The sequence below is a fragment of the Solenopsis invicta genome, unplaced genomic scaffold (genome assembly GCF_016802725.1).
Source record: "Solenopsis invicta isolate M01_SB unplaced genomic scaffold, UNIL_Sinv_3.0 scaffold_223, whole genome shotgun sequence".
NCBI lineage: Eukaryota > Metazoa > Arthropoda > Insecta > Hymenoptera > Formicidae > Solenopsis > Solenopsis invicta.
Genome location: NW_024105253.1, coordinates 10,309 through 82,397, shown reverse-complemented (window position 1 = coordinate 82,397; position 72,089 = coordinate 10,309). Strand labels below are relative to the sequence as shown.

Here is a 72,089-nt window from a genome sequence, read left to right as displayed (position 1 = left end):
ATTGGACTTTAGACAGGAATTGCAACCTGATCGTAGCATTGGTGATCAACCGATCAAATCTGATCTGGTCCTTGAAATGTTAGATTAATAAGATATTATGAGTTACCAAACTGGGAATAATTGAATTTTATTTACTTCAATTCTAATAACAATATCATAATATGACCGGGACGTCTAACTATACATATATATTGTTACAAAATTGTTTTCCTTTTTAATAAAACTTTTATTTTATACTGTCAAATTTCTAGTTTTTATTCAATACTAAAACAAAATACATTATAATCTTTTGAAACTCTGTTTAAAAGTGTTGATAAAAATGGGAGTGTCCGATTTGGGCCAGAAGGTAGTCCTATTTGGAACCAGTATTTCTAAATCGGACCGGTAAAACAAACCGTTTTTACATTTTCCGTTATAGTTCAACACAGATGAGAGATGCGTCAAAATGGTTTGAAGCGAAAGTAAAGGAAATTAAATTATCTTTCCAATGGTACCTTCAGTTTTACGATCCAGCTTTATTTGTGCCTTATAAAGAGCAAAAACTGCATTTAGGTTGGATTTATCCCATTCTCCCATAATATGTACATTTAACAATTATTTAATATTAATTCACATTAATTAATTATTTGACCTAATGTTTTAAAGTAATATTTATTATTAACATTAATTCATCATTATTTTAGTATTTATTTCATAACAATTATTTTTTAAATAACAATATAAAAAATGTTTATTGAATATTTATTTTACATTAATTGAAATAATTATTTAAAATTAAAAAATAAAAATTTTATATATTTAATTTAATTAATGTATCATATTGACTTTCTTTTAGATGTATTCTTATTTAAACGAATAACAAAAAAGTTATTCCAGAGGCTATTTCGCATTTGTAAAAATCACTAAAATACTATAATTTTATATACGTTTATATAAATAGTATGCTTCAATTATCCGTGATATACATGTATTAACACAAAGTATTCATAGATAATCATTAGGAATCTGTTCGCAGAAGTCAAGTAACGTTTGGTGCAGCTATGACTTGAACGAGTGACCGCTTGGAAAATTTCAAAAAAATTGTAGAAAAAAACTTTTCCAAAGCTACACCAGACAGTTAAAAAAAAGAGAATTTTTATTATTATTTTATTTGATGTCAAGAAAAAATTGTTCATGATATTAACCCTTTATACCAGCGTTATGCGGTCACTCGCGTCCGAGCAAAATTTCCCACGTTGCGTACATACGAGGTGTGTTCAAAAAATACCGGGAATTTTCGTTTTTTGAAAAAAATATTTATTTATTCGTCTACATTAATGTTGTCGCCTTCAAAATAGTCACCATTAGATATTATGCACTTATGCCAGCGCTTCTTCCAATCCCCGAAACACTTCTCAAACTCGATCTTTGGGATAGCCTTTAGCTCTTTCAGCAATACGCTTTTAATGTCATCTATGCTTGTAAAACAACGGCTCTTTAAGGTTCTCTTTATTTTTGGAAATAGGAAAAAGTCACACGGAGCCATGTCTGGCGAATATGGAGGCTGGGGCATCATTACAGTATTGTTTTTGGCCAAAAATTCACGAACAAGCAATGAAGTGTGAGCAGGTGCATTATCGTGGTGCAAAAGCCATGAATTGTTTTTCCATAAATTCGGGCGTTTTTTTCGGATCGCTTCACGTAAACGGCGTTGAACTTGTAGGTAGTACTCCTTATTGATCGTTTGACCTCGTGGCAAGAATTCATGATGCACTATGCCATTAAAATCGAAGAACACAGTGAGCATAACTTTCACGTTCGACCGCACTTGTCGAGCCTTTTTCGGTCTTGCCGAGCCAGAATGTCTCCACTGAGACGATTGAGCCTTAGTTTCGACGTCATATCCGTAAACCCATGTTAACATTTCACACACTTTGTTACACTTTATGTTATTTTTTACGCAAAATTTGATACAAATTCTTTGATCCATTTTTTTTCAGAAACGAAAATCGCCGAGCTCATAAAAACACGTGTAACCTTAGCGGCTGCCACAGACAAAGTAAACAATGAATACAGCTCAACATTTCAGCATACTTCAGGGGCATGTATACCAACATAAACAAAAAAAAAATTTGACTGTCGGACTCTCCAAACTCGCAAAATTAAAAAATTCCCGTTACTTTTTGAACACACCTCGTACACTAGTACAGGTCAGTGTAAAAAATTCACAGTACACGACTGACTCCTTGGCACACAAAGGTGCTAAAATTGGAAATAAGTAATTTTTATATTTCTTATAATATTTTATTTTATCAATATATTTGCACGATATATGTAGTTTTTAATTTTTTATTAATAAAAGTATTTGGTTATTATAGAAATGTTGCAGCTAGTTTAAAAAAAAATATGAAGACGTAATTTTTACTTTTTGATAATAAATTTGTGTTAAAATTTATTAAAGTCACATAACTGGAGCTTAAAAATTCCGTCCGTTAATTTTATCTATTCATAGAAATAAACATTGCTTATGTTGCAAAATTAACATTAAAATATGAATCCAAATCAATGGAACATTTATATATATATATATATATTGTGACGTGGCAGTTTTAGCTGCCTCGCCACTTCGTCCTCCGCCTAAGCGTAGCGCGAGGAGGCGCGAACGACCGGGCCGGGCACTCAACGAGAGAGCGAAATCTTCAGCGGGATTGCGTTGCGTGTTATTTTATTTAATCATTCGCGGCTTCTTTTATGTAACCGCGGGCACCTCGACAAACGCCGCCGAAGGACCAGCAGCGGCGAGGGAGACGGACAGCGACCGGGAAAGGAGAGAGCGATCGTCCAGGGCCGGCGCACCGGAAAACGCCGACGGAGAGGAGGAGATAAGACGTGGCGACAGCTAAGCGCAAGGGAGGCTCGCGAATGGCACAGCTGATGGACAGGCTGGGGCGGACGAACGGCCAGGACGAGGGCCGTCGAATGCCGGCTGTCCATTAAGGAATGTAGCGGCGAAGAGTCGTCGCTGGGAAAATTCTGCTGCGGTCGTCCGCAGGGACGACGAGAACAACGAGGATGTCGGATGCCGACGGGGACCGCACGACACCTGCGGAGACCCAACACTGCGCTGCCGTGACGTCACGGTTAGATAAGGGCGGCCGCTGATAGGCCGCGCCGCTAGGCGCAAGGATATCGCGCACCCTGTAGGAGGGGTAGCGCTCATCGATCGCGCATTGAACGCGATCCTCTCGGCTTTTGCGTGCGACCCGTTCGACTGCGTGCGTGTGCGGAAAAGAGCGAGCGAGTGCGAGCTATCGGTCGGCTATCGGCGTGTCCGCTATCAGAAGGAGTGCCCGGCTTTGGCGAGCGTCGTCGGAGCGAGTTGAGGACACCCGAGGACCCGGAGGAGGACCGTGCGGAAGTCGAGGTAACCCTCTAACCTTCGTGTAAAGCCACGAGCTGTCGGTGTCGACCGGCTCGCGTTCTGAGGTGGAGCCATTAGGTTTGTGTGCGAGTGCGTCCGCCGCGAGGCGATTGAACGCACCTTGCTTCTTGGTGTTTGGCTGGCTCTCCACCTCAAGCGCGAGACCTCGTCGAGGCATCCAGCTGTCGGCTGCCGCGTGTGTTTTAGCTGTCCCGCCGTGGAGGTTCGCGGACGACCGGCTTCCCGGGAAGCCGCAAAGCCCTCGCGCACGTGTGCGAGTCGTGTCTCGGTCGTGATCGCACGGCCGCTCGGGCTATCGGTGCGTTGTTACGGCGTGCGTGTTGTATTAATTTTGTAGCGTGGTTCCGGCGATTGCGCTGTCGCCGGCGCGGATTTTAATGTTCACTTTTGTCGTGGAATCGCGTGGCTCGCCTTAGCGGAGGCTCTGCGTTCGCGTTCTCGCCGCGCCGGTCAGAGCGCGCGTGATTGGTTGTCGCGCCTCGCGCAGGACCAGTCGTCGTGATCGGCGCGTGTCGCGTAATTATGGTCTGAGTCGAGATAGTTCCCGCGTCCGGCTTCCTAATTTCTGTTGTCAACTCCTTATCTCGTTGCTTTTCTTTACTACGCTAACCGTTTTTTTTTTATTTGATTGTATGCCATCGCTATTTTTCACTGCATACATGTGTTCTTTCTCTGTTGTATCGGCCTGACTCGGCTGATTTCTCGCCTACCCGTCTCCTCCAGTAAGAGAGCCGCTTCGTCCCTGTCTCCGCTTCCCCCCCCCCTCTACCGGTTAGAGGAGCTAGCTGGCCGCGTGCGAGTGACGATTTCGCGTTTTGGGTGACGAGTTATCGCGTGATACGAATTGGCGTTTAGCGTGGAATGAACCCGGCGACGCGACCGGTGTAATCGCGTCTGGCGCCCAATTTCGCGATTTGGTTGGAATATAGCTATCGGAATTCTCGTCGCTCTCTTGCGCGCTTCGTGTAGCGTCTCCGCTACCTTGTTTGATCGCGTATTTCGCCGCTGCTCTCCGGCGTCGGAAAAGTACGTGACAATATATATTATATATCCTTGAACTTTAAGTTCTTTTTGAATCAATTTTCTATTATGATTTTAAAAAAGTTATATATTTTTCAAAAATTACCCAACATTTGCCGTAAATTTGTTCACATATTCGACAAAATCAAACCTGTCATTACTGTAACATTTTTATATTGTAATGATATTATAGCGACAACACATTTGTAATAAAGTGGACATTCATATGTTACTATGACATTGTAATATTATTGTGACATAATTATTTGTTATAAAACAACATCTATATAAAATCACAGTGACGTTTTTTGCTATAAGAATTTATAACACGTAAATCAACATAATGAAAAAACATACCGAAGAAATCTTTTTATTATATGGATAAAAAATTCTGTTAATTTTTCCCTGCATCTTACTGGCTTAGTCAGTATTTTGTTTGTTTTATCTCTCAAATACCAATAAGTCATTAAACATCCACTTGAAAAAAAATAACTATCGACTGATGGGAGTCCAATAAATGGGTCAAATATATAAGCACCATAAATCTCCATAAATCTGTACGCCCATACTTTATTGTCTAGAAAAAATAACTTTTGTTATAGACGAAAACAATACCCGATAAAAATTTTTATATACACATATACAGGATGTCAGAAAATATTTACTTGTGCTCTCGTGGATTGATAGAGCAAGTAAAACTAAGAAGAAATGTCTTTCACCATTTTTCAAAATTCGCAATAGTTACAGAGATAGAAATTAATATAATCGGCAAATGAGCACATGCTTTCCTTAACCACCGCACGCGGGGACCGCCTGTCTGTCGTCAAACCATTGGCAGATGCGGCAGACAGCAAAATGAGGTAGGTAAGACAACAATTGCTGCTTCTTCCTTCTTATCGTGCCCCCTGCCGCGGCTGCCTATAATATATAAGGAATAGTGGGCTAAACCGGACCGTATTCCAAATAGAACCTTTTTAATTTAAATAAATATGGTTATGCAGATATGCGTGCCATTTATAATGTAAAGTCTTCATAACACACCGAATATATGACAGTACTTCAACTGTTCTTTGTCATAACATTCATAGTATGATGCAAATATGTATTTTCAGCCATTGTGTAAAAATTAAAAAAAAATTTTTGTATACATATAAATCGTTATTTAAAAGGTAATAAAATTTTGAAAGGTAATTGACTTAAGATAACTAAAAAAATAGAATTCGAAAATATCAAGCATTTTGTGATCACTTTTAGAGTTTATTATAAAATTTGTCTCTAAGTTCGAAAAAACTCATGTTCAAATCGAACTTTTACATCATAATTGCAATCTGATCGTAGCACTAGTATTCCGTCGATCAAATTTGGTCCTAAAAATGTTGAATTAATAAAATATTATGAGTATACACTCGGAATAATTGAATTTTAATTACAACTCTAATTATATAATAATTATATCATAACATAATCAGGAAACATCTAATTATATAAACGGTCACTAATTTTTTTTCTTAATTTTATTTTTGACTATCAAATTGCTTGATTTTACTTAATACTAAAAAAAATATATTAAAATCTATTAAAATTCTATCTAACAGTGGGTAAAAATAGAAGTGCTTGATTAGGATCAGAAGATGGTCTAATTTAGAACCTGTGGTTCCAAACAGGACTGTAGAAAGCCCCCTCGATGGTGACCCACCTTGACGTGATGAGGGGGCTGCCCTCTTCCTCGAGTCGCCTTCGGGCGAGGAGAGATGGAGGGTCTAAGAGGTCACCGGGAAGGCATCTGCCTTCCTCCAGAAGGCAGTTGCAGTGCCCAAAACGTCTTGGCGCGGCGGGCACGAGAGAAGGAGGGGCTGGTGATCCCTGTGTCTGGGGACGGTGTCGTTTTCACGGCTCGCGTCCTGGCACGGGAAGAGCTGGGTCCTCAAGGGTAGGACAGGCCGGTGGGACCTCGGTGTTACTGAACCCGCCGGGCTGGGCCGTCTCCGGGCCGCCTGGACGTATTCCAGGGCAGGGCCGGAACGGCGGGGGTGTCCCGGCGCGTGCATTGTGGGAAACTCTCCCCGATGCATCGGGTCGGGGCGGCCCTCGGGCCGCTCGGACTATTCCGAGGCAGGGCCGAGGGCGTGTGTGGACAGCGGCGAGGAGTTTCTGTGAAGGAACTTGTCCCGGAACGGAGCCCCTCGCTGCCCTCATCTGAACGAGACGGGCCGCTGGGGCCCCGGTGTCAACCGGACCCAGCGGGCTGGACCGTCTCCGAGCCGCCCGGACTTATTCCGGCGCAGGGTCGGAGCGGTGGAGGACGGTCCAACGCGTTCCTCGTGGGAAACCCTCCCCGAGGTCACGGGCTGGACTGGCTCTGGGGCCGCTCGGAAATACTCCGAGGCGGGGCCCGGGGCGGTGTTGGCTGGCCCGGCATTCCGCAACGGCGTCCCTTCCGAAGCGGGTGCCGGGCCGGAGTCTTGTCCCCCCAGGGGAGTAGTCACCCCCCTGGGTGGACGTGCTGGTCGCCACGGCGGCTAGAGTGCGGAAGGGGCGTCGCTTCCGTTGCCCGACCCGTCCGTGGGGCCCCTCGGGTGGCGCCACCCGTGACGGTGCCCCCGCTGTCGGAGGCGGGGGACCCATACTGGGCGAACCCTTGATGGCTCCCCCGTATGGGTGTGTAGAGGGCTGGAGGCCAGTGCACCGGATGTTACATTTCCGGTGCTCGCGCCATAAGACGACCCCCCGGGAGTACCCGGGGCGCTCCTCCTTGGGGCGGATCGTAACATCTTGTTATTAAATTGATATTTTGTTGAAAACATTAATTGTGCATATGTAATGTACAAATATGTTTCTTATAGTAGTAATTTCTTAATATAAATGTCATTGCGTATTTATATGACAACCTCAATGTCAAGAGGTACCCTTGTGGTACCTTTGTCATGTCATCATGCCTGAGCGCGCAAAATGTCAGCTCAGTGATTCGTAAATTTTAATCGCGAATAATTTGAAAACCATTATACCTTCGACATTTTTGTATTAGTATTTTCTTCTTAGAATTTTCCAAAGAATCCGCTCTTAAAATAGGATGTGAGCTTTCTGAAACACCCTGTATATATATATATACACTACTCAAAAAAAAATAGGGAACACTTTCCAGACACCAAAAATTAGGCTATTTTCAAATGACTGTAACTCGGTGAAAAATCATCGTAGATAAAAAATAAAAAAAGCATATTGAAGCTTGAAGATCCAACTTTAACGCTCTATCAGCAGATTTTCAAAATTCTTTTAACTTCCTTGTCTTATGCAGTAAAAAAGCACACCCTGTTTTGTTCCTTAAAATTTCGTATCTTTGACACTTTGCAGCTCGACCAACAAATTTTTTTCGAACAATTCAAGTAAAGCTTCATAAACTACAACATTTTGCCTACAAAGTGCTTTTTTTAAAATTTCTCTACGATTTTTTTTGACCGAGTTACGCTACTTTGAAGCTAAACCTGCATTTTTTACAAATGATATCCGTACTCCGTGAAAAATCATCGTAGACAAAAAATCAAAAAACCATTTTAAAGCTCGAAGTTTCAGCTTTAACATGTTATTAATGGTTTTCAAAAATTTTTCCAATTTCTTAGTACTATGCCCCGAAAAAGATACACTGTTTTTTTCTTGAAATTACGTATTTTTAACAGCCTGTAGCTCAATAAAAAATTTTTTCTCGACAAATCCAATGCAAGTGCCATAAAGTGTGAGATTTTTTCTACAAAATGCCTTTTTTTAAATTTTTTCTACGATTTTTTTTGACCGAGTTACAAGACTTCGAAGAAACACATTTTTTACAGTACATTTTTCTGAAAAATGACGTCTATCGCCGACATTAGCATTACCCAATATGCACCACGTGGAGGTTGCCGGTCGGATATTTGAACATCGTGTGTGTGTGTGCGTGTGCGTGTGCGTGTGCGTGTGCGTGTGCGTGTGCGTGTGCGTATGCGCGCGCGCGCGTGTGTGTGTCTATGTGTGTGCGTGTGCATGTGCGTGTGTGTGTGTATCACAGCAGAGATAAGGACCCCACAGTTCGTCACTTCTGCGGTATTTAATGACTCCAAACCCTCTCTGCTGTGTGTGTGTGTGTGTGTATGCGCGCACGCGCGCATGAGTGTTCAATAGTGTGTATTTCTTCCTCTCTGATCAATTACTGCTTGCAAGCGTTCTCGCATATTTATACATCTTGCAATACGATCTTGCGGAATGTTGTGCCAAATTTTCGTTAAAATTTCTCCCAATTCTTCTAAATTTTGCGGCTGAGAGAGAGAGAGAGAGAGAGAGAGAGAGAGAGAGAGTAAGAGAGAGAGAGAGAAACACACACACAGACACACACACACACACACACACACACACACACACACGATGTGCAAAAATCCGACCGGCAACCTCCACGTGGTGCACATTGGGTAATGCTAATGTCGGCGGTAGACGTCATTTTTCAAAAAAATGTACTGTAAAAAATGTGTTTCTTCGAAGTCTTGTAACTCGGTCAAAAAAAATCGTAAAAAAAATTAAAGAAAAAGCATTTTATAGACAAAATGTCATTCTTTATGACACTTGCATTGGATTTGTCGAGAAAATATTTTTTATTGAGCTACAGGCTATTAAAAATATGTAATTTCAAGGAAAAAACAGTGTATCTTTTTTGGGGCATAGTACTAAGAAATTGAAAAAATATTGGAAAATTATTGATAACACGTTAAAGCTGAAACTTCGAGCTTTAAAATAGTTTTTTAATTTTTTGTCTACGATGATTTTTCACGGAGTACGGATATCATTTGTAAAAAATACAGGTTTAGCTTCAAAGTTGCGTAACTCGGTCAAAAAAAGTCGTAAAGAAATTAAAAAAAAAACATTTTGTAGGCAAAATGTTGTAGTTTATGAAGCTTTACTTGAATTATTCGAAAAAAATTTGTTGGTCGAGCTGCAAAGTGTCAAAAATACAAAATTTTAAGGAACAAAACAGGGTGTGCTTTTTTACTGCATAAGACAAGGAAGTTAAAAGCATTTTGAAAATCTGCTGATAGAGCGTTAAAGTTGGATCTTCAAGCTTCAAAATGCTTTTTTTATTTTTTATCTACGATGATTTTTCACCGAGTTACAGTCATTTGAAATAGCCTAATTTTTGGTGTCTGGAAAGTGTTCCCTATTTTTTTTTGAGTAGTGTATATATATATATATATATATAGTAGTGTATATATATATATATATATATATATATATACACATAAATGTATATGCCCAGCAAACACAGTTGCATAACAACAATGTTAATAGAATAAAATCGGAAGTAACACGCAATATAACATGCGCGTTACATGTAATGTCCATGTTAGTTGTAATTTCCCACTCTTAAAAAAAATAATAGTTACATTATAGTTGTATCATATTTGTTATACAGGAGTCATATTAATAATTCAGTTTTATAACTAAAGCTGGGATTATATGAAAATGCATATTTATTATTATTCATATGAATACAAAAGGGTTTACATATCTACACGAATTACGTAAAAACAAAGTGTTAGAGTCTACTTTTAATTTGCATATTTTGCATATATGTATTTTTTTGAGCATATTTCTTATAAAATTGCATATTTGCTCATATTTCTTGTAAAATTACATTTTTACGTTTTTTTTTCAATTATGTTATTGAAATATACAGAGTGAATCTTTAATGACGGGGCACCACTTTTCATGCTTCTTATCGTAGATGGTAAATACCGACTGGACTTGTAGTGATTGATCGATCTATTTACCATCCATGGTAAGAGGCATGAAAAGTTATGCGCGACCCCCTCGAGCTCAACTGTTTGCCGGACGTGTCCTGACATGTTTGATCATCTTCGATCTGCCTAAAAGTTGGTGCGCAGTGCAGAGTGCATCTAGTCAGTCAGAGTTAATTCATTTCTCGTTTTCGTACTTGTTCTCGTTTCTCATATTTTTAATAATGCCGAAGTCAAATTCACTTTTATCGCTGTGGATAAAAGATTATCCCGAGCTCTATTTAGATAAAGGCAGTGTATTCTGCAAATATTGCAGTAAAATTGTAAGTAAATTTTGTTCACATTTTATTATTCTTTTGTCAATTTATTATTTATTTTAGGTATCATGCGATAAAAAATTTCAAATGACGCAGCACCTTGGCACTAGTTTGCATAAAAATAATTCAATAAAATATAAAAATTTAGCACAACGTACTTTAAATCAATCATTTGCTTCAACATCGAAAAATGAAGAACAGGAATCTTTTCGTTTTGACTTATGTAATGCCTTAGTTAGTGCAAATATTCCGCTAGCGAAATTAGATAACACAATGTTTAAAACATTTTTGGGAAAGTACACTAAATTTTTAATACCTGATCGTAGCACCATAAGAAACAAATACGTAAATATGGTGTTTAAGGAAACAATGATTAAAATTAAAGATGCAATCGGCGACAACAACATTTACATTATTGTAGATGAAACAACAGATACTTGTGGACGATATATTGCCAATTTATTAATCGGCATTTTAAATGAAGATTGCGCCGGAAAATCATATTTAATTGGTACACAAGAATTAGACAGAACAAATAATGTAACTATTTCAAAATTTATAAATGATTGTTTAACAAGGTTTTATTTACCAAATGCTGTTCCAAGTGAGAAAGTGTTACTGATGTTGTCAAACGCTGCGGCATACATGATAAAGTCAGCACAAAATTTGAAGATTTTTTATAATAATTTGATCCACGTTACATGTTTGGCTCATGGAGTTAATAGAATAGCGGAAGAAATACGCTGAATTGACGAATGAATTCCCCGATATTAACAGATTGGTTAATAAAACGAAAAAAGTATTTATCAAAGCACCGTTACGAGTCCAATATTATAAAGATAAATTACCCGAGCTGCCCCTTCCACCACAACCCGTAATTACAAGATGGGGTACGTGGCTTGATGCGACTTTATTTTATGCAGAGAACTTCGAAAAGATAAAAGAAATTGTGTGTTCTTTTTCTGATGATTCGGCAGTAATTACAAATTGCAAAAATATATTAAATAAAGCGCAATTGCCTCAAGAGTTAGCTTTTATTAAAGCAAATTATGGTTTTATTAGCGAATTGCTAACGAAACTAGAAACTCAAGATATGGAACTCTCTGAATCTATAGAATTGATTCAAAGCTTCAAAAACAGAATTAACAACATCAAAGGTACAATAGGACAACGGATTAAAACTAAATTAGAAGACGTTTTAAGAAAAAATGAAGGCTTTACTCAACTTACTAAGATATCCAATATATTGCAAGGAAATCATGAAGAAAATATTCAAATGAGTCCCTCAATTATCTGCAAATTTAAGTACGCGCCAATTACATCTGTTGATGTAGAAAGAAGTTTTTCGGCTTACAAGCAGATATTGTCGAATCGCAGGCAATCTTTCTTGATTGAGAATTTAGAAAAGCATCTCATTATAAGTATTTACAATTCTGTGAGAAATTAAATGTTCAATTTAATTTTGTATTCAAATAATTTTGTTTTATGTTAATACAATATTATATATATTGCTTAAAATTACTTTATTTGTTCATTTTATTATATTTTGGCACTTATTTTCATTTCTTATCTTTTCTGCTTTTCATTTAATAAATATATATATTGCATATTTTTGCATATTTTTATATTATTTCCTTATATTTCTGCATATTTTTACTAAATTTTGTGCATATATATGCGCATATATTCTTGTTTTTACGTGCATATAATTCCCAGCTTTATTTATAACAGTTATATTATTAAAATAAAATGTTTGTTATATAAACCTAATAAATGGTAGTTATATGACTGTTATAAATTATGAGGTTGTAATATCAAGAATTCAATTTTACATAACTGTAATATTGCTAGAATATAAAAATTCGTTATATAACGTGATACACAAAAGTTATATATCTATTATTTTCTGTGTTTGCTGGGTGTTTGTACACGGTGCGACAATTAATTTTTAAGACTGGCGCCATATCTCTGTGGAGTACTTATAATTATCCGATGTTAGGGAGAGCTCGTCGGATGGCAATGGGTATGTATGTATAAACAAAATTACGTAGGATTAAACCTTTTTTATTTTAATATAAACTCTTTACATGCGTTCAGGTAACCAGAGAAGAACCTGAGATATATAACAAGGGAGATAAGCTAACTCTATGCGCTTCTAGCGCCACTATCTACTGAGGCGCCACATCTCAGTAAATAGTGGCGACATCTGTTGAGCGGTAACATCCTTAGAAAGATCAATTACACGTCTACAAAAAAAAATTTTCAAAAATTTATTTGGACCGGAGTAGATTTCCGGTATGTATTTTGAGCCCCTGAATCCGAATCCAGGTCTCGATTTGCTCTATCACCCTAGGTTTTTTAAAAAATGGCGGATTCAGTATGACGCATATAGCGTATTTTACTGCTTTTTAACGGATTATTTTAAAACTTCTAACATAAAGGTTTTTAGACTCACTGATTACAAAACTAACATTAGAATTCCGAAATTCAAGATGGCGGATGCAATATGACGGAGTAATCAATTCTGATTTTTTTAAAGGATCGTCTTGATACTTCAACTGTGGTATTCATTTTATTACAACATTAATGTTGCTTTTATATTTATGAAAATCTATGTATTCAAGCTTGATTTACAGTAGGATATCTATTTCAGAAATTTTTTTTATGAGTGGGAAATTTTTATATTATGTCTATGCTTTCAATTTCCTTTTTCAAGAAAGAAAGAAAGAACGCACCTCCAAAAATTGAACAGATCCTTTTCTACATAAGAGTCCTTACTCCATACCATGATTTGCTTCATGACCACTAGGTGTCAGCTAAACTCACAACAGATTTGGTCCAAACCAATCATATAAGACAACCGGGACGATACACAATACGTCATATTGAATCCGCCATTTTTGAAAAAACCTATGATAGAGCAAAACGAAACCTGGATTCGGATTCAGGGACTCAAAATATATACCGAAAACCTACTCCGGTCCAAATAAATTTTTGAAAATTTTTTTTGTAGACCAGTGTTATTTGTCTGTTTAACGCGCCTAAATTCATGCCAATTGAATAATAAGCCTAATAGCACAAGACGTCCTCGGGATGATCCCGAATTTGTTCTGAATGTCCCGGGACAATAATGGGATGGACATAGGACATTATACTAGGATATACCTAAATGGTTATACATTTAGACAAGAAAAGTAAAGGCAAATATTAATCGTATCAAAAAATTTTACAACGGTATCAATAGACAAAATATATCTATGAATGAAAAAACCTTAATCTACATCCCAATGAGCAGACAATATTTTTTAAATGTTTTTAAATACTTTTTTAATAAAAATTTTTTGTACTTAATTTAATTATTGTATTATATTGACATATTTTCTAGTTGCATTCTTATTTAAACAAATAATAATAGAAAAGTTATTCCAGATGCTAATCCGCATTTGTAAAATCAGTAGAAAAACTATAATTTTATACATATATATATAATTTGATTATACATATTTCATCTTTTCAATAATATAAATTTACTTAATCTATCAGTTATATACACATATTAGCATAAAGTGTTTACAGATCATCACAAGGGAACCAGTTTGCAGTGATCACGGAGGTCAAGCAACGTTCACCGAAGTCGCGACTTGGATGGATGACCGCTTGGGAATTTCCGAGAAAAAAATTCCCAATTTTTTTTTGCAAAAAGTGTTTTTTTAAATGTTATTAAAATATTGTTTTGCTCAATTGAAATTATGTAGTTTAATAATATAATATATTTATGCGGATATTCCTTAAATATCCTAAAATGGTCCTGAAATTCTTATGTATATCCCGAGGATTGCGAATAGACGTCTTTAGGACTCCCGATGGGATGTCCACAGGATGTCCATAGGCAAAAATGAGGCGCTCATTTGCTAGTCCACGAGACGTCCACAGGACGTTTCGGGACTATAACAGGTAGTCCTCAGGATATACCGTTCGTCCTGACAGGTCGTCCTTAAGACGTCCCGTGAACGTCCCTGTGCTATTAGGGACATTTTTGAAAAGAACTGTCAAAGTTATGACAGTTCTTCCTGATTAAATCTTTAATCGATGTTGAAATTGTATCATGGAACAACATATAGATTATTAAATTTAGCGCAAGACTTGGTAAAAAGTTACTGGCGACTATTATCTTAAAGTTTTGAAGTGTTTGATAACCAGAATCCATCCCAATTATCAAGATCGAGAAAGTTGAACACTGTTGCACGATAACGTACCATTTCACAAGTCACTCATTGTTCGTCAATTTTTTGCCAAAAATTAAGTCTATGTGCTCAATCATCCGCCATATTTACTTGATTTGACCCCGTGCGACTTTTTTATATTTCCAAAATGAAAATTGATGTTAAAAGAATGCTTTTTCAAAGACATTCCGACCATTCAAACATCTTCAACACAGAAATTAGAAGCAATACCATAAAATGAGCTGAATCATGCGTTTGAATCCCTTTTGAATCGCTGTAACAAGTGTATTGAAGCAAAAGATGATTATTTTAAATAAAACAACATGAGATTTTATGTATTTTGTTTCTGTCGTGTTTTGTTGGTCTAGTCTTAAAAATTAATTGTCGCACCGTGTATATGGACATATTTTATAATCGTATATAATTAAAATTACATATGTTTGTGCGTAATTTTTTATGTAATTATATTATATATTGTGTATAAAATATAATTATATGTAATTATACTATATATGTATAAAAAATTTCCTCAAGAGATGAATATTTATTTTGTATAGTATATATTCTAAATTCTACTTACCGATAGAATCTACTGTAAAATAGAAACAGTGCATTGAAATTATAAAACACATATTTATAAATTTTAAGCCGTGAATGGCTGGTATTGTGCCAACATCTAATTTTGTACTAAATAATTTTTTTGTATTTGTATATGCGGAGAAACATGTTAATACTTCTCCAATAACACTTTTCTCATATAAGGGCAAATTTACTTCTGTTCTTATTTCTCTGGATACGTCTTTAATATCTAAAATACATAATATATCATAATTCGACAACTTTAGTAATATACTAATGTAAAAAACAAAAAAGTTTAAGATTAAAAATAACATTATTAAAAAAAAGAAATTTATACGTACTCGCGGATAAGCCGTACACAAGGTACAGCAAAAAATGTTGTTTTGTTAATTATTAATGACTCGAAACGTGATAAATATAAATAATATCCTCTAATGATAAATAATTAAGTAAATATTTAAATAAGAAATTAACAGTTTAATAATAAAATAAAAATTACAAATTAATAAATAAGGCCAGTGAGACGAGCAAAAAAATTGGGGTGTTTGTATAAAGCATAAATTATATTTATTAATATCTTTGACACATACGTTTCGATTGTATGGAGTCTTCTTCAGTGTGTATTCTTATATTACTAGCGCAATATTTACAACGTAAATATTGTTGTAAACATTGCACTAGTAATGTAAGAGTACACACTGAAGAAAACTCCGTAGAGTCGAAACGTATGTGTCAAAGATATGAATAAATATAATTTATGCTTTATACCAACACTCAAATTTTTTTGTTCGTCTCACTGGCCTTACTCATTAATTTGTAAATTGTATACGAGTTAATCAGATTATTGTAATAAAATAAAAAAATTAATACGAGAAAGTAAACTTAAGTTTTAAAAGATGAAATCTCTAGTACTTCAAAATTGTATGTAATCTGTTAAAATACAAATTTTAATCGGTTTTTTATATAACACACATATACACACTTACCGTTGTTAATTTTGTTCATGTCATTTTTCTTTAAATTTTTTTGGATGAATATATCATATATCGTGCCGATTGTTGTCATGAAACAGAGACCTAAGCCTATACTGTAAATAGAATATATATTTATTCTCTATATTCTTATCTGAATTAAAAATAAAAATTATTTATAATAGTGTATTATTATTACATGTTATTGTTATATTACATTATACAGTGTGTCCAAATTGTAAAATGGTTATTATTTTTTCTCTAAGACGTACCAAATATAAAGAAATGCACCACCGGATAACTTGTCATCATCTTTCAGATTTTTAACCCGAATCAAATGGATGTCCGTGAAATGAAGATCATATCTTAAGATAATTTTGTCTTGAATGATCCTTTCCAATATAAAACTTAGATTGCTTGTAGAACACGATGCTGGCAGACAGAATCCTAGTGTTATCACATCCTAAGATAACATATGCCAAAACATTCATTTATCTTTTTTAGCAGATAATATTTTTAAATATAATACTTACCTCTGTAAACATACGTATATGATATTGAAAAGTACTATTGTATCTAAAATGAGCGACAAAGTAATTTATATCGAAAGGCGGAAATTCTTTTTGTAAATCACGATACTGCATGTTATTCAATATTATTCTCGATGACATCGAAAGACTTCTATTCATCGTATCGAGACACTGGCTACGACTGCCTAGCCAATAATTATTTCCATATAAAAAACCTGGTTTAAATCCGCCACTGGAATCTAAAACTAAAAATAAAAAATTAGAATGAACTTTATATTTACTCAAAATAAATAAATACCAGCTTTTATTTATTAATTAATTTTTTAATATTTTTATTAACTGTGTAGGAGAATATAAAAAAAAATCTCTCTGTGATATTTTTCCCTATCGAAATTTCTAAATATCTCTTAATATTATTTTTAAAATTATAAAAACATTTTATTGTCCAAAAATAAATTATATGTTTATCTTCTGCGCTATTGATCTGCGCTTCTACTGGCCTTCCCGCTTATTAGATTTAATGGTTCCCGATTTTTCTACAAGATTATTTGAAATCAAAAATTTACACGAAAAAATCACTAGACATCAATGATCTGAAGAATCGAATTAAAAAAGAAATGGCCTTGATACCAAGATCTACATTGAGAAAGTATTCGTAAACTTCGTTGATTAATTTTGCGAATGCCGACGTAATTAAAAAAAGTTGAATGAAGGACTCTTGAAATTTAAAATAATTAATACTCGTAAATTAGGCCAATGAGAGTCAGCGCAGGTATAAGTGCGTAAATGTTTATTTCTTATCAAAATACAATTTCAACCTGTTTATTTCATAACAAATTACAATTATCACGGACGTTTCGACTCATTTTGAGTCATCTTCAGTGCATTATATAAAAACAGTTTTAATCGTCATCAGTCAGCAAAAATGGGAGGACGTCGCATCACCAACGGTTTGCCAGATCCGCAGTAGCATCTTTCCCCGTAGCAGTGTCAAAGGAAATGACAATTCTCTATCCAATTAATGTATGTTTTTTTTTCAAAAGATGATTAATAATTATCTTAACTGGCTATATTTGCGTGACTCACCCATTTTCAACTGATGAGGACTACTAAAGCCTTGGATAAAATTTTGTTTTATAAGAATAATTTCAATTCTCTTGTCAAAGTATACACTCACAAAAAGAACGTGCTCACTGTCTCAAGTTAGAATGTACTTATCTTTAATTTTTCTTAAAAACCCAAATTTTTACTATTTTTGTATTTTGACTAAAATTTTTCCATGCTAACCCATGTGGTAATTTTACCTTTAACTTTAATTCTACCAAACAATAGTAGTACTACTTTGTACTTTGTATTCTCATTGAAAAATTTTCCTATTCCAACCCAAGTGGTATGTATTCTAAAAAATGAGTGAAATCTTTAAATTGCGCCAATTATAAACAGAATATATTGCTCTTTGAAATAACTACTGTACTACTTTTAACGAATAAAATGCAAGTGATAGTATATTTATTTTTTAAGTAAAACCCAAGTAGCAGTATCTTTAATTCCTTTTTAAATAAAATTCAAGTGATACTGTCTGTATATTTTTATTGAAACATTTTTCTGTTCTAACCTAAGTGGATGTACTTAATTTAAAAATGAAATATGTAATATTTAATCTCAAAATATTAAAGAGAAAACAGAAATGAGAATGTTTTATTAAAATAAAAAATTTTTAAACTACAAAAAATTGGCGCTGCTGTTTTACATTTTATTTAAATTATATTTAGACATCTAGCAGCGCCAATTTTTTGTAGTTTAACAATTTTTTATTTTAATAAAACATTCTCAATTCTGTTTTCTCTTTAATATTTTGAGATTAAATGTTACATATTTCATTGAAACTTTTTTAAATTAAGTACATCCACTTAGGTTAGAACAGAAAAATGTTTCAATAAAAATACACAGACAGTATCACTTGAATTTTATTTAAAAAGGAATTAAAGATACCGTTACTTGGGTTTTACTTAAAAAATAAATATACTATCACTTGCATTTTATTTGTTAAAAGTAGTACAGTAGTTATTTCAAAGAGCAATATATTCTTTTTATAATTGGCGCAATTTAAAGATTTCACTCATTTTTTAGAATACATACCACTTGGGTTGGAATAGGAAAATTTTTCAATGAAAATACAAAGTACAAAGTAGTACTACTATTGTTTTGTAGAATTAAAGTTAAAGGTAAAATTACCACATGGGTTAGCATGGAAAAATTTTAGTCAAAATACAAAAATAGTACCACTTGGGTTTTTAAGAAAAATTAAAGATAAAGTGCTCGAGCACACACATAAATTGGCACCTTTTTTTACCTTTTTTTGAAAAGGTAATTTTGTACAGATATCACGCGTTTTGTAGTGTTAAGCAATATTTATTTTGGTTGTAATAAAATACATGATTTTTAACTTTGCAAGATTGTGAAGATACATACCACTTGGGTTGGAATAAGAAAATTTTTCAATGAGAATACAAAGTATAATGTAGTACTACTTTTGTTTTGTAAAATTAAAGTTAAAAATAAAATTACCACATGGGTTAGCATGAAAAAACTTTTTTGTTAATTAAAAAAATTAAAGATGAGGTGCGTGCACACGCATACATTGGCATCTTTTTTTACCTTTCTTTTAAAAAATATATATACATGCTTATGTTATTATTTATAACGAAAACCATTAATAAATCTTATTATTAAAAATTCAACATTATCGTTAGGTAGCACATTTTTAGGATCACCAAATTTTAAAAGAATTGATCCCACAATTTAATCTACAGTCCTCTATTCCTACCTTTGAATAACAACAGTAAATATCCAATTTTAATAACTTTTAATTTTAATTTTCTGTTTTTATACGATACATCAAAAGAATAACAATAAAAAAAAAACAATAGAAATTGTAAAGTATTATGATAAAATTAAACATTTTCAACAAGCACTAAATATAATGCTAAGATGTAATGTATCTATATAACATATATAACATAGTTCAAGATAATTACGTTATATTAAATTAAACACATACGCTATGTGTTTGCTAGGTTTGAAAATTAAATTTTCGTTACTCGTAATTAGAATAAAATACTAGACGCCTTTTCGAGATCTCGGGGATCACCACGTCGTCAACACTTAGATCGCCACCGCTGCGCTGCCGCCGCCGCTGCCGCCGCCGCCGCCGCCCCCTCGCCGCCGCCGCCGCCGCCGCCGCCGCCGCCGCCGCCGCCGCCAATCCGTCGCCGTCGCCGTCGCCGTCGCCGTCGCCGTCGCCGTCGCCGTCGCCGTTGTTGTCGTTACCGCGTGTCGTCGCCGTCGTCGTCGTTATCGCGCGTCGTCACCGTCGTCGTCGCCGTTGCCGTCGTCACCGTCGCCGTCGCCGTTGCCGTCGTCATCGTCACCGTCGCCGTCGCCGTTGCCGTCGTCATCGTCACCGTCGCCGTCGCCGTTGCCGTCGCTGTCGTTGCCGTCGTCGTCGTTATCGCGCATTGTCACCGTCATCGTCGCCGTCACCGTCGTCGTCGTCGTCGTTATCGCGCGTCGTTATTGTTGCCGTCGCCGTCGTCGTCGTCGTCGTTACCGCGCGTCGTTGTCATCGCGCGTCGCCGTCGTTACCGCGCGTCGTCGCCGTCGTCGTCGCCGTCGCCGTCGTCGTCGTCGCTGTCGCCGTCGTCGCCGTCGTCGTCGTCGTCGTCGCCGTCGCCGTCGTCGTCGCCGTCGTCGCCGTCACCGCGCGTCGTTTCCTGTCGTCGTCGTCATTATCGCCGTCGTCGTTATCGCCGTCGTCGTTCCCCGTCGTCGACCACCACTAATATACTACGTGCTGTCCTCGATAATAACTTACCTGCGACTTTCTATTGATTGATGAATAGACTCGATCGATCAAATCGACGCGGTTTTACACGACGAAACGGACAAATTGATTAAAAAAAGTATCGGACTGCTCCGCGAACCGAGATTATTATTGTTGACGATTGAGGCATAATTAGGTTAGAAAACCTGTCACGGCGGCCATAATGTCAAGAAGTACTACACCACATACACCACAAGTACACCACAATCGCATACTAATGTATGTCAGCACCACTCTGTGTCAAAAATGTGAAAGGGAGAATTCTTGAGGGCGACGACGACAACGATAATGATGATGAAATCAATGACGTTTCTTAACGCAAAAATGTCGAAAACTTAGAATTGCATCGCGATATCTCCACTCGTAAGGCACGGAGAGAAAAAATTAAAACACCTTTATTATGCAATTCGTTCCCAAGCTATCGATTGAGACTACTCAGAACTTGATCGGTTCAGCCGTTACTGAGATCTGTTAATCTCGTTATGCTTGAACTTGCTGACTCGCGTAAAAGAGGCGCTCGGTCTTTTTCGCTTTTTTTTTTTTAATTGGCACAAGACGCGACCGCGCCTCTTGATATTGACTATATAAATCTCGTTATTTGGATTCTAATGGCTTGCTTCAACGCCATACGCAAAGACAAGCAGTTGGGAATATACAAATCAAAATAAATACATAAATACGGACTAAAAGATAATATAAAAACAAATGAGTCGTTGAATAAATAACTGAGAATAAATTAACTCATCGGCGATTCGACTATTACAATTAACATCAAAGCTTGTCATGTTAAATAAAAATAAATGAATAAATAGAAAATAGTAAAATTAAGGCAAGTTATCGATTATTATAATGAATACACGAACGAGGGAATTCCGGAGGCCCCAAGCAAGATAAACAACAGTTTTGAATTAGTCCTTGAAGAGTAAACGTTTAGAGCCAGGTCACAAATTAATTTCATTAGATGTTGTATCGTTATTTACAAATATACTTATAGATTTAGCTTTAGAAAGCATCTCTAATAGGTGGAAATATTTTAGGGACACTTGCAACATCCTAAAACAAGAATTTTTAATGGGGATACAACTTGTTCTTGATTCGACCTACTTTAGCTTCGGGAATAATTTTTAAGCAAAAATTCGGGATCTCCGTTGTCACCTGTGATTGCGGACCTTGTTATGCAGGATCTGGAAACTTGGGCCCTAGATAAAATTGGAGCACATCCACCCTTTTATTTTAAATATGTTAACGACATGGTGATGGCAGTTTCAGAGAATCTTATTGATCTTACGTTGAAGACGTTCAATTTTTTTCACCCCAGAATGCAGTTTACACTGGAAATAGAGGGTGATAGGATAAACTTTTTGGACATTACCATTATCAAGAACGAGGATATTCTAATTTTTTATTGATATCACAAGCCTACGTTCTCTGGAAGATACTTAAATTTTTTATCGGTTCACCCCTTGTCTCAAAAAAGAGGGACAATTATGGGAATAGTTGACAGAGCGTTTTTATTATCTGACCCTATATTTCACAGTAAGAATATTGAGCTTATTGTAAATATTCTTCTAACCAATGAATATCCTGCTGAATTTATCTTCAAGACAATAAACAGCCGCCTTAAATCTCTTATCAAAAGACAATTGATTAGATGGACGCTAACACAGATATTGACACAACAAATAATAGAGCTCAATGGTTTTTGCTACCATACATTCCTTCAATTTCTGATAAATTCAAGACTATCACAAACAAATGTAATGTATAAACTTTTTTTAGTCTTAATAAATTGAGCAGATTTATTAAAGTACAGAAAGATGTTTTCCCAAAAAACCTGAAGAAAAATGTAGTTTACAAGATTATGTGTAAAGACTGCGATGCGTCATACGTAGGGCAAACTGGCCGAAAATTAAAAATAAGAATCACTGAACATCGTAACCATATTAAGTGGAATACCAACAATCACTCTGTAATCACCGAATGCAGACTCAATTACAACAAATTCAATAGGGAGAACATAAAAATCTTAGACAATGAGCGTTTGTTGGGCAGGCGGTTCAGAAATATTACACATACAACTACCAAATAACAGCCTTAATTTGCAAACAGATACCGATTGCTTACATCATGCGTATTTCTCACTATTGTAACAGAATTAATATAAATTCTGATTCATGTTATTTGCAACAGTTGACTCGCCTGCATATATTCCCTCGTTCGTGTACTCATTCTGTTTATAATAATCGACTCGCCTTAATTTTACTGTTTATTCACTGTTTATTAATTTTACTGTTTATTTTTATTTAACATGACAAGCTTTGATGTTAATTGTAATAGTTGATTACATAATGATTCGCCGATAAGTTTATACTCAGTTATTTATTCAACGATTCATTTGTTTTTATATTATCTTTCAGTCCGTATTTATGTATTGTATTTATTTTTATTTGTATATCCCCGACTGCTAGTCTTTGCGTGTGGCGTTGAAGCAAGACGTTAGAATTCAAATAACGAGATTTACACAGTCAGTATACATTCTGACTTGAGACAGTGAACATGTTTCTTTTGTGAGTGTATACTTTGACAAGAGAATTGAAATTATTCTTATAAGACAACATTTTATCCAAGGCTTTAGTAGTCCTCATCAGTTAAAAATGGGTGAGTCACGCAAATATAGCCAATTAAGGTAATTATTAATCATCTCTAAAAAAAAACATACAATGATTGGATAGAGAAGTATCATTTCCTTCGAACACTGCCACGGGAAAATATGCCACTGCGGACCTGGCAAACCATTGGTGATGTGACGTCCTCTCGTTTTCTGCTGACTGATGACGATTATAATCGTTTATATATATTGCGCTGAAGATGACTCAAAATAAGTCGAAACATTCGTGGTAATTGTAATTCGTTATGAAATAAACACATTAAAATTGTATTTCAATAAGAAATAAACATTTGCGCACTTATACCCGCGCTGACTCTCATTGGCCAAATTTACGAGTACTAAAAAAAATTTGTCTGACCATTTTGGAACACCCTATATACACACACACATATACACACGCGCGCACACGCACGCACAAAATAATTTCATTAACTTCATGACTGTATATAATAATTTCATTTGCTTTATAACTGTATTTCATGTCTGACGAACAAGCGGCGCACAGTTCAAATCTTCAAATAAGTTGGAGATTATAAAAATTTAGTTTAACATTAAGAATCACATAGACTTATGTCGATCAATTTGGAAATACTGTCATAAAGCCGGAGTTCTAAGGAATTATAAAAAATGTATAAAAAATTTCAAAGATAACACCATTACTGTAATATTTTTGTAATATAAGCTAATGTGTTTATTAATGTACTTTATTTTTTTATATGAAATTTCGAATTACTTTACCGTCTCGTTTTCGAGAAAATTGTTATTAAATATGCCTATCCAAATTATTGTTGTTTATTATTTAACTAGAGAAAATAATATTGAAATAATTATGATTAATAATTTCACTTACTTTTTAAACTCCATAATATCCGTTGATCAATAGCGTCTCGAAAGTCTTGCAATTCTTTTCCGCATGTTGTTGAGTTAAGAACATTAGCTTTCGAAGCAATACCATAAGCAGACAATGTTTGAATATGAGTATCATTAAATTCCCAGGTATGTACAGAAACACAAAGTAATGCAACTAAGTTTGCACAAATATACCAAATAAATTGATGTCGTTGGTATAACATTATACAAAGAGGTTTTGACTGCAGCAATTTCTCTTACTTCTTCGTTATTGAAATCTAGAAACCTATACAATAAAAAATTTTTGTATAATTACGAGGGTTGCCCAAAAAGTAATGCCTTACATTTTTTTTTCAAAAATTATTAATTCTACAAAAATGAAATTTACACATATGAAAGAATGATGTTTGTAACACAGAACTGGTGTGTCGTTTCAACACATCTATGCGGTTTAAACATAAGTTGTATTGTTTAAACACATCAAACAAATTAGTGAATTGTGTGTTGTTTTAACACACATAATAACACGTCTGTTTTTACAGTGTACCGACAGGTCCTACTTGCCCTAGTGAATCGCTGGAGGAAGGCAATAGAACTTGAAGGAGATTATGTGTAAAAATAGAGTGAGTAGATAAAACATCATTATTTCATATGTGTAAATTTAATTTTTGTAGAATAAATAATTTTTAAGAAAAAAAATGTGGGGCATTACTTTTAGGGCAACCATCGTATACATACAGAGTTGGATAAAATAATATGAACACCTATTCTGACTCCGAAAAATAGGCGTAATTCAAGAGAGAGTAACTTTGTCAAAAATAATCGTAAAAAAATTTTTTAAATAGCATTTTAAAGCTTGAAATCGCTAGTTTTGAAATTGCTAAGTCATTAAACAATTTACAAATTGTTTACAAAGTTACACGGATTTAAATGGGAATACCGCAAATCTCAAAATATTTTACAAATTTTGCAAAACACTACGACGCAAAATAAAAATTGCACGCAAATGCGGGTTACAGCATTCGAAAGCGTGGATTTTTACCTTCAATTTGCGTTTTTGATGAGCATTGTACGATTTTTTTTTTCACTGAGTTAGGCAACACCAAAGCAAAAATGGCCTTTTTTGCTTCAATGTTGTATAATTCAGTGAAAAAAATCATGTAGTCATTATATATAATTATACATAATTATGTACGATTATATATATAATTATATACAATTATATACAAAAATCACGGACATATTTGATATATAATTATATATTATTATATATACATTAATATAAATATGAACATATTTGATATATAATTAAATATTTAATTATACAGGGTGAGCTATTTGAATTTATTACCCCAAATATTTCCGTTTCCTTGCATTTTACAAGAAAATGTTTCAGACAAAAGTTGTATGGTTTCAAGGGGGTCATAAGATGGTGTCATTAATTTGACCTTGAATAGTTGCTTGAAGGTCACGTGAAGGACACCTCCAATTTTTTTAATGGGACTACCTACTTTTTATTACATATTCTTGTAGTTTATCTCGAGATCTTTCCAAAACACTATAAGAAAGGTCATTTTTGTTGATTACCTTCTGAGTTGTGAAGCTTCAAAGTTACGTTGTACTGTAACTTTCAAGCGTCATAACTGGGAAAATCTTTAACAAAAATAAACTTATTTATAGTGTTTTGGAAAGCTCTCAAAATTGACTACAAGAAAATGCAATAAAAAAATATAGAATGTTAGGGAAGTACTGATACACTTTAATTAGGGAACTACCGATACTCTAACATTGTATCTCTTATTGCATATTTTTGTAGTTTATTTCGAGTTTTTTTGAAAGCACTACAAAAAAGTTTATTTTTGTTAAGTACTTTCCGAGTTGTGACGCTTAAAAGTTACAGTACACCGTAACTTTCAAAACTCACAACTCAAAAAGTACTCAACGAAAATAAACTTTCTTGTAGTGTTTTGGAAAGATCTCAAGATAAACTACAAGAATATGTAATAAAAAGTTGGTAGTCCTATTAAAAAAATTGGAGGTGCCCTTCACGTGACCTTCAAGCAACTATTCAAGGTCAAATTAATGACACCATCTTATGACCCCCTTGAAACCATACAACTTTTGTCTGAAACATTTTCTTGTAAAATGCAAGAAAACGGAAATATTTGGGGTGATAAATTCAAATAGCTCACCCTGTATAATTAAATATTTAATTATATTTAATTATATATCAAATATGTTTATATTTATATTAATGTATATATAATAATATATAATTATACACTACTCAAAAGAAAATAGGGAACACTTTCCAGACACCAAAAATTAGGCTATTTTCAAATGACTGTAACTCGGTGAAAAATCATCGTAGATAAAAAATAAAAAAAGCATTTTGAAGCTTGAAGATCCAACTTTAACGCTCTATCAGCAGATTTTCAAAATTCTTTTAACTTCCTTGTCTTATGCAGTAAAAAAGCACACCCTGTTTTGTTCCTTAAAATTTCGTATTTTTGACACTTTGCAGCTCGACCAACAAATTTTTTTCGAACAATTCAAGTAAAGCTTCATAAACTACAACATTTTGCCTACAAAATGCTTTTTTTAAAATTTCTCTACGATTTTTTTTGACCGAGTTACGCTACTTTGAAGCTAAACCTGCATTTTTTACAAATGATATCCGTACTCCGTGAAAAATCATCGTAAACAAAAAATCAAAAAACCATTTTAAAGCTCGAAGTTTCAGCTTTAACATGCTGTTAATGGTTTTCAAAAATTTTCTCAATTTCTTAGTACTATGCCCCAAAAAAGATACACTGTTTTTTCCTTAAAATAACGTATTTTTAACAGCCTGTAGCTCAATAAAAAAATTTTTCTCGACAAATCCAATGCAAGTGCCATAAAGTATGACATTTTCTCTACAAAATGCTTTTTTTAAAGTTTTCTCTACGATTTTTTTTGACCGAGTTACAAGACTTTGAAGATATACATTTTTTACAGTACATTTTTCCGAAAAATGACGTCTACCGCCGACATTAGCATTACCCAATGTGCACCACGTGGAGGTTGTCGGTCGGATTTTTGCACATCGTGTGTGTGTGTGTGTGTGAGTGTGTGTGTGTGTGTGTGTGTGTGTGTGTGTGTGAGTGAGTGTGTGTGTGTGTGTGTGTGTGTGTGTGTGTGTGTGTGTGTGTGTGTGTGTGTGTGTGTGTGTGTGTGTGTGTGTGTATGTATCACAGCAGAGATAAGGACCCCGCAGTTCGTCACTTCTGCAGTATTTAATGACTCCAAACCCTCTCTGCTGTGTGTGTATGCGCTCGCGCGCATGAGAGTTCAATAGTGTGTATTTCCTCCTCTCTGATCAATTACTGCTTGCAAGCGTTCTCGCATATTTATACATCTTGCAATACGATCTTGCGGAATGTTGTGCCAAATTTCCGTTAAAATTTCTCCCAATTCTTCTAAATTTCGCGGCTGTTCCTCGCGACGCCTTAATCGTCGTTCCATTTCATCCCAAATGTGCTCGATTGGATTTAAGTCCGGGCTATTGGCGGGATGATTTAACAGTCTAATTGCGTGTCGTTGAAAAAAACGTCGCGTTATATTCGCCGTATGAGGTCGAGCGTTGTCCTGCATAAAAATAAAGTTCCGACAGGTTCGATTTAATAGCAAAACGTGTGGTCGTAGAATATCGTTGATATAACGAACACCCGTCATTGCCGGAGGTGGCAGGATCACTAGATCACTTCGTCTTGTAAGTGATATACACCCCCACACCATCACGGAACCGCCGTTGTAGGATCGTATTGGCATAACGCAACGTCGATCATAGCGTTCATTTCGTCGATGCCAAGTACGTATACGAGCATCATTGCCATAAAGGCAAAAACATGATTCGTCGGAGAAATATACATTTCTCCAATCCCTAGCGGTCCAATTTATGTGATCGCGCGCAAATTGATAACGTACTTGGCGATGTACGAGTGTGAGTCTTGGTACTTGTGCACGAACACGAGAACGAAGACCGGCTTCTCTCAAACGATTGCGAATTGTTTGTTCGCACACATGGCGCAAATGAATGTCATTACGAATGTTTCTTGCGGTAATTATTCGTCTTTCTAATGCATAACGAACAATGGCTCGATCTTGTCTATTTGTCGTTAATCGAGAACGACCACTACCTTCACGTCTCGTGTAATTTCCCGTGTCTTGATATCGTAACCAAGCTCTACTCACTACGGACACAGATGCACCAATACCTTGCGCCACATAACGCATACTAAAACCTTGTTGCAAAAGCGCAATTATGCGTGCAACTTCTACGGCCGATAAATGTCTACGCGGCATTTTGAAAATTCCGTGTCGCTTATCACACTGCGAGAATCGCCGGCGTACTAAACAAAATTTTATTGTATTGAGCATGCAATGTTTACATATGGTCATCTTTGTCTAAAAAGAGATTTTTTTTAGACTAAGACGACTATATGTTTACAGTTCACAGGATTGGAGAAATGTATATTTCTCCGACGAATCATGTTTTTGCCTTTATGGCAATGATGCTCGTATACGTACTTGGCATCGACGAAATGAACGCTATGATCGACGTTGCGTTATGCCAATACGATCCTACAACGGCGGTTCCGTGATGGTGTGGGGGTGTATATCACTTACAAGACGAAGTGATCTAGTGATCCTGCCACCTCCGGCAATGACGGGTGTTCGTTATATCAACGATATTCTACGACCACACGTTTTGCTATTAAATCGAACCTGTCGGAACTTTATTTTTATGCAGGACAACGCTCGACCTCATACGGCGAATATAACGCGACGTTTTTTTCAACGACACGCAATTAGACTGTTAAATCATCCCGCCAATAGCCCGGACTTAAATCCAATCGAGCACATTTGGGATGAAATGGAACGACGATTAAGGCGTCGCGAGGAACAGCCGCGAAATTTAGAAGAATTGGGAGAAATTTTAACGGAAATTTGGCACAACATTCCGCAAGATCGTATTGCAAGATGTATAAATATGCGAGAACGCTTGCAAGCAGTAATTGATCAGAGAGGAGGAAATACACACTATTGAACTCTCATGCGCGCGAGCGCATACACACACAGCAGAGAGGGTTTGGAGTCATTAAATACTGCAGAAGTGACGAACTGCGGGGTCCTTATCTCTGCTGTGATACATACATACACACACACACACACACACACACACACACACACACACACACACACTCACACACACACGATGTGCAAAAATCCGACCGACAACCTCCACGTGGTGCACATTGGGTAATGCTAATGTCGGCGGTAGACGTCATTTTTCGGAAAAATGTACTGTAAAAAATGTATATCTTCAAAGTCTTGTAACTCGGTCAAAAAAAATCGTAGAGAAAACTTTAAAAAAAGCATTTTGTAGAGAAAATGTCATACTTTATGGCACTTGCATTGGATTTGTCGAGAAAAATTTTTTTATTGAGCTACAGGCTGTTAAAAATACGTTATTTTAAGGAAAAAACAGTGTATCTTTTTTGGGGCATAGTACTAAGAAATTGAGAAAATTTTTGAAAACCATTAACAGCATGTTAAAGCTGGAACTTCGAGCTTTAAAATGGTTTTTTGATTTTTTGTCTACGATGATTTTTCACGGAGTACGGATATCATTTGTAAAAAATGCAGGTTTAGCTTCAAAGTAGCGTAACTCGGTCAAAAAAAATCGTAGAGAAATTTTAAAAAAAGCATTTTGTAGGCAAAATGTTGTAGTTTATGAAGCTTTACTTGAATTGTTCGAAAAAAATTTGTTGGTCGAGCTGCAAAGTGTCAAAGATACGAAATTTTAAGGAACAAAACAGGGTGTGCTTTTTTACTGCATAAGACAAGGAAGTTAAAAGAATTTTGAAAATCTGCTGATAGAGCGTTAAAGTTGGATCTTCAAGCTTCAAAATGCTTTTTTTATTTTTTATCTACGATGATTTTTCACCGAGTTACAGTCATTTGAAAATAGCCTAATTTTTGGTGTCTGGAAAGTGTTCCCTATTTTCTTTTGAGTAGTGTATAACGTAAGAAGGAAGGAAGAAGAATTGTGAGAATATAAAATAGAAAAAAAGATAGATGGAAGAAAGGAATTAAAGAGAGTGGAGAAAGTGATTATTATTAAATAAAGAACGAACAAAATTAAAAATGCAATTAAACGCGAGTTTGAAGATTTATTTAATTACTGGTAAATATCATATCATATTTTGACATTTTGTGTTCCAGGAATAAAAATTTTTTTAATCGAACATTATCTTTTTTAGTACAGATTTTAAAAATGTGCAATGAAGGTAAATAAACGAAAAGGAATGAAATAATGTAAGACGAAAGGAGGAAGAATTGTAAGAGTGTAAAATAGACAAAAAATAGAAAGGAGAAAGGAATTAAAGAAGTCGGAGAAAGTAAAAATTTTTAAATACAGAACGAAAAAAATTAAGAATGCAATTAAACTCAAATTTGATGGTCTTTTTTTAATAAAAGGAGGAATATTACATGATATTTTGACATTTTATATTATAAAAATAAAAATTTCTTCAACCAAACATTATCCTTTTAGTACAGATTTTAAAAATGTGCAATAAAGGGGAACGAAGAGGAACGAAATAATATAAGAAAAAAGGAGGAAGAATCGTGAGAGTGTAAAATAAAAATAAAATAAACAGGGAAAAAGGAATTAAAAAAGGCGGAGAAAATACAGATTTTTAAATAAGACAGAACAAATTAAAAGTGGAATCGAACACAAGTTTAAGGATTTTTTTTTAATAATGGGTAAATATTATATCATATTTTGAGATTTTGTGTTATAGAAATGAAAATTTCTTTAATCGAACAATTTCTCTTTTAGTAAAAATTTTAAAAAGTGTGCAATAAAGATAGAGAAACGATGAGGTGAAAAATAATGAAAAAAAAAGAAGGAAGCATTGTGAGAGTGAAAATAGAAAAAAAATAAAAAGTAAAAAGGAATTAACGAAGGTGGAAAAGGTACAGATTGATAAATAAAAGACGAAAAATATTAAGAATGAAATTGATCGTGAGTTTGAAGATTATTTTATTAATGGGTGAATTTTACATGGTATTATGACACTTTGTGTTTTAAGAATAAAAATTTCTTTAACTAAACATTATCTCTTTTAGTATAGATTTTAAAATAATGTGTCATATATAATTATATTTAATTAAATATTATAAAAGAAATAAAATATAATAATAATGATTAAAAAATAAAATCTATAGCTTTGAAAGCGCGCGCGTTAGCGCGCGTGCGTGCTAGCTCCTTTCTGAAAAAATGTATTGCATCGATTCTCGAATTATCGAATTTATTATTGTCGCTTTTCCGAAGTGCTGATTGGTTCTATCGCTGTGCTAACTTCGTGAACGGCTGTCATAGCGGAGATCGTGTTGACAGTTACAGACATAATAACTGTTATATACATAAAGAGGTTAATAGTGTGATATTATTATATTATTGAATTTATTGGTAATATTAATTAATATGCGATCTCGAGAAACACTTTATATCAACGATAAGTTGTTAGATATACAAGAAGCAATGTCTTCTGTTTAAGTGTTTAATTTCATGTAATTTATGTATTATTTAGCAACGTTGTTGTTTCTCTGTATCTTTCTCTTGCAAGATTAAAAAGTTGTTATCTCTTGTTCAAGTAATTCTTTAATTCATAATATCTCGCGACAGGAACGCTAAAACTCAATTTAATTACCAACATTGGTTATGGGCCCAGATTGGTCTGTTCGCGAGTAAATTACTTGTTTTTTGAAAGTAAAAATATTAAGAGACAACGATGAGTAAGATGTCAGAAGCGTTTCTTCCTGTTACCAAATTACGAGGCAGAGAGAATTATACAACATGGAAAATAGCCATGGAAAATCTTCTCAACTTGAATGGCTTATGGAAATCAGTCCTTGGAACGGAAGAGAACGAAAAAAATATAAGGAAGGCGAAGGTGAAGATAGTGTTAAGTGTAGACGAGACGCTCTACATACACGTATCGAAAGCGGCTACAGCGGAAGAAGCATGGAGAAATCTACAGAAAGCCTTTGAAGATACGGGATTAACACGTAACAAAGTTGGTTTGCTCCGAAAAATAACAACAACAAGATTAGAGAATTGTGAAAACATAGAAAAATATATAAACGACATCATGTCTCCTGCGCATCAATTGACGGCTGTTGGTTTCGAGATAAATCAAGAATGGCTTGGCACAGTTCTGTTGGCGGGACTTCCAGAAAAGTATGGATCAATGATTATGGCATTGGAGAGTTCCGGGATAGCAATAACTGGAGATTCAGTGAAAACTAAGCTGCTGCAAGAATCGAGGTGTTATGAAAAATCGAAGACATCGAAGGACAGTGATTCAGCGTACCACGTGAAGCGGCAATTCAGAGGCGTAATATCGAGACTATTTTCGAAGAATATTAAGTGTTGGACGTGCGATAAACAAGGTCATATCTCCAGTGAGTGCTACAGAAAGAAGAAAGATGATAAAGAAGGTAAGGACAAAAGATGACCAGAACATGAGAAGAAGAAGAATGATTCGGGTGTCAAGGTGGCGTTCCTCGCAAATAACCAAGTAAGTGATGAAGGCTGGATCATAGATTTGGCGGCATCAGTTCATATGACACCAAACAAGAAATATTTTTCTTCAATAGTAGCGATTAATGAAAATGTTATTGTCGCGGATAATAAGAAATTGCGTGTTGAGGGAAAAGGTTCGATAAGAATATCGGCATTAATAAATAATAAAGTTTGCGAAATTATTGTGAATGATGTATTTTATGTTCCTGAACTTAAAGTGAATTTGTTATCGGTGCGGAAAATAACCGAAAGAGGTTACGTAATAAAATTTAGCGAACATATCTGTAAAATAGAAAATGCGGATGGTGACTTAGTTGCGATAGCAAAATCAATAAATAATATATATAAATTAATACAACCGGATAACGTCGCGTACAGTTGCAAAACAGATGATAGTTTAATGTGGCATAAAAGGCTCGGTGGCATAAAAGTTATTAAGAGATAAGCATGCGCGTGGTCTTAGTTTTAAAGATCCGAATAAGCGTCCATGTGAAGTTTATGCAAAAGGCAAGCAAACAAGACAGCCAATAAAGAAAAATGAGTGAAGGGCTAAGAAATTCTTAGAATTGATACATTCAGATGTCTGTGGACCGATGGAGGAAGCTTCTATCGGAGGTTCAAGATGCTTTGTCTTGTTTGTCGACGATTTTTCAAGAAAATTAAGTATATATTTTTTGAAAAATAAAAGCGAAGTTTTAGATGCATTCAAGACCTATAAGGTATATGTTGAACAACGCACAAGTAATCGAATTCTTGCGCTACGATCGGATAATGGACGTGAGTATGTTAATGAGCTGTTTAAACAGTTTCTTCGTAAAAAAGGAATACAACATCAGTTGACTATTCCATATACGCCACAACAAAACGGGTTAGCAGAACGTAGCAATCGAACAGTAGTAGAAAAGGCGCGCTGTTTACTTGTAGATGCAGGATTATCAAAAAGATTTTGGGTTGAAGCATGCTCAACAGCAATTTATTTAATTAATCGTTTACCAGCTAAAAAACTTCAAGGACAAACACCGTATGAGATCTGGACTGGCGAAAAACCAGATTTATCACATTTAAAGGTTTTTGGATGTAGGGCCTTAGCATATGTTTCCAAAAAACTGCGACGTAAGTGGGATGACAAATCAAAACCTTGTCTATTTTTAGGATATTTAGAACATACTAAAGGGTATCGTCTTTATGATGAAGAAACGAAGAAAATCTTCAGGAGTAAGGACGTGATCTTCGACGAAGAAGCATTTTCAAACAAAGAAAGTGAGAAAATGATTTCTACAGTATCCCACGAGGAAAGTGAAATAATTTACGCTGTGAGTGAATCTGAAAACCACGAAGAACAAGAGGAGAATATAAATAATGTCTCTGAAGAAAATGTAGAAAACAATTCCAATAAAATTGATTCACAAGAGACAGATAATGAGATTGACGAAGTGAATAACGATACAAATTCAATATGCGATAATCAACAGATACAAGAAGATGAAGAATCGCTATCACCACGTCGTAGTAATCGCATTTCAAAACCGAAAAGGTGGCTTGACTACGTAACATTTAAAGTTTCGATGGAATCTACAGGAGAGAAACCTATTAACGTACAAGAAGCATTGAATAGTACACATAATCAAGAATGGCGCATAGCAATGAAGGAAGAGCTCGATGCGCTAGAGCGAAATAAAACGTGGGAACTGTGCTCCTCGTCCAAAGGACGATTCTGGGGTATTTAAAATTAAATATAATCCTCAAGATGGATCTCAACGTTTCAAGGCTAGATTAGTAGTAAAGGGCTATGAGCAAGGGATAGATTATCATGAAACATTTTGTCCTGTAGTAAGATTTAGCACCTTGAGATGTTTATTTACTATAGCTGCAGAAAAGGATTATGATATAGATCACTTGGATGTCGTGACAGCATTTCTCAACGGAGAACTTAACGAGGAAGTATACATGGAGTTGCCGGAAAGATTAGAAGTGAAGAATAGCAAAAATCAAGTATGTAGACTTAAGAAGGCTTTATATGGCTTGAAACAGGGGGCCTATGCTTGGAATAAAAAGCTGGATCAAACTCTACAGGAGATAGGATTTACAAGATCGGAGACAGATCGAAGTTTTTATATACGAAAAGAGAGTGGAGGTGCAATTATGTTTATAACAACATATGTTGATGATCTGCTCTTGTTTACCAATGATCAAAATCTTAAAAGAATAATTATACAAAAATTTGAAAAGAAATTCAAGATGAGAAACTTGGGCGGTGTATCCAGAATTCTAGCGATCAATGTACAACGAGATCGAAGAAATAAAGAAATAGTACTAGATCAAACGAATTACATAGAAGAAATTTTAAAAAGATTCAAGATAGAAGATTGCAACCCGGTAAAAACTCCGCTAGATGTCAATCAAAAATTAACTAAAGATATGATGCCGAAAAATGAAGCAGAAATTCAAGCAATGAAAAATATTCCGTATAGAGAAGTGCTTGGCAGTATAATGTATATTTATCAAGCGACGCGGCCGGATTTAGGTTGTGCAATTTCACCTTTAGGATCGTTTGCAGAAAATCCGGGAAAGGCATATTGGTATGCGATAAAGTGTGTATTGCGTTATATAAAAGGTACGAAAGATTTCAAATTAAAATTTAATGGAATGGAAGTCGAGAAGTTAGTTGGTTATACCGATGCTAATTGGGTCGGAGACATAGATAGTCGTCGTTCAACGAGTGGATATGTGTTTTTGTTGGGAAATTGTGCAGTGTCGTGGTGTTCAAAAAGACAACAAAATGTTACTCTCTCAACAACAGAATCGGAGTATATAGCAATAACGTTAGCCAGTCAGGAATTATTATAGTTAAAGAAACTTTTAAATGAAATAGATAATTCATATGTTAATACTCCGATAAGATTGTTGTCAGATAACCAAAGTGCAATTAAATTAATTCACTTTAAAAATTATCATGCTAGGTCTAAACATATCGATACTAAATACAACTTTGTTAAAGAAAAAGTATCGTGTAATATTATAAATTTAATGCATGTATCTAGTGAGGAAATGATTGCGGATGCACTTACAAAGCCTGTAACTAGTATGAAAAATGAATATTGTAGTAACGGTATGAGTCTGAAGAAATAACTAACAAAAGTTGTTTACTGTGTCTCGAGTTTGAGTGGAGGAATATTGGTAATATTAATTAATATGTGATCTCGAGAAACACTTTATATTAACGATAAGTTGTTAGATATACAAGAAGCAATGTCTTCTGTTTAAGTGTTTAATTTCATGTACGAGGTGTGTTCAAAAAGTATCGCGAATTTTGAATTTTCGCGGGTTACGTATATTCGAATTTCGATCTTTTTGTGGCGTTATGTTGGTACTCATGTCTCTCACTTATGCTGACAAGCTCGGCCATTTTGAATGTTCACTTAATTGTTGACAGCTGCTTTGCTTGCACGTGTTTTGGATCGTCTTCGATTTTTACCTATTCAAAAAAATGGATCAAAGAACCTGTATCAAATTTTGTGTGAAAAACGAAATTAAGTGCGCGGATGCATTCCGAATGTTGACTGTGGCATACGGAGAAGCTACCTTGGACCGAAGCAACGTTTATCGGTGGTACAAAATGTTCTCAGAAGGCCGAGAAGATGTGAACGACGAAGAGCGTGCCGGACGCCCGAGCACTTCAACAACAGACGAAAAAATTAATGAAGTGGAGAAAATGGTATTGGCCAATCGTCGAATCACCGTTAAAGAAATTGCTGAGGACCTAAACATATCGATTGGCTCGTGCCATTCGATTTTTATCAATGATTTGGGCATGAGACGGGTCGCCGCGAAATTCGTACCAAAATTGCTCAATTGCGACCAAAAACAGCATCGCATGAACATTGCTAATGAGATGTTGGACTCTGTCCGCGACGACCCAAATTTGCTCCAGAGGGTCATAACTGGTGACGAATCGTGGGTTTATGGTTATGACGTGGAAACCAAAGCTCAATCATCTCAATGGAAGCTGCCGCACGAACCAAGACCGAAAAAAGCACGCCAAGTTCGGTCGAATGTGAAAGTTTTGCTGACAGTTTTCTTCGATTGCAGGGGCGTGGTGCATCATGAATTCTTGCCACAGGGTAGAACGGTCAATAAGGAATATTACCTGCAAGTTATGCGCAATTTGCGCGAAGCAATCCGCCAGAAACGCCCGGATTTGTGGAAGAACAAAAATTGGCTTTTGCACCACGATAACGCCCCTGCTCACACATCGTTGCTTGTGCGCGACTTTTTGGCCAAAAACAACACACTAATGATGCCGCAGCCACCGTATTCCCCAGATCTGGCCCCCTGTGACTTTTTCTTGTTCCCTAAACTGAAGAGGCCCATGAAAGGACGACGTTACGCTACGCTTGACGAGATAAAGACCGCATCGAAGGAGGAGCTGAACAAGATAAAAAAAAATGATTTTTTGAAGTGCTTCGAAGATTGGAAAAACCGTTGGCACAAGTGTATAATATCTCATGGGGATTACTTTGAAGGGGACAAAATAGATATTCATGAATAAATAAATAATTTTTGAAAAAACACAAAATTCGCGATACTTTTTGAACACACCTCGTAATTACAAGCAACGACGTGTGAGCAGGGGCGTTATCGTGGTGCAAAAGCCAATTTTTGTTCTTCCACAAATCCGGGCGTTTCTGGCGGATTGCTTCGCGCAAATTGCGCATAACTTGCAGGTAATATTCCTTATTGACCGTTCTACCCTGTGGCAAGAACTCATGATGCACCACGCCCCTGCAATCAAAGAAAACTATCAGCAAAACTTTCACATTCGACCGAACTTGGCGCGCTTTTTTCGGTCTTGGTTCGTGCGGCAGCTTCCATTGAGATGATTGAGCTTTGGTTTCCACGTCATAACCATAAACCCACGATTCGTCACCAGTTATGACCCTCTGGAGCAAATTTGGGTCGTCGCGGACAGAGTCCAACATCTCATTAGCAATGTTCATGCGATGCTGTTTTTGGTCGCAATTGAGCAATTTTGGTACGAATTTCGCGGCGACCCGTCTCATGCCCAAATCATTGATAAAAATCGAATGGCACGAGCCAATCGATATGTTTAGGTCCTCAGCAACTTCTCTAACGGTGATTCGACGATTGGCCAATACCATTTTCTCCACTTCATTAATTTTTTCGTCTGTTGTTGAAGTGCTCGGGCGTCCGGCACGCTCTTCGTCGTTCACATCTTCTCGGCCTTCTGAGAACATTTTGTACCACCGATAAACGTTGCTTCGGTCCAAGGTAGCTTCTCCGTATGCCACAGTCAACATTCGGAATGCATCCGCGCACTTAATTTCGTTTTTCACACAAAATTTGATACAGGTTCTTTGATCCATTTTTTTGAATAGGTAAAAATCGAAGACGATCCAAAACACGTGCAAGCAAAGCAGCTGTCAACAATTAAGTGAACATTCAAAATGGCCGAGCTTGTCGGCATAAGTGAGAGACATGAGTACCAACATAACGCCACAAAAAGATCGAAATTCGAATATACGTAACCCGCGAAAATTCAAAATTCGCGATACTTTTTGAACACACCTCGTACTATGAGAAATGAAAGCACTGTACTTAACATGGGAAACAAAAAAGCACTGCCATCTGGTGGTGAAGTGGGAAATTAAATGGACTGCAGAAGGGAGGTCAAGGGGATCTTCAGAAAAGAGAACAGAAGAAGCTTTTTTATGCAGACAATAACCATTAACTTATGCCGAAACCGGTAAAGTTTATTATTAGGATTTCAATGCTTCTGTTTACCGAGGTCTCAATAAACAGTAGCCTTGAAATTCTAGTATTGAACTTTACCAGCTCCTGCATAGGTTAATTGTTATTGCCTACATAAACCATCCGTCAAGATGCAATTTCACGCAGCGAGTAAAAGCTGGCGTTTTACCCCCACTCAATTGCAACGCAAAGCAGCGTTAAAAAGCTAAACGCTATCGCCTCTATCCTTTTCATGTAGCGAATAAAAGCTGGCGTTTTAGCCTTACTCTACCCAACTCCACCGCAACGCAAAACAGCGTTAAAAGCGGCAATTGCTAAGTACATAATCTGACAAAAATGGAGTTGGAATATTATAATCAATATATCAAGTATGTAAAATATTATAAACACACAGTGGCGGTTATAGCTGAAATTAGAAGACGTATAGCTGCTGCAATTGCTGCAATGTATTTGTTAAAAAAAGAAAAAGAAATAGATATAAAAAAAAGTTTTGGGTAGCTCCGATTTTTGTAAATCGTAATGAGCACAGTTTCTTCTTTGCATCGGGCCGAAATTGTTACTAATGTATTTACCGCTTTTAGGATAAAAATAATATGAATTTTTATCTATGTAACATTCATTATATCCCTCCATACAAGAGTGCCGATATATTTCTTCACTTTCTTGTATGGTACAAACAATTGTTTTGCACACACCACAAGTATATGAGGGTATAACAGAATTTCCTACAATATAAAAAACACAGTTATTAACAAAATATAACAAATAAAGCTATCTAACATAAATAAATAAAAAACAAAAAGCAACCTAGTCTAAAAGTATGCTTACTATATGTATATAATATATACTAACTTTGTTTGTATTTTCAGGTGATGTCGATTGATTTAACCTTTTAGTCATAATTTTATGACTAAAAGGTTAAATATTCACTTTTGGAAAGTAATTAATTTGGAATGTAATTTAAATTTCAGCGTCGTTTTGCTAAAAGTTAGATTGTGTCGAACTTTGAGCGTTTATCCTCTGAATTTGCCAAATTGATGAAAATTGATGGAGAAGGGGTAAACACCAGCGTTTAGTCGCTAAAACTTGGACTGTGTCGAACTTTGAGCATTTATTCGCTGGATTCGCCAAATTGATGGAGAGGGGGTAAAACGCCAGCTTTTATTCGCTGCGTAAACTTGCGCCTTTACTCTGGGTGTATTCCGAAAGTTCTATTGAAAATATTCTTTTTAATCATAAAGTTGGTAGCACTGTAACTAACTACGCTGTGTTCCGTAATGTAAGTTTAATTTGTGATTATTGTTGGTTTGCAAAATATTATTTACTGACAATAATTTTGATTTTAAAATAGAAATTGAAGAACACAAGAACTTCCAAAAATTGAAAATTAACTGCAAAATTTGTTTGTAGGATAAATTTTTTGACGGAACACAGCGTAGTTAGTTACAGTGTTACAAATACCTTTATTATTAAAAGAGATATTTCGATAGAACTTTTGGAATAAAGTGGAACCTAACCCTCTACATTTGTTGGAGAAACCAATTCATCAATGCTATCACACAAAAATCGAGTGAGCAGATGCTCACTCTTACCAACTTACATTAAGGCATTTTCTGATTGGTCATTTTAACTCCCACTTTCAAGTGGACCTCATTTTTTCCGTGTTATCGGAAACCGCTATATTAGTTTCACCCCCGTGATCCACGTGTATCCAGAGAACGTTGAAGTGCCGTGGCGTTAATAAGTGTGGTAATTGTTCAGAATACGGACTGCACCTTCGATTTTAACTAAATTAGGCTCATTCGACGCGTTTTCACTCAAAATGAACGAATCTGGCGGAAAAAAGTGTCGCTCTGCCCCGCAAACCGAGATATCAAGCGTTAAAGTTGGTGATTGTACAGGTTAGAATACGTACCTGTCATCTCGGCGTATTGTAACAAACTGAGCATGCGCTGTTATAGAAATGTGTACAAAATTTGAAATGTTTAATAATAATTACATCACTGCCACATTTATTATACTTGATTGTGCAATGTATATTTTACCCTCTCCCCCCTGTTAATTATAAATATATTATAATATAATTAAATATAAAATATGAACACTGTTGGATTCAAGAATTTATTAACTTTTGTGCAATGTAGATTTTTTTATTAAGGCATTAAAACAATTTATTTTATAAAATTAATTAATTTAATTAATAGACACATCCCACTTACAAATAGAAATCTTGAAACGAGGTCTACAGATGTACTGCTTCCTCCACATGAGTTTGCGACTTTCCACGCTAAGGGAGGTCCACCCCATTCCCACCCCCCGCGCGTGCGCCAACTTTAACGCTTGATATCTCGATTTGCGGGGCAGAGCGACACGTTTTTTCGCCAGATTTGTTCATTTTGAGTGAAAACGCGTCGAATAAGCTTAATTTCGTCAAAATCGGAGGTGCAGTCCGTGTTCTGAACTTACCCTTTTTTCTGCCAGATTCGTTCATTTTGAGTGAAAACGCGTCGAATGAGCCTAATTTTGTCAAAATCGGAGGTGCAGTCCGTATTCTGAACAATTACCATAGGCTTGTTTTTTATTCCTCCACTAGACTGCACTGGAACGTTCCTTCTTGCTTTCGCTAACTTTGAAACATCTATCTATTTCATTTTAAGTGTACACTTATGTAGAGAGTCCAGGAACAGAAAACAAACGGCATAAGTGCAATCGTCTCAGTGATAATTGGTTGAGATTGCACAGAGGATTCTAATAACGTTCTGTTTCATCGCGTTTTCTTTCAGGTGAATTGTTACTTATTTTTATTTATCTTTCCAACCTACCTCTGACCCAGTCAAAAGTGATAACAGAATCGACGTTAAACTGACGTTGATTTTATTATCATTTCTGGCTGGGTTAGAAAGAGTTCTACGTTCTACTGTCAGAATATTATTAATGGATTGTGCTTTACATTGCTTTTTATTGCTTCATTAATTACATTGCTGAAATTCTTATGGAAACAATTCTTTATTATTAAATAAATATTATTTCAAACATCATTGTGTTATGTAATTAAGATTACAATGCCGCGACGTCGAAGACCTGACGATAAATAAGTAAAAGAGATTTATTTTGTCATGACAAGCTATTCGGCAAATAAAAGAAATTGCATTTTAATCAAAGCAATACTCGACTACAATTACACATGATAATGACAATCAAAGAGACTTTTTAAATGATCAGAGTTGGATAAGTTAACATAGTTTTTAAACTAAATTAATTAAAATTAATAATTTATAAAATTGATTTACATATGTTAAAAGTGCCATGAACAAAAAAGAAACTAGTTACAAATTATATTGAAATTAATATAAGTGAAATTAAAAGTTAATATTGAAAACTATTATATTGAAATTAAAAGTTTGTAAGTTTTGATTGCTCAAAATCATTATAATACAAAATTTTTTATTTGTTAAAGTAAAGTTTATATGATAACAGAAATATTATTCTTAATGTGAGAATGTATTTTCTTTTATAATTTTTTTTCTCTTTTACATACATGTATTTTTCTTAGGCAAAAAGTTATTTGAAATTTTTGTTCTAAAAATAATTAGAGTTAAAAATATAATTATTTAAAATTAAGTTAAGTTAAGTTAGAAGTTATTAACTTTCAATTTTATTATTTAAAAACGAATAATACAATTTGAATATAACCACAATGAACGGTAGAATAAAGCATTTAATTCAACATTAAATTAAAATTCAATGATATTTAAAACCAAAAAGATACATCAATAATAAATTACGATTTACTTTGAAATTTATTTGTGATATATATTTTTTAGGCTTAAATATGATTAAATTTTATATTAATATGGAATTAAGCGCTGGAGTCCTCGCTTTATTGCTCGTTGTAACTTTTTTAATTATTATTTGTTTTTATATTGACGAGCTTGTTTATTATTTAACTTTTAACTTTTTAACTAACTACCACCCAACTCGGACTTAGTTAGGCGGAGTGAAGGTATGCGGATGCGTAGTGTGAGCCGGTGTGAGATAAGAAGCGAAATAGCGTATATTAGGATAGAATCAGGTGTAAGGAGGCAAGAATTAGCGAGGTAGAGAGGTAAGAAGATAGGGGAATTAGAGAAGAAGGTAGGTGGAGAGAATTGGCGGAGAAAAAGGCGGATTAAGGCGAGGATAGAAAGAGGAGGTTATGGTAGGCAAGGAAATGGCGGGATTAGGTAAGGACGAGAAGACCAGTAAGGTAGGGAAGCAGCTTAAACTGACTACAGTCGGTAAAGATGAAGGTAAAGAAGGAGAAAAGAAAGTGACTTTCAAGCTCCCGGAAGAGAGGGAAAAAGGGGAGCAAGAAGATTTAATTAAGGTAATGATGGAGGAATTAAAAATACTGAAAGGCGATAGGAAAGTGTATAAAGAGGAGATGAAGAAATTTAAAGAAATAGTTAAAGAATGCAAGGAAAAGATAGGAAGGCTAGAGGAAAGTATAGATGAAATGGAAAAGAACTGGAAGGAAGAAAGGGAGAAAGATTTGACAAGCGTGGAGAAGGGAGGAGAGCAGGAAAACAGGAGAAGCGTTGGAAGCGTATGGAGCCTGAGGAGCAGTTTGGTCAGTAGGGCAAGTTTAGATTCTAGGTATAGCGGACTAAGCGAGAGAGAGATAGGTAGTCTTAAGAAATGGGCAGCGGAAAGAGACTGGGGAGGATAGAAAACTCAATATTATTATAAAAGGTGTAAACATGCCCGAGACAGTGAAGAAAGACAGATTAGAAAGAAGGAAATGGGCTGAAGATTTGATAAAAGAAAAAATAGAAGTAACTTGCAAGGTAATGAGCTGTAGAGTAAGTGGACCCGTGATAATTGCAAAACTGGAGAACGAGGAAAAGAAAAAGGAAGTAATGATTAATAAGTCGAAGCTAAAGCTAAAAGGAGAAAGGATATTTTTGGAGAACGACATGAGTTGGGAACAGAGAAGAACGCAGGAGAGGATAAAAAGATGGTGGAAAGAGCAGGAAGAGAAAGGAGTTCAAGTAAAAATAGGATTCGGCAGAGTGAAAATAGGAGATACATGGGAAGAGATAGAGAGAGAGGAGGAAAGGAGAGAGAATAGAGAAGCAGGTGACAGAGGAGAAGAGAATCGGAATTTCAGCTAAGCCGGGAAAAGAAAGGGAGACGTGGGGAGGGAGTAGTAATAAATAGAAGGAACAGGAGGAAATGCCTATTCTGGAATGTGGCGGGAATAGGAAACAAAGATAAAGAATTTTGGAAATACGTGAGAGAGTTTGAGATAGTCAGTATGTGTGAGACCTGGGTAGAAGAGAGTGGATGGGAGCACTTGAAAGATAGGATGCCTGAATCGCATGAATGGATTTGTAGTTTTGCAAGGAAGGAAAAAAACAAAGGAAGGGCGAGAGGAGGATTTATAATAGGCAAGAGGAAAGAGGAAGTAGGAGAAAGCAATAGGATAACGATAATAAAAGAGAAAGAGGGAATGGTGATGACAGAGATAGCTTGGGAGAATGAGAAACAGAAAATTATCTCAGTTTACGGGGCACAAGGAGGAAAGGATTTGAAGAAAAAGTTAGTGGAACTTATAGGAGAAGAGGAGGAAGGAAATATAATAATAGGAGGGGACTTTAATGTAAGGATAGGAGAACTAGGAGGTAAGGACATAGGAGAAGGAGAGAGACACAGTAAAGATAAAGTAATAGGTAATGGAGGAAAAAAAATAGTAGAGTAGATAATGGAAAAAGGCTGGTTTATCTTGAATGGAACAATAAAAGGTGACTGGGAGGGTGAGTTTACATACGTAGGAGTAAGAGGATGTACGGTTATAGATTATGTAATTGTAAGAGTAGATATAAGAGATAGAATTTATAAGTTTAGAGTAGGGGACAGAGTGGACTCAGACCACATGCCTTTGGAGATGGAGTTCAGCGGGGGAGAAGAAGAAATGGATCCAAAAGAAGAACAAGAACAAGAGGAAGAAGAGGACGTAAAGATAGAAACGATTTTATGGGATGACAAGGCGAAGGTGATGTACGCAGAAAGGACGGAGGAATTGTGTAACACGGAAGAGCTGGAAGAAAAGGAATCGGACACATTAGAAGAAGAATGGGAAAAAATAAAGAAGATTGTAAAGGAAGCAATGGTGAAGAAAAGAATAAAGAGAAGGAAGAAAGAGCTGGGTCATAAAAATTGGTGGGACAGAAGCTGCACCAGAAAGAAGAGAGAGGTAAAAAGAATCTACAAGAAATGGAGGAAAGGAAGAATAGGAAGAGACAGATATATGAAGGAGAAAAGAAATCTGAAAGAACTGCTAGAGAAGAAACAAACGGAGAAGAGGAGAAAGGAAGAGGAGGAACTGAGAAAGATGAAAAATGAAGCAGACAATGAAGTGTGGAAATATATAAATAGGAAGAGAGGGAGGAGAACAACGACGGACAACAAAATAGGAAAGGAAGAATGGAGAAAACACTTTATGGACCTTGACGGTTCGGAGATGGGCCTGATGGAAAGGAGAATAAGGAGGGAGGAGAAACAGCAGCAGGAAAAAGAAGAGGAAGAAATAGTGGAGGCAGAAATAATTAAAGCAGTAGGCAAATTGAAGGTCAAGAAAGCGGCAGGTATTGATGGGATTCCGGCAGAGGCATGGAAGTACGCGGGCAAAGAACTTTGGAAAAGGCTGGTGAAGATAATGAAACGGATTTGGTATACAGGAAAGATGCCAAACGATTGGAGAATGAGCATAATTATGCCGTTATATAAAAGCGGAGAGAAGGAGAAGGCCAGCAACTACAGAGGTATCTCTATTCTTTGCTCGGCGTATAAGATCTATGCGGAAATTATCAGAAACAGACTGGAGATGGAGGTGGAAGATTGAGGCCTGATTCCGGCGAGTCAAGCGGGTTTTAGAAGAGGGAGGTCGACCATGGACAATATCTTTGTTCTCAGTCACTTGATGCAGAGGGAGAAAGGAAGAGGAGGAAGGAATGAAAAGGTATACATGCTCTTCGCGGATCTGAAGGCGACCTTCGACAGAGTAAATAGAGAGGAACTATGGAAAGTGCTGAGGAGTATGGGTATAAAGGAGCAGCTGATAGGAAGGATCGAAAAAGTATACGAAGTGACCCAGGCGGTGGTAAGAACGAGACAAGGTAACACTCGTTAATTTGTAACAGGAAAAGGCGGTTTAAGGACAAGGGGATGTGGTGATAGGTTCAATTTGTATACAGCAGAATTAGAGCAGGTATTAAGGAACAGGGGGATAGGGGGCATAGCAATAGGTAAGACTAGGATATGGGAATTGGCGTACGTGGACGACATAGTGCTGATAGCAAAAAATAGAGAAGCTGTACTAGATATGATGTGCACGCTCAAACGTTTCTTGGTAGAGAGAAAATTGAAATTATGTCCAGAGAAAACGAAGATAATGGTCTTTAATAGGAAAAAAAAGGAAAAATAGAAAAATGGAAGTGGGGGAAAGAAGGAATCGAGGAAGTACAAGCGTTTAAATATCTAGGCTTTGTATTAAATAACAGGGGTAGTTATAAGAAACATATAAAAGAGTTATGTGGTAAAGGTAGAATAGCAGTAAGGAAAGTATGGGGATTAGGAGAGAGAATTTGTAGAAACGACATAAAGAGGAGATGGATGTTGTTCACATACCTAGTGCAAAATGTGATGGGGTGGAAATCTGGGGATGGACAGAGATCGAGAAATTAGAGAAAATAATGATGGACTACGTCAGGTGGACGTTTAGGCTAGATTTTTGTACACCAAGATACATCATCTCAAGAGAACTGCTAATGGACAAATTAAGAGTCGGATAGGGGATCAGAGCGAGGAGATATGAGAATAGAATTAAAGTAGGGAGAGCTGGAGAAATAGTTAAGGAGTGTTGGAAGGAAAAAGAGCAGAACAACTGGAGCGATATATATGGGATAGAAAGGGAAAGATACTACAACAGGAATGGCTGAGGAACAGAAGCGAAAGAGGTAAAAGAAGAAGTGGGAGACGATTTGGAAAAGGACTTAATTGACAGGGAAAAAGATATTCAGAGGCAATGGGAAAAATTAATGCGGCAAGATACAATAGGAGTTATAAGAAAATAGGGCTAGATGCGAAGTTGCCGAATTACTTAGAAAGTAGGAATATAGAGGATCTAAGTAGAGGAGAGGAAATAAGAGCCAAGATAAAAGTAAGATGTGGTAATCTAGAACAAGCGAATAAATATTGGCTAGAAGAAAGACAGCGACTATGTATATTCTGCGAGGAAGACTGGGACTCTCTGGAGCATTATGTCAAGGAGTGCGTGAAAACAAGCGTATGGTTTGCGGATTTAGGAGATGATAAGGACAGAGTGGTAAAACAGATTTGCGAGGAAGACATGGACAAGCGGAAAGGAAAAATATTGAAGAAGCTATGGAAAGAGAGGGAAAGAGAATTGAAAAGAAGAAAGGAGGCAAGCGATGAGAGGGAGAAAAACAAAAAGAATAGTACCGAAATAGTAAAATGAGACAAAAGGATTTAGACAGAAGAAATAGGTAATAACTGTAATATAAGGTAATTGTATAATAATTGTATAAAGTAAGAAAATGTAAAGAGGCTGTGATCTCTAAGTCATAAAATTAGTAATTGAATAGGCGAGAATAGATACAAGTAATACAAAAGGCAATAGGTAAACGGAGTAGGGAGGACGTAGAATATAAGATACAGAGGAAATATTTGAGAGGCTGTGGCAAAGATAGGTAGAAGAGTAAGAGTAAGAGTAGAATTAGCTTAAGTCAAGAACTGTACAAGCGGCGAGGGAATGGAAGGATGAGTGAGAATAGATTCTATGTAAACCAAGTCCACTTCTCGGCTGAAATGTAAGCTTGAAGTTAATAAATTATTATTAACTACCACCTAACTCTGTAAATGGCAATGGTGATTGAACAAATCTTTCAAATACTCAAGACAATGAATATATTGCAATGGATTTTGATACAGAATATTGATACAATAGTGAAATACATTCTGAAATAGATGCACAGAGCATTGATGTTACTATAAATGGCGAAGATATGGACACATTTCTTGTTGAAGATATAGAAAATCCAGAAACATGTTTTACTACAAATATGAATCTAGAAAAAATAAGCAATTTAAATTAAAAATAAAAAGTTAGGCTAATGAATTTAAAGTACCTCATAACTACTTAAAATCATTGTTAGCTATTTTAAATGAACATATTGAAACAGATTTCCCTAAAGATCCTTGCACACTTTTGGGGACACCAAGAACAACGCGCATAGAAAATATAGGAAATGGACAATACTGTCACTTTGGATTAACAAAAACTATCGGGGAAATAGCAAAGAAACGACGGAAAATTAACCGATATTAATCTGTATGTAAATATTGATGGCGCACCTGTAGGCAATTTTACTGAAAAGGTTTTGTAGCCGCTATTATGCACTGATACAGAATTACGTGAAGTTAAAGTGATAGGAATTTATTATGGCACAAGCAAGCTCGAAAACGTTAATGATTATTTAAGAGCTTTTCTGATGAAGCGATAACTCTTATCACAAATGGTTATCAATATGATGATCAAGTAATCAAAGTAGCAATTACTGCATTTATATGTGATTCACCAGCAAAAGCTTTCATTTTAAATGTGAAATATCGTAGCGGTTATAACAGTTGCACTAAATGCACAATTGATGGAGTTTATATAAAAAATTGTACATGTTTCCCTACATTACAATATGATTCATTAAGACAAGATGATAAGTTCAGAAATTTTGATTATGAAGATTATTAACGTAGACTAACTATTTTTAAAAAAGTACCAAATCTCAATTTAGTATCAAATATTGCATTAGACAGTATGCATCTTGTTTATCTTGGAGTGATGAGAAAGCTCATTATACTATGGATGCAAAATGGAACACTTAATGTACGATTTTCAGGAACGCATATAACCGAAATTTCTAATAAACTTGAAAATTTTATGAAAATTTTACCAGACGAATTCGCAAAAAGATCTAAATCTTTAAAATATTTGAAACAATGGAAAGCTACTGAATATCGACATTTTTTACTTTACTATAGGCCTGTATTTTTGAAAAACATTTTGGCATCAAATGTATACAAACATTTTTTAATGCTTTATACGACTGTCACAATACTTAATAATCCTACTTTAATATTATCCGACTATAATTTATCTCTAGCAAATAAACTGTTGCGAAAATTTGTTACAAAATTTCCTGATATTTATGGAATTGAGAATGTTATATGGATATACAATGTCCATAACCTCATACACTTGACTGATGAAGTACGATTTTTTAAAAATACTTTAGATTCATTTAGCTCATTTATATTTGAAAGTTATATCTATTCCTTAAAAAGATTACTACGTAAAGGTGACTCTCCTCTGCAACAAATTGCACGTAGACTTCAAGAATTTGATGATCCAGATTTAGATACTGTTTTAATAAAAAGTATTGATGGTTCTGTGCAATTCCAAAGACCTCATTATAGACATGATTTCATAAATTTGCGCAAGTACGAGTCTCAATATACGGTTTTGAGAACACCTAATTATGTGATAAATTGTATGGATAATAAAAATGATTGCTTGTTGTTGAAAGATGGTTTAGTTATTAAGGCTCCTGAGTACTCGCCGCGGCCATATTGAAGTCGTGACATCAGTAGCGAGAAATTGCGTAAAATGACACGTAATTTTGTCCGACATGCCATTTGTAAATAAAGCCAATTTGGATAAAACAGACTAAGCAGGTGACTTTAAAACACTTCTAAATATCGATCACGACTATCTTTTTTTGCCTAGCAGTCAGTAAAAAGTCGTAAAAAGCATGTAAAGTGACGTCTATTCAGACAGGAAAACACACGGATAGCTATTGAAAGGAGTGAAAAATATACTTTTATGTATAAAATTCAAAGAAACTTTACTCGTGGACCATTTTTACGAATTTGGTAAATACGAGACAAGTCATATTTTCACAATGAAACACATAATAACAAAATAACATGCACGATAACATTTCATCGTCAATCCGTCACGTTTCACGTGTATTAGTTCTAATTTTGTCCGCGACGGAATGTCGCTACCGTCAATGCAGAGTTCTCGGCTGAGGAGTCAGGTGCCTTAATGTCTATAGTTTTGGTTTGTATAATTCAACATCATATTGTTACGTCCAGCAACGTAACGATTCTTTTCTTTTGACGACGGATACACTATGCGACGGAGGCCGAGCAACGATGACCCACTTAATCTCACTTCGATTTCCGGGAATATAGTAAGACATAAATACGCCACTGAGGCAAGTGAGAAATGTCACAAAAATCAAAACATCATAAATTATAAAAGAAATGTCGCAAATCAAAGCACCATAAATTATAAAGAAGTGTCAAATAATAACGTCGTCGTCATATTAGCCGGACGAATAAACTCGTTGACACAAAAAGTAATTTATAGGAGCCCTTCGAGGTAACACGTTGCTCGACCTCGGAAACGTATAAAACTCCATCGGTAAACATTAAAATCAGGAAGCCGAAAGGCACAAGTATACATCACTTTCGGCTTTCAGAAACTTAGCGCCCATAGAACATTAAATCAAAATCTGTCACAATTCTTAGTAATTAGATGACGGGTCACGCACGTTCTCATAACAATAATTACCGGGAAAGAAGTGACGAGACCCGTTGAATGGACGGCGTAACTCGATGCCGGACACTTGTCCCGTAGGCAAAGGGTTAGGCCGCGCGTAGGCGTTTAGAAAACAAAATTGGTGCACACGGCCCTCTTAGAACAAAAGAAGCAATAGTATAAAATAAAAAATTTTCCAGCGGAGCGATCACTACCATCCCGATCCTACTCGTCGCATAGTCCGTGGCATCTTGAATGCTCGAGTCTGTGCGGTCGAACCTTATTAAAACTTAGTCGTTTGTGGCAATAATTTCTCCCAGGGCAAAGTGCCGAACTCAAAAACTTGGTGAAATTTCACAACTAATTCTCTCGCGAGTGAGAACATCATCTTACACCTGGAACCGTGCTCGCCATCCACCACCGTAGACTGTCGCGGATCCACTCAGTCACTGTGAGCAGATCTTTTACGGGTCCGACCTGGAAATTTCCGGACTACTACACGAGTTCCACTACAGAGATGGCTCAAGGATTTTCCGAACAGTGAGTCTCTGAACATTCACTCCCCTCTTTTTTATTTATTATTTTCTTTTCCTTTTTTATTATTTAAAATTTAATCATTCTCAAGTGAGAAATTCGCGCTCCCGTCCAGAGCCACTTGCCGGGGTTCGATACTCCTTTGACGCCACTTACGAGGACTTCTCTCGAACTACTCAGGAACCCGAACAACCCCCGCGATATTTTCAACCCCCTTCACCCACTCTCTCAATATCTTCGACACTCACATACTCCCCAATCTCGAGTAGTCCTGCTTCTCCAGCAAATTCCACCGCTAGCGTGGAATTCCTATACGAAGAGATTTGTCTATGCTCTCCTCCCCCCTCCCCCACACTCAGTATAGAAATACTGGAAGAAATCCCTTACGAACCTCCCCCTCCTCGATTTTATTTCATTCCCGGTTCTCACTAGACGTTGGAGTCACTCGTCACGTCATATCCCGTCGCTCCATCCCCTCTTCCCGAAGGCAGGTGTGCCCTCGGTCCTCATGAATTTGTTTTCGAAGAGCTTCGCTCCGTTCTTCGGAACCTCCCACCCGAAGCCACGATTCCAGTCTCTCTCCCCTCTACCTATCCAAATTTTCACCTTGTCCCCAAGAACGCATTTTTAAATCTTTTTCCCCCAAGCTCCGCCGTCATCAACGAAATTCTAGAATAATAAATTTATCTCAACATATCGCTTCCAATCCCCTGCTCACACACACACACACACACACACACACACAACACACACACACACACACACACACGCACAGCACAGCACGCACGCACGCACGCACGCACGCACGCACGCACGCACGCACGCACGCACGCACGCACGCACGCACGCACGCACGCACACACACACACACACACACACCACACACCACACACACACACACACACATACATACACACACAATATATATATACCCTATGATCAGAAAGTACCGGGAATTTTTAAATAAAACAAAATAGATTTAAATTTCAGGCAAATTTATTTTATCTCCTTCAAAATATGATCCATCTGAAGCAACACACATGTGCCAACGCTTGACCCAGTCCTCCATGCATCCCTGGTAGGCCGACGAAGGGATGGCCTTTAGTTCCCTCGTCGCATTCTCTTTGATCTCCTCGATCGACTGAAATCTCTTTCCACGAAGTGGCAACTTCAACTTGGGGAACAAAAAAAAGTCGCACGAGGTCATATCAGATGAATACGGTGCTTGTTTGATGGTATTTACTTGATGTTTGGTCAAATAATTCATTGGTGTTTTTGCAAGAAATTCAGATCCTTCGGAACGAGCCTGGCTGCCACGCGTCTCATACCCAAAACATCAACCACAATATGCTGTGCCGTTCCATATGCAATGCCAAGTTCACTAGACATCTCTCTTAAGCTGGTATGACGATTTTCAAGCACCATTTCTTTCACTTTCTTCACGTTTTCATCGGTGTTCGACGTCGATGGACGTCCGGAACGAGGGAAATCTTCCACCACTGTACGACCACTTTTAAAGTCTTTATACCACTCGTATGCTCTTGTTTTTGATAGAGCAGATTCGCAAAATGCTTTTTGCAACATTTTCAGTGCATCGGCACACGAAATTTCGTTCGCAACACAAAATTTCAAACAAACTCTTTGTTCAACAAAATTATTCATGGTAAAATGCGGCAAAATGAAAAAAGTTGACTGATGTAAACAAACGCCAGGCAGACACTAATGATCGGATGGCACTAAAACCTGACAGATGTGCGTCTTAAGGTCGTACCAACATAAGAAAAAAAAATAAACCGGTTCCCGCATGCGCGGTACTTTTAAATAAAAAATTCCCGGTACTTTCTGATCATAGGGTATATATATATATATATATATATATATATATATATATACTATATACAGGGTGCGAGAAAAGTTCCGGGACGGCGAAATATCTCGAAAACTAATCATTTTAGGAAAAAGTGTTTCAGACAAAAGTTGTAGGGTTTAAAAAGATCTATTTACTGATCTTATCAGTTTGACCTTGGATGGCGTCGCCAAGGTCAGATCGAAATTAATTAACTTTTTTAAATGGAACACCTAACTTTTTATTGCATATTCTTGTCGCTTATCTCGAGACCTTTCCAAAACATTACAAGAAAGTTTATTTTCGTTGAGTACTTTCCGAGTTGTGAGGCTTGAAAGCTACAGTGTACTGTAGTGTGGGTCCAGCCACTCTTGCCTTAACTGGCCGGACACACGCCACACTTGCCTTAACTGGCCGGACACACGCCACACTTGCCTTAACTGGCCGGACACACGCCACACTTGCCTTAACTGGCCGGACCCACACGCCACTCTTGCCTTAACTGGCTGGACCCACACTACAGTACACTGTAGCTTTCAAGCCTCACAACTCGGAAAGTACTCAACGAAAATAAACTTTCTTGTAATGTTTTGGAAAGGTCTCGAGATAAGCTACAAGAATATGCAATAAAAAGTTAGGTGTTCCATTTAAAAAAGTTAATGTAATTTCGATCTGACCTTGGCAACGCCATCCAAGGTCAAACTGATAAGATCAGTAAATAGATCTTTTTAAACCCTACAACTTTTGTCTAAAACACTTTTTCCTAAAATGCTTAGTTTTCGAGATATTTTGCCGTCCCGGAACTTTTCTCGCACCCTGTATATATATATATATATATATATGTTATATATATTAAAACTTAAGTTGCACTCTAATAAAATAACACGATAAAAATTGTATTCCGAGTAATAAGAAACCTCTATTTTCTTAGCATTATATACGTTATCTTTATATACAATAATAATTGTATAGCTATAAGATCAAATAAATGTAATCATCACTATTTTAATCCTTTTGGGAAGTGTTAGAATAAAATTAATGTCCATTTAATAATTATCTCATTTATTCAATGACCTTCCATCATCTCTCGCTCTGAATAAAAAGATTGCACTTAGTCCTATCCCGAGCTAAAACGATTAGATTCGTTGGTTCAAAAAGGGACTGACTGGGGCGTGAAATAGGATATCGGTCGTAAGGTCTCTCGACATACTGACCCATATCTGAATTTTTCACGCCCTTGACTCGTGCCCGCCCTTCTTAACACGCGCGTACGAGTATTGTTTGTTACGTTTCTTCCTTGCCTACCTCCCTTTTCCTTTATAATCACGATAACCCCTTTTATCACTAGGCTGGACGTAACAATATGTTATAGGAAAAAAATTAAAACTTATACAGAATCTCTATGACAAACCATTTATGTCAAATACTTTAAATATTACAGTAATGGAAGATACATGTGATGCTTTTTATGAATGGCTTTGTAATGATATAGAAAAAAATGTTAAAGTTTCCGTTTTAAAATAATATTGTAGTATTTTCTATTTTACATGCATGTGAAACTAATTAATAACTTATAATATATGATAAATATATATATATATATATATATATATATATATATATATATACAGGGTGTCCCAGACCAATGTATAAAGATTACTATGATAAGGTAAAAGGGATCAACATAAATCAAAAAGTCTAAAAACAGTTTGCGATATTTGCAATAATTTTCGTGTAATAAAATATTAAAGTCAGCCGAATAAGATCGCGCGAAGAGGCAAACAGTTGGTCGCCTGAGCCGTAAAACCGCCCGGCTCGACACGGTGCGGTGCCAAGCTATCCTCTCCCTCGCCGCGCGCCATTTACTGTCGCCTACAATCGGGCCGCAGTGGGCGGTCCTACGGCTCAGACGAGCGACCGCTTGTTTCTCCGCGCGCTCTTATTCGGCTTACCTTAATATTTCATTAGTCAAAAATTATTGCAAATATCGCAAAATGGTATTAGACTTTTTCATTTATCTCGATCCCTTCTACCTCATCGTGATAATCTTTATACATTGGTCTGGGACACCCTGTATATATATATGTAAGGAAAATGTATTTCCTTCAATTCGAATGAGCCGCGCTCCTCATACTCGGCGCACCGTATGAACTGACCCCGCTAGATGGAACAAGTACTACAAGAACTACATTGATTGATTACCGATAGAGAGGAAGAGAGTGATAGGAGATAAAGGAAGATCAAAAGGATCGAGCACATGTACACAAGGAAGAATCAGGAAGGAAAGATTAAACTTTGCTGTACAGAAAAAGATAGATTGTATAAGACTGAGGATCAAGCCAGTAAATAAAGAAGGGATAATAATAGGCTTTAATTGTCGTTTCTTTGTTTACAGGTAAGCGTGTAAATATTGTAAATAACTCTAAATCGTGAATAAATTTCAAACTTTGTTTACAGAGAAACACATTGTGTCAGTTATTATCAGTGAACAACCTATAAGATAATTATCTTATAAAACGACAATTTCAGTCGAGATGGAAAAACTATAATTCGAATTTGCAGTAACCGCATCATCCAAGGATGAGAAAACAAATATAATTGCCATAACCTCAATTAGTACAGAAGAAGGGAAAAGGTACGTTCTACCGGCAGAGTCTAGACATATAGACTATCATAAGGAATTAATGAAAACAGAAAATTACAATAAACTAAAGAACACTCTGAAAACAAGACATCAAAAAAGAAAAGTGTGGATAAAAATGACAGAAGACTTAAAAAAGATCTATACAGATGAAGATCAGAATCTACAGTTTGAGAACCAATATTTAGAAGAAATAGACGAGGATAAATCAGAAGATAAAACTCAAAAGGATAATTTAACAAAAATATTAGAAAAACTTGTAGAGTCATCACAAAGAAAGGAAGAAAAAAAAAAAATTTTTAACAAATTTCAGAAAAGTTTATGATTGAAAAATTCACCAGCAAGCACTCGAATACGAAACAATGGCTAGAAACATTTGAGAAAGAGTGTACAAGATTTGATATTATAGAGGATGAAACAAAAATCGAAATACTAAGATTGTTTTTAGATAAATCTTGTTCAGACTGGCACTCTGCAACATTAACAAAGTTAACTGTCCAGGCAGGATGGAATGAATGGAAAGATAGGCTTTTAGAAACTTTTGCGGATAAAGGATGGAGCACGGTGAAGTATGCTTTATCATTTAGATATAAAGAAGGATCACTTACGGATTATGCAATAAAGAAAGAAAAACTATTGTTGGACATGAATAAAAATATAGATTCACAAACATTGACAACCCTAATAGCAATTGGATTGCCAGATTTATCATAAACAAAATAGATAGAGAACAATGCCAAGATTCAACCTCCTTATTTAAGGAAATTAGGAAATATGAAAATCTAATATATAAAAAAATCTTATCTACACAAAAATGAGGTTGGATATAAAAAGAAAAGTGAAGAACAAAGACCGTGCAAAACATGCGAAAATTTAAACAAAGGCACTAGATACCACCCCGCAGAAAAATGCTGGTTCAAAACAAGAGAAGAAGAAAAACACACCAACACAACAAGTTTAGTAGGTAACAGCTCAGTCATTGATGTAGAGTTGAACACCGAGAAAAAAAACGAATAAACACACCATTAATCAAGGTCAAGCTATTATTAGAAGATAAGCTAGAAATTCAAGGAACATATGATCCAGGATCTCAGGTATCACTTATAAATTCAAGACTAATTAAAATAAAAGGAAAAAAAATGATGTAAATAAAATATACTTAAAATCGGTTAATGGTGTGGGAACAACAAAAGGATTAATTACAATTAAGATAAAGATATTTGATATTGAAAAAGAAATGGACGTGTACATAGTTGAAGAAGAAAACTTTCAGGATTTCATCATTGGGCTAAATATAATAAAAAACTTTAAATTAATACAGAATGAGGAATTACAAATTTCACAGAAGAAAGAAATAGATAATTACAATGAAAATAAACAATACTCCATAAATTTTAATGAACACATCAAAGAGGATGAATTTAAAGTTATTCTGGACCATTTAGATAGTACAAAGAAAACTAACATAAAAAAACTAATAGAAGAATATAATTCCATATTTGCAAAAGACAAATATGACATTGGGACAGTAACAGATTATGAGGCTAGGATAGATCTGATCGTTGATAAATACTGTGGTAAAAGACCGTACAGATGTACATTAGAAGATAAAAAAGAAATTGAAGAGCAAATAGGGAAATTGCTAGAGAAAGGATTAATTGAAGAATCCTACAGTCCTTTTGCTGCACCAGTGACACTAGCATATAAAAGAGACGAAGGGAAGAGATCTAGATTGTGTATTGTTACGGTCGTGCGATATTTGTAATGTGTCACCGTATAGTTTATGTAATCGATAGTAATGAGTTGACGGTCGCTCGTTGACGACGGTTGTTGTTATGTTGCTGACGTCTGGAGCCTCGTTTCGGTGACAGACGTGTTCTAATAAACGTCTCAGTTTCTTTTAAAGAATCTGCCCAATTATTTATTGTGCGTGAGTGCGCGTGAGTGCCTTGTGCCACCGTCGGTCGTAACAATTTGGGGGCTCGTCCGATTTGAACGACGAGCAATGGCTTTTATATCACGGAGCCTACGAAAGGGGATGTGCACGCGTTCTACAACGTTTGCGGAGCAATCTCTACGAGATGACGAACGCCCATGCATGCAGTCTTCGGGCGATGCCGTCGAACGAACGACAGAGGATGTCGTTGAACGGACATTGGAGAATTTTAGTAGTGAAACATCGAACGCGGAGACGCTTCTCCGGACGACGTTGAAGGAGTTGAGGCAAATGCGTGAGGAGCGCGCGTTGCAATTACGGCAACAGGAAGATCTTGCAACGCTCTTGCGACAGCGAGAGGAGGAGTTTTGGCATCTTCGGGAAAACCAGCTAAGTCTTTCTAATGATAATGCCGCGAATTTAATCGGGAATGCGAGTGTGCAAAATGATATGCCTCTTGAGAGTGAAATTGACGCGATCGCGGGAGAGCGGGTAACTTCACGAACTTCGTTTAAATTAAAACCGGATACGTACGATGGAAGTACCTCGTTGCGCGAATTCTTGTCGCAATTTAACCTTATCGCTCGGGCAAATCGATGGGATCAGGAAATGAAAACTGCCGTGCTTGTGTCATGTTTAAGAGGGAAAGCTCGCGCGGTATTAGAAAATATACAAGATTTAGAAAGTTTGGAATTCGCAGAATTAAAATCGAAATTAGAATTACGATTCGGAGAAACTCATTCATTACAGAGTTACTACTGTCAATTTACGAATAGAAGACAGAAATTTGGGGAAAATTTTGCTGCCTTTGGAACGGATATAGAGAGATTATCTCAGCTTGCATATCCTGAATGCCCACATTCTGTTCGAGACAAGATTGCTTGTGCGCAATTTGTTTCTTCAATATCAGATGAGTATGTGAGGAGAACCCTTCAGTTAAAAGGAATGACATCTTTGAAAGTGGCGATAGAAAGAGCTAAGACGATAAAATCTATTCAAGAAAATAATTTTGAACGAAAAGCGGGAAATAATTTTAATTCTTTTAAAAGAAAAGGAAATAATTTTGATTTTAGGAAAAAAGAGAGTGGTTTTGGAAACGAGGAAAAACGAGGTAAAAATGAAGGTGAAAATAAATTTGGAAGAGGACATAAATATAGAGGGAATTTTGTGAATAAAAATCGAACGGAATGTTGGCTTTGCGGAAAGGAGGGGCATTTACGTTTTGAATGTCCCGGGAAATCGGAAAACTCGGAATAGTTGAACTTGACGGGGCGAGTTTGACTAAAGAACGTGGAGCCCCGAAAGTTACGGGGAGAGAATTTAAACGTTTTTTTAAATTAAATAGAATTAAGTGTGATCTTGATGAATTTTGTTATTCCGGAGAAGCAGATAATAAACATTGTATCTTTAAAATAGATACGGGCTCTGATGTATCAATTTTGAATAGAAATTTTGTTGAGTTAGGTAAGCGAAAAGTTGAGATTTTTGATGGTGATTTGAAATATCCTACGGGGGAAAGAATTTTGATTAAATACAAAACAATTGTAAAAGTTCGGCTTGGAAACTTTTCTGTAGAAATGCCAATGTTAATTGCGGACATTAGCGATGTTTGCATCTCAGGAGTGGATTTTCTTAAAAAAATGAATTTAGGAAATGTGTTTGATTTCGTTTTTGAGGGTCAATCTTTATCTGGTGAAATGAATATTTTAAGATGTTCTCGAGTGGAAAGTTGTTTTAGAGAGATTCCTGAAATTTTGAAAAAACTTTTCATTAAAGATTCAAAAAATTTAAATGACAGTCAGAAGAAAATTTTTGCGGAATTTTTGATTGAGTTTCGAGATGTGTTTTCTGATGAAATTGTTGCAGGGAATTGTGATGTTGTCAAACATGAGATCAATGTAAAAGATTCTTCCCCAATTAAACAGGTACCTCGTCGAATTCCAATCCATTTACGAGGAGAGGTAGATAAAATTATTCAGGACATGAAAAAACATGGAGTTATCAAGGAATCTCAGAGTCCCTGGGTTTCGCCGGCGGTTATGGTGAAAAAAAAGGATGGAACAATCAGATTTTGTATTGACTACAGGAAGTTAAATGATGTCACTAAGAAAGATTATTTTCCTTTGCCTAGAATTGATGACATTTTCGATCAATTAACAGGTAACGATTTGTTTTCCTCTTTGGATTTAAAAAGCGGTTATTGGCAGGTAAAAATTCATCCAAGGGATAAAGAAAAGACTGCTTTTTCTATCGGTAACGGTCTTTGGGAATTTAATGTTATGCCTTTTGGTCTTTGTAACGCCCCCGCAACTTTTGAGAGATTAATGGAAAAGATTTTACAAAATTTATTATCAAAAATTTGCTTAGTTTATCTTGATGATGTTATTGTATTCGGGAAAAATTTTGGGGAAATGATAAAAAATTTGAGAGAAGTTTTTCTTCGGCTAAGCTCTGCAAATTTAAAAATTAATCCTAAAAAATGTGTTCTTTTTGGAAAGAGCATTAAATATTTAGGTCATGTTATATCAGCTGAGGGCGTTGCAACGGACCCTGAAAAGATTGTGACTGTGAGGGATTGGCCAGTTCCGCATAATAAGAAGCATATTCGAAGTTTTCTGGGATTTTGCTCATATTATCGGAGATTTGTTAAAGGATTCTCGTCCATAGCAAAACCGTTATATGTTTTAACTGAAAATCAAGTTAGATTCTTTTGGGACGAGGAATGTCAAAGAGCTTTTGATAAATTAAAACAAATATTAACATCATCTCCTATTCTTTCTTTTCCAAAAGGAGATGGGGAATTTATTCTTGATACTGACGCTTCGAATACGGGAATTGGTGCAGTCTTGTCACAGGCACAAGACGGAAAGGAAAAAGTGATTGCTTATTTTAGCCGAGTATTTTCTAAGGCTGAAAGGAATTATTGTATAACGCGTCGGGAATTATTAGCTATTGTTGATTCAATAAAAACTTTTCATCATTATCTTTATGGACGAAAGTTTATGGTCCGTACAGATCATGTTTCTTTAAGATGGTTAATGTCCTTTAAGGAGTTAGAGGGTCAATTGGCTCGTTGGATGGAAAGGCTTCAGCAGTATGAATTTGAAATTATCCATCGGAGGGGTCAGTGTCATAAGAATGCTGACGGTCTTTCTAGGCGATTATGTGAGGATTACGGATGTCAATATTGTACTAAAGTGGAATTGAAGAACACCTTATTTGGAAAAGAGACTGTTGGACGATTGATTCTAGAAGGAGAAAATTTGGAGGGGTGGCGTGAAGATCAGAAAGGGGATCCTGGTATTTCTTTTATTTATCAAAGCAAGGTCTTGGGAGAACGACCTTCTTGGACGGAGATTATTTCTAAAGATCCTTCTTGCAAGATTTACTGGTCGTATTGGGATGCGCTTGTTTTAAGGAATGGAGTTCTTTATAAAAGATGGGAATCTTCAAATTCAAAATTCAACATTTTCCAACTTGTTGTTCCGCGCAAGCGGATTAAGCGGATTTTGGAAGAAGCGCATGATTCTTCTACTGGAGGTCATTTTGGAGTTAATAAGACTTTAGAGAAAATCCGTAAGAGGTTTTTCTGGGCGACCTGCAAACAAGATGTAGAAGATTGGTGTAGAACTTGTAAAATTTGTGTTTCCAAGAAAGGTCCTTCCGGAAAGGGGAAATCCCCTTTACAAGTCTACAATGTGGGAGCTCCATTTGAGAGAATACAGATGGACATACTTGGGCCTCTTCCTTCTACCTTCTTTGGAAATAAGTATTTGCTTGTTATCGTTGATTGTTTCTCCAAGTGGGTGGAGGCTTTTCCGCTTAGGAACATTAGGACCAGGACAATAGCAGAGGTTCTCGTTAAGGAGGTTATTTCTCGATATGGAGTTCCTATGGAGATCCATACTGATCAAGGAAGAAATTTTGAATCTAAGATGTTCTCGGAATTAATGAGTTTGCTTGGAATTAAGAAAACGAGAACGACTCCCTTACATCCTCAGTCTGATGGGCAGGTAGAACAACAACATCAAACTATAATTGGTTATTTATCAAAATTTATTTCCGAGAATCAACGAGATTGGGATCATTGGGTTCCAATGTTTCTTTTAGCTTATAGATCTTCGAAGCATGAGGCCACTGGTGTTACTCCTGCCGAGTTGTGCTTTGCCCGAGATTTAAGACTTCCTTTAGATTTGCTGCGGGGTAGTCTTCCAGAGGTGGAAGTAAATTCCAATGAAGATTATGTTAGTGGATTAAGAAGGAAAATGGAATTTATTCATAATAACGTTAGGGAGCGGATGGATCTTAGATCTTCTCGAATAAAAAACAGATATGATCGAGGAGTTAGACAGGTTCTTTTTCAGGAAGGGCAAAAGGTTTGGCTGTTCAATCCTCATAGGGTAAAAGGAAAGGCTCCTAAATTACAAAGGAATTGGGAAGGTCCTTATGAAATAGTAAGAAAACTTAGCGAGGTAGTGTTCAGTATTCAAAAATCATTGAGACATAGAAGAAAGGTTGTGCATGCAGACAGATTAGCACCGTATTCGGAAAGACGTTTGGAGTGTGAATAGGGAATCAGGGCCCGAAATTTATTTGGGGGGGAAATTTTTCTTGTTTACGTTCAGAGAATGGAAGTTCTAGGGAACTTCTATTATAGAAAATTTTTGGGGACGACGCTCGGTAACTTGTGGCAGAAGCCCAAGGTAGAGCAGAAGGTCGTCAATTAAGGTTTACAGGAAGGGACGATGCTCGGTAACCTGAGGCAGAAGCCCAGGGTAGAGCGGGAGATCGTCATGAAATTTTGATTGAGGGAATAGACGACGCTCGGTAACTTGTGACAGAAGCCCAAGGTAGAGCAGAAGGTCGTCAATTAAGGTTTACAGGAAGGGACGATGCTCGGTAACCTGAGGCAGAAACCCAGGGTAGAGCGGGAGATCAGAAATCCTCTCTGGAAATCTTCGCCTTGGGGGAAAGGGATTCTGAGGATTATTTTTCTTCCAAATCGAGGGGGGGGGGTGAGAGAGAGAGAGAGAGAGGCAAACTAATGTTTCGTGAATTGAGCACTTGTCGGATTTTATTTTTTTATTTCAGTTTGGAGGCTTGCAAGGTCGACGCGTAAAGGGAGGTCAACGAGATTCTTTTTTATAAGAAGACCGCCTCGCCCCGGTTTTTGATTCAGGGTTTTCCCCGTGGGCTTGGAGGCAAATGCCGAGGCGGGGACATGGGAGCCTTTAGAGCGTTGGGTCCCTGAAAGTTAATTTCTTTCCCCCCCTTGTCCGAAGAATCAAGAAAGAAGCACTCAAGAATTAAGATGAAGAGTTTTGTACGAGCAAAGATTGAAGTGAGAAGGTTCCGTTTTGAAGAAGAGGTTTTGCAGCTTCATGATCTCTGGAAGAACAAGCCTTCCAGCTTGGTTGTCGGGACGACAACTTTAAAGAAGGGGGGCAGTGTTACGGTCGTGCGATATTTGTAATGTGTCACCGTATAGTATGTTGTAAATGTTAATTGATTAATGTAATCGATGTAATGAGTTGACGGTCGCTCGTTGACGACGGTTGTTGTTATGTTGCTGACGTCTGGAGCCTCGTTTCGGTGACAGACGTGTTCTAATAAACGTCTCAGTTTCTTTTAAAGAATCTGCCCAATTATTTATTGTGCGTGAGTGCGCGTGAGTGCCTTGTGCCACCGTCGGACGTAACAGTATAGACTTTAGAGACCTAAATAAGATTATCATACCACAAGCCCAACCATTTCCAATAATAGACGACCTGATAATAAAAACGAGAAACTGCAAGTACTTTACTACACTAGAAATAAATTCTGCTTTTTGGTCGATCCCACTACGCATTGAAGATAGAAAGAAAACAGGATTCGTAACACAGGATGGACACTTTCAGTGGACATGCCTACCATTCGGATTAAAGACATCACCGGCAATCTTTCAAAGAATTTTATCCAATATATTAAGAAAATATAATCTTAAAGAATTCACAGAAAACTATATAGATGACATATTGATTTTTTCGGAATCATTTCAAGAACATGTAGAACATATAAAAAAAGTATTGAACGCGATAATAAATGAAGGTTTCAGGCTAAAATTAAAAAAATGTACATTTGCAGCAAAATCAGTGAAATATCTCGGACACATAATAGAAAACAATACAGTGAGACCAGTAAAAGACAATTTAATCTCAATTCAAAATTTTCCAACCCCTAAAACACAAAAGAACATCCGACAATTCTTAGGGAAAGTCAATTTTTATCATGAGTACATATCGAAAAGCTCGATATTGTTAGACCCACTACATAGATTATTGAGGAAAAATGAAAAATTTATATGGGCAGAAGACTGTGAAAGGTCTTTTACAGAAATAAAGAAATTGCTATGCTCTCAACCAGTGCTAGAAATATTCGACAAAGATTTGCTTACACGGATTTACACAGACGCATCACTTGAAGGCATAGGTGCAATATTCAAACAGGTACAGTATAACGGAATAGAGAAGCCAGTAGCATACTTCTCAAAGAAACTAAACGAATCGCAAAAAAGAAAAAAAGCGATATACTTGGAATGCCTGGCTATCAAAGAGGCGGTAAAATATTGGCAACACTGGTTGATCGGAAGAAGATTTGAAGTGTACTCAGATCATAAACCGCTGGAGAGCCTGAACATCAAGGCCAGAACGGACGAAGAGTTAGGCGACTTAATGTATTATTTGTCACAATATGATTTCCAAATAAAATATGTTCCAGGAAAGGATAACGCCGAAGCAGATTGCCTAAGCCGAAATCCAGTATTAGAACCAAGTGACAATACAGAAGAAGTATTAAAATTAGTAAATTTAACGAAAATAGAAGAAATAAAGATAGACCAAAGCAGAAATAAATGGATACAGAAAATGGAAGCAAAATTAATGAAGAAAAACGGAATATTTTACAGAAAAATCAGAAATAGAGAGAAGATAATTTTATCCGAAGAATCAAGTATAGAGATGATAAAAAAAATACATATTGAATGGTGCCATATAGGGATTAAACAAACAAGAAATAGGATATGTCCGTATTATACAGCCAGAAATCTAACAGAAAATATAAAAAAGATATGCAAGACATGTGAAGTATGTATCAAAAATAAATCTAGAGGTCAAGAAAAATATGGCCGGATGTCACAGTTAGGACCAGCAACCAGACCGTTCGAAATAATGTCAATAGACACTATTGGAGGCTTTGGAGGACTAAGATCAACAAAAAAATACCTTCATCTACTGGTTGACCATTTTACCAGATACGCATTTATTGCAACTTCGAAGACACAAAATGCTACGGATTTTATCAAGCTAGTGAAAAACGTTCTAGAAACAGACAAGATTGAAACGATACTCACAGACCAATACCCAGGCATCAACTCAAGAGAATTTAAAGAATACCTAGAAGAAAACGATGTTAGATTGATTTTCACGGCTGTAAATGCACCATTCTCAAACGGCTTAAACGAAAGATTAAACCAGACACTAATAAATAAAATAAGATGTAGAATAAAAGAAGGAGAAAAGAAAAAAGCTTGGGCAACGGTTGCTAGAGAATGTGTAGAAAGATACAACGAGACAGAACATACGGTCACTGGTTTTGCACCAAAGTATCTGCTGGATGGCACGGACACAAGTATTTTACCTGAAGAATTGAGAAGAGAAAAACATCAAGAGGACTGGATGAAAGATAAAGAATTAGCCCTAGAGAGAACTATTAAGTCACATGATTATAATAAAAAACTATTTGATAAAAATAGAAAACATCATGAGTTTAATACAGGTGACATGGTATATATAGAAAATGGTAATAGATTGAATAGGAAAAAGCTAGACGATTTGAGAATTGGACCACTTGAGATAATAGAAAAAATATTGAACTCGATATACAAAATTAAAACTAATAGGAAAAAATCAGGAACAAGCTTGTTCCACATAACAAAACTAATTCCAATATCAGATATAGATAAGGACGTAGATGAAGAGGATTGAGTCGAGAAATCCAAGGTGAGAATGCGCTGCGACGATTCTCATCCGGGGAGGGGGAGATGTAAGGAAATGTATTTCCTTCAATTCGAATGAGCCGCGCTCCTCATACTCGGCGCACCGTGTGAACTGACCCCGCTAGATGGAACAAGTACTACAAGAACTACATTGATTGATTACCGATAGAGAGGAAGAGAGTGATAGGAGATAAAGGAAGATCAAAAGGATCGAGCACATGTACACAAGGAAGAATCAGGAAGGAAAGATTAAACTTTGCTGTACAGAAAAAGATAGATTGTATAAGACTGAGGATCAAGCCAGTAAATAAAGAAGGGATAATAATAGGCTTTAATTGTCGTTTCTTTGTTTACAGGTAAGCGTGTAAATATTGTAAATAACTCTAAATCGTGAATAAATTTCAAACTTTGTTTACAGAGAAACACATTGTGTCAGTTATTATCAGTGAACAACCTATAAGATAATTATCTTATATATACAGGGTGTTCGATAATGGTTGTCCTTACGTTTTACCATAGGAGCACGCATTTGTAATTTCTAATATAATAATATGTTAAAAATATATATCCGTCGGTAAATCATGCTCTTATGGTAAAACGTGGGGACAACCATTATCGATCACCCTGTATATATATACAGGGTGATTCAGAACAACCCATGTGTCCCTGTAAAGACGTGTTCTTGGATAAATTCTGAGACGATTTTTCCTGTACGAAAATTTTGTCCGACGCTTACTTTTTGAATAATGAGAGGATAAAGTTAGCAAATCACGGGCCGTGTACACATGGTAGACAAAGGCGGCGCAACTCACCGTCCGATACGGGTAAGCGCCCGCGTCGAACGGTGAGTTGCGCCGCCTTTGTCTACCATGTGTACACGGCCCGTGATTTGCTAACTTTATCCTCTTATTATTCAAAAAGTAAGCGTCGGATAAAATTTTCGTACAGCAAAAATCGTCTCAGAATTTATCCAAGAACACGTCTTTACAGGGACACATGGGTCGTTTTGAATCACCCTGTATATATGTATATATATATATATATATATATATATATATATATATATATATAATTAGAATGAATTAAATTGTCAATTAATTTAAATTTATTTTTATTTACTGAGAAATTTATACAAAGGTTTTATAAATTGATTACAAAGCTTGGGTCCAATATATTTTTCTCTGTGATGTAATATAATGTAATGATGCATGAGTAATTGCAAATTTGATTGGACTCAAGCTTTGTAATCAATTTATAAGACTTCTGTATACATTTCTCAGTAAATAAAAATAAATTTAAATAATTGGAAATTTATTTTATTCTAATTTATCACAGTTTACGTTTTAGAGTCCCGGATTATTTTTTATTTCAAATGAATTAAAATGAAACTGTTCTTATGTGTGTGCATGTATTATATGTTTTGTGTATTCATAATTTGGAACGGAAATATATTTTTGGACTTAAATGGATTGAAATAGCAAATGCGCTATTCATAATTTTTAATTCATGTTTTATTATTTTATTTTTGGATTCAAATCTATTAAAATATTAAATGAGTTATTCATTAAGTTCAATTTGGCTGACCTTATTATATTAATTTTACATTTAAATTGATTCAAAAAATTAGAAGCGCGAATTTGGAAATGTTGAAGCGAATTCAATTCTATCTATTTCTATCTATTTTCGTTTACTAACAAGGAAACACAGGGAAGTGTCCGTCTTAGATTAAAACGAGTTTTTAATATGTTGTAGTACAGATAAAAATAAGGGACACGTATTTTTTTATACGTGCCCATACTACTTTAAGGGGATGAAACACCCCTTTGAAGAAAATCGGTTTTTTTCTTTCGAAACGTATGCCATCGAAACTATAAGAGATAGAAAAAAATGTTTTAAATGAACGTTGAATGGCTCGAAGAGTAATTTATAACAGCAGAAAAAAAATTTTTTTTTTAATTTTTTTTAATACTTTCCCCCACCACTTAATGACCCAAAGTGCACGCACCAGTAGCGTGGTTATGCATATTTCTACACTAATGGAATTTAATAAACACTTTAATTGAATTGTATAAATGCAGTATAAAAGATGAAATTTCTAACTAATTTTTTAATTAGTTTTATGTTAGTTCTCTTGTTGTTAGTTGATGAGCTGGCGTTAGATAGTGAAGGTATGGAATGTGGAGTAATAATTTTTTTGTAATCCAAGTCTCCTTATTTATAAAATGTTGAAGAGAACAAATTTATTCTAGTCGAATCATGTAGACCAGTAAATAAATGTTTAACTTATATTATTTACATATTATTTTCTAAACAAAAAATTAATGTCTTACAACACCGTAATTGTTGTTATTCTTTAGTGTAGTGTCGTTTTATTTTATAGTAAATGTTTTTCTCAATGTCTGCGTTTTTATGTTAGACACAGACTGTCCTCGAAATGTTTTTGTCATCTTATGCGAGAAGAACATGCATTCAACTTTCATTGAGAACATTTTTCTTTATCTCTTATAATTTCGACGATACACGCTTCGAAAGAAAAAACCCGATTTTCTTCAAAGGGGTGTTTCACCCTCTTAAAGTGCGTATGGGCACGTATAAAAAAATACGTGTCCCTTATTTTTATCTGTACTACAACATATTAAAAATTCGTTTTAATCTGAGGCGGACACTTCTCTGTGTTTCCTTGTAAGTTGCTAACAAATGTACATTTGTTGAAATTCTGATTGCAACAAATGATGATTGCGAATAACATTCAAGCAACAATACAAACATATTGCTGTGAGTAACACTCGATTGCCGATGTTGCTTATTAGTTAATTTAATATAAAATTTTGTGATTGTCCCACGAGAAAAGTTGCGCTAAAAATGTCTGTGATCAATTGCAACGTGATTAAACGGGATACTTCTGTTGCCATCTAGAAGATGTATGTTTTCAAATTTGTATTTTCTTTTACCTACCGTAATATGTATTAAACAATTTGGAAAACGAATATCAATATGTTAGATAAACCGTAATATGTATTAAACAATTTAAAAAGCCTTTACATAAAGGTTTATTTTAACAAGAGAAATATAAATTCATTTCTTTATGTATTTGTGCTTTGTTTAATATTTAACTAAAGAGTTTTACAGTAATTTTTTTACATTTTAAGTTTTCTAACTTTGAAACAATATTTACCCAGTAAGCAAGGAACATTAGATAAACGTTTTGAAACATTGATTTCTTGTAACTTTTATCAACGTTGTATTGTAATATTGTATACATGTTTTTAAAACATTATCTACTAATGTGAAAATTCCGAATGTTAAAAAAACGTTTCAATAATGTTGTTCCAAATATTTTTTTAACGTTTTTATAAATGTTAAAACGTTTTCAAAACATTACCTAAATAATTTGATATTTACGAATATTTATAAAACATTTTAGTAATGTTGTTCCAAATATTTTTACAACGTTTGTTATAATATTACAAAAATGTTTTTAAAACATTACCTAAATAATGTGATATTTTCGAATGTTTAAAAACCATTTTAGTAATATTGCTCGAAATATTTCATAAATATTATTATGATACGTTTATTAAAGTAAATTCAATGTATCTGCAATAGTTTAAAATTATTTTATTTTATGTTTTATGTAATGTTTAAATAATAAGATTTTTGTATTGTTATAATGTTGTTATCATATTTGTAATAATGAGTTCTTAATTCATCGATTTATACAATCGCATTATTCTCAAATGTAATTTTGCTCTATAAAAGCCGCATTTGCAGCATATAATACGATTGACCAATTGGTGAATTAGACACTCGTTTCATTATCCATGCCTTAATGATCGAGGCTGAAAGCCTAGCTAGTGCAGTCTGCACTAGGCTTAAGGCGCGCGCTCGCTTCTCATCTTCTGCCATTTTGTCCATCTTCTTGTGGACTTGACTCGCACCAAGGCAACTCGCACATGGTAACACGCGCGGGGAATATCTGGAAGCTCTAGCTGGGATACCGGGAATCGGCCGGATGTGAAAGTGTAAAGTGAAAATCCTTGTGTGATCCTTTGGAAACAAAAAGCCAAAAATACATCCAGGAGAAGAAGACCGATCCAGCCGGATCGAAGCAATCGGAAAACGAAAAGAAAGGTTAGTGCGTAACATATCAATTAAAATGCATGTGCTTGAACACCACACGCTCTTACTATATGTAGGCTGCTTTCCTTTCAGAAGACACAAATCGACACGAGTTAACACACTCGAACACAGTCCGACTCTCCTCCTGAGTAGAAAAGTGTCGATTGAGTCGAAAAGTGTCGATTGAGTTTGTAAATGGAAAGCGCAGTGTGTCCCTTTGTGTTAAAAGTGTCGACTATGTTCTCTATATGAAAAGCAGCGTAAGGCTGTTTTCCTTTTAGAGAATACAGTCGACACTGTTAACACAAAGCGACACACTTCGCTTTCCATCTACAAACTCAATCGACACTTTTTGACTCTACTCAGGAGGAGAGTCTGAGACTGTGTTCGAGTGTGTTAACTTGTGTCAATTTGTGTCTTCTAAAAGGAAAACAGCCTAAGTGCAATAATTCACTATGGGTGCTTTCCAACTATGATAGAAGTCGACACTGTGTAACAGTGAATCATTTTCCTTGTTGTTTTACATTCCTTGTTGTTTGTCAATATTAAACAAGGATAAAATAATTTATTGTGTTACACAGTGTTGCCTGTGTTACGTAGCTGGAAAGCACCCAATATCATCCACTTGTAAAAATTGATCATATATGTTAACATTGCATTACATGTAGTTCGCATAAAACATGCATGAATTCAGAGAAATTTTTATCGAATGTTATTCTTTATTTCGGCTTAAATTAGCTCTGTTCAGTGTTTATGATGAATAATTAACTGTCATTTTGTAAACATTTTACAAGATCAAATATAATATAGAGTTTTTCTACAAGAATGACATTCGATAACAATTTCTCTAAATTCATGGTTTTATGCAAACTACAGTAGAATGTATAGGCCGGTTCAAACCCTGGGATCTCAGGGGGGTGCGGTGAAGGGGGGGGAATATTACGGGTCGCGCGGGGGGACCTAACCGGCGATAAGGTCCCGCGGGTGAACCAAACCGAGTGGGGAGGGGGAGAGGGGGCTTAAAACGGGGTCACACGTGTAAACCTAACCGGTAGTTTTGCGTAATTTATGTTTATATAAACAGTGATAACGATTCGAGGACCATGTTCTTGACCGATGTTTACATAAATTTGACACATTTGAAATGTGCCGCGTGCGGGGAAGGGGGGAATATTTCGGATCTCACGGGGGGTCTAACCGGAGACGATGTTACGCGACCGAGGCGGGGCGAGGGGGGATTAAATCGGGGACACGTGTACGAACCTAACCGGTAGTTCTTCGTAATCAATGTTTAAGTAAACAGAGTGATAACGATTCGAGGATCATGTTCTTGACCGACACCTTTGAAATGTGTCGCGTGGAGGCAACTGATCATTTAATGTAAACATGGACCATGTACTTGTCACTCTGTTTACATAAACATAATAAATCACACCGCGAGGAGGTGTGTATGACTGTACTTTGAAATCGGAAATGTCTGTCATCACGAGGGGGATAAGCGATACGCTGGCGAATATTTTGTGGGGTGTGCGCGGCTATTTCCGCGGGGCCCCGCCGCCGCCGCCGCCGCCGCCGCCACCGCCGCCGCCCCCCAACGCTCGCTATCCTCTAATATTTTTTTGGTCAAGGTGGATGCAAGAGAGAGAGAAAAGCGCTGAACAGCTCTTTCAGCTGTGCTAATAACGCGTTGAAATATTATTTAGATTTGTTTACGTGAGCTCTCTTTCATGCGCGGTTGTCGCCCAGTGGCATGTCTAATCTTGCAAGATATCTTTCTTAGTAAAGAGAAGCGCCGATAGTCCGGCTTCTAATGACACGTGTAAATAATATTTAGATTTGTTTACGTGAGCTCTTTTTCGTGTGCGGTTGCCACCCAGTGGCATGTCTAATCTTGCAAGGTATCTTTCTTAGTAAAGATAAGCGCCGATAATCCGGCTGCTGCACGTTGAAACAATATTTAGATGATGCAAGATGGAAGCGTTAATATTTTGATCGATTAAACAAAACTCATGTTTCGGTTATAAGTTTGGCGAATGTATTAAACGATCAGTCTCGATGTGAACACCGAATCAGTCGTAATAGTTACTCTCTAAAAAATGGTTGATCATATTGAAGTTCACATTAAACGCAGTCAAAAATGGAGTTTGACGACGCAGTGTTTGATATAGACATAAATCTATTTATAGATTTTGATCTAGAAGAAATCGTGTACGTTCTCGATAATGTGTTTATGCCGGAAGAAGAAGAAGAAACCGATGTTCCACGACGACGAGTATCGTCGATAAAATTCCTTCGCGATCGAGAATTAGGAATACGTGGGACTTGTGAACGTGCCGTGAGACAAGGTGTCATTATTAACTCAGAACGTGTTTGTAGATTGTCAGACTACAGGAAAAGAAAATTGTATTTGCTCATACTGGACCATCTGTGCGCATTTGATAATTGTGAAGAAAAGCAATGAAACAAATACCAGTGGGCAAAAAAAATTTATCAGAATATCTCTATATACGATATCATTCTGCAGATTACGATTCCCGCTGGTCATGGACAATGCATCAAATTTCTTGCAATAAACGTGTATACACCACCACCACAGAACTGCGACGATAAGCGCGAACCTGCAGTGATTAATTTATTTAATCGGTGGGTTGAAAAGAGAAATAGAGAGCAGGATGATCCTTGGTGGAGATACGCTATA

The 72,089-nt window shown here is 36.0% G+C and overlaps 2 protein-coding genes and 1 long non-coding RNA gene across 3 annotated transcripts; 2 read left to right on the top strand and 1 right to left on the bottom strand.

The window, feature by feature from the left end:
• Positions 1 to 15,228: 15,228 nt before the first annotated feature.
• Positions 15,229 to 24,663, bottom strand: LOC120359871 (nose resistant to fluoxetine protein 6-like). The gene is made up of 5 exons (XM_039459297.1): positions 24,219 to 24,663; positions 16,821 to 17,062; positions 16,560 to 16,750; positions 16,303 to 16,403; positions 15,229 to 15,545 (listed from the first exon to the last, which is right to left on the bottom strand). The coding sequence occupies exons 1-5, from the start codon at positions 24,439 to 24,441 to the stop codon at positions 15,310 to 15,312; spliced, it is 993 nt and encodes a 330-aa protein (XP_039315231.1). The 5' UTR covers positions 24,442 to 24,663; the 3' UTR covers positions 15,229 to 15,309.
• Positions 23,222 to 23,636, top strand: LOC120359872. The gene is made up of 2 exons (XR_005576648.1): positions 23,222 to 23,358; positions 23,433 to 23,636. It is a non-coding gene; the product is annotated as an uncharacterized LOC120359872 (long non-coding RNA).
• A 19,254-nt stretch (positions 24,664 to 43,917) lies between the features above and the next one.
• Positions 43,918 to 45,504, top strand: LOC120359870 (stress response protein nst1-like). The gene is made up of 2 exons (XM_039459295.1): positions 43,918 to 44,284; positions 44,459 to 45,504. The coding sequence occupies exons 1-2, from the start codon at positions 43,918 to 43,920 to the stop codon at positions 45,502 to 45,504; spliced, it is 1,413 nt and encodes a 470-aa protein (XP_039315229.1).
• Positions 45,505 to 72,089: the final 26,585 nt, after the last annotated feature.

Coding starts and splice junctions, on each gene's coding strand:
- LOC120359871 (XM_039459297.1), bottom strand. CDS start 24,441: ATGTTATACCAACGACATCAATTTATTTGGTATATTTGTGCAAACTTA. Junction 17,063..24,218: donor GATATTATGGAGTTTAAAAA/GTAAGTGAAATT, acceptor TTTTATTTTTAG/TTTTAGATTCCAGTGGCGGA. Junction 16,751..16,820: donor ATATACGTATGTTTACAGAG/GTAAGTATTATA, acceptor ATGTTATCTTAG/GATGTGATAACACTAGGATT.
- LOC120359870 (XM_039459295.1), top strand. CDS start 43,918: ATGTGTGAGACCTGGGTAGAAGAGAGTGGATGGGAGCACTTGAAAGAT. Junction 44,285..44,458: donor AAGGATAGGAGAACTAGGAG/GTAAGGACATAG, acceptor GTACGGTTATAG/ATTATGTAATTGTAAGAGTA.